We start from the raw sequence: 72,089 nt of genomic DNA, 5'->3' as shown, positions 1-72,089 counted from the left end.
ACTAAAGGATGGCAGCAATGAAGACATAAGAATATGCATGTGACCACTGCAGAGTTCCAATAGCATGGATTCAATGTAGATGGGAGTTTGAGATTGTAGAGAAGTCCTTACATAATAAATAACTCCAGACTCTTTCACACTTTAGTCACATCCTCTTACTCTCTTTTGTGCATTCCAGAATGTGTCTAATTCCCTTTTTTCATTGAATTCTTGTTTTAGGTACAGTCATTAGGGACAGGATTATTAAAAACCTGTGTGCTATAAATCTCACAGATTTTGTGGACTGTGTGAGAGCCAAAAAAGGTCCTGTGTGCTTAGCAAAAGATGGAGTCAGGCTTAGTCCTATAAAAATTTCAGTCCTGGCATCATTCTTGTGTCATCCTTACTAGCAGAGGTACTCTATCTATATTGGTCTCAATAACTTTAACATATCTAAATTATGATGCTTGCTCATTCACATCTCTGCACGAGATGTGAAACTAGTATTTCAGCGCAAAGGGGTTGAAAGTCACCTTGCCTTGTTCATAAAAACTACTCTGAAATGCAGACTTTCACTCCCAGTTTTTCGTATTAGAAATTCTCTCCCTATCGCTTCTTATGCAAATTATTCTGAAGTCTTTAGGGTGTAATGAACCAATTGAATTTTATGAATAATAGGCACTGATTTTCTTCTTTTAAGTAAGTTCTTCGATTCATTTACAGATCAGGTAGGAGGAGTATGAATGAATCTAATTTTAATGAAAATTTGTATGTAGATTTCTTTGAAATCACGCCCCATGTCATAAATACCCTTAATGTTTGTGAGGTATGAGTCAATATGCAGAATAAGGAAGATCTTTTCCACAGTAAAAAGAAACCAATGCCAGTTGAGGAAGAATAAATAATCAGAGAAATATCTCACCATCAGTCAGTCATCTAGTTTCCCAGCTGTGGTGTGAAAATCCTGTAGGCATGTAACTTTTAAACAGATCACCAAATATTCTCTACTCACTCTTATCAGCTCTTCATAGAATGCAGTCAGTGCATTTACAAGGATTTGCTGTAAGTCTGAGGTTCTCTCTGCAGGCAACCCATTTTTTGGGTCCTGGCTGCTTCCCTCTGCAGTTTCAACAAAAGGCTGTAAGATTCATATATACTGTGCTTTTGTTGCCAAAAAGCTGGCAAAGAAACTCTCTAGACTCATTTTGAGAATAGAAAGCCAAAAAGCAAACAGGTTTATTGCAGTGCTGAGTGCATTGGGCAAAATGCCAGAAGATGCAACCCTATCATACATGCTTCATAACTTTTATACTGTTCTCTAATTACAAGTTCTGCCCCTAACACGCCCCCCTCAAGTCAATTTGTTTTCTTAATTTCTTGTTTCTGGAATGATTTCCTGCCTTCTGGACATGGTTCAAGGCCTAGGCTGATTGCTGTGTCTTCTTCTTTGCATGTATCAATCTTTTCACAGGTGCAAATAACCATTTTTTTTCCTTTATCAGGATTCTTGCCTGTAAAGGGCCTTCACAAGAAATATAAACTATGCACTTTCCCTTGAGAACTTCCGAACTTACTAAAATACATGATTTCTATGGCTAGCATTCCTTTTACACGGTCTAGACTAAAATAAACAAATGCTATGACTAACAATTTCTAATAAAATACTTAATTTTATGGCTACTCTTTGCCACTAAGATGGTATTTCTGCCACCATGCCTCTGGATCATGTCACCACAAAGTCACCATTGTGCCACAATACCATTCAGGACCCAGCTTCTTTGTTCTTCTCCTGTGGTAACATGAGAAGAGAAAGAATTTCCAGTGAGAGAGGGCTCCTAAATACATTTTCCAGCCAGCTGATATTCTACTTGAGAGGTGTTGATGGAGAACATCTTCCCCAGAGATGTTGTCCAGCTGAAGTTTTGGACAAGTGTCTAATGAAGCTTCTCCTTGCTCTTGTTTCCTCCCTTCCCCCAGAAGATGAAAGGGCTCTCCTTATGACTGCACTTTCTTCCACTACCCAGAGATGGTTAGTAGAAAGCTGTCTTCAGTTTTTCAGTTTGGAAATACTGGTGTTTTATGTTTCCTAATTGGGAAACACCAAACTCTGTTTCACGGTGAGTATGTGGTTAGTTGAGTGAACATGTGAATGTGCATAAGATTTTTGCTGAACTTCATGTGATACAGAAGAATGGCCACTGTCAGTCTTCAGGCCTTGAGCGCACACTGCTGGGAGATGTCCCTTTCTTTAGGTTCGTTGATGAAGTTTAAACACATTAGAGATTTTCCAGTGATATGAGTGAATTTGAACTGATGTAATATTGATTTGGAACCTATCACTGAGTCAAACTTTGAAGATTTAGAGAATATTGTACAGGTTATTCTACATCTGTAAATTTTTACATCTAGCACAGGCTACCAAGTTTTAGTGTCTTGGTTTTTGATTGCCTTAGTTATGATTTTTAAAATACTTAAAACAACTCTATAAACATAGTTAAATGCAAAATGATGTAGGTCACTGTCATTCCTCCAAATTTTGTATCTGTTATGTATGCCAAAGTATAAAAACAGCGTTTATTGCCCCAGCTAAATTCTAAAACCTCCCAGCGAAATTTCATATTTGCATAGCTAATCTTTGTGGTTGTTACCTCTCTCCTGTAAATAGTCTTACAGGAGTTTTTCTTCTATTTGGAATGGGTAAAATACAATTTTACAAAAGCATCTAAAATAAAATGTATAGTATAGTCTTTACAAGACACCTACAATAAAATAATTTAATATTTTTAAAATTATATAAGACAAAAGGCTTATATGTTAGCTCTGAAATTTCCTAAGGTGGAGACAAAAAAATCAGGTATGAATTAGCATGGCTTCCTAATGAGTTCCAAGTGTCACTTCATTTTAGAGATATAGAACTGAAACTTTTATTTGTTAAGACTGATGTTAGACTGTAGGCACACAATCCAGAGATTCTGTTTAATTTATTTATTTTTTTACTTTTTGAAGGGCTGCCTAGAAATATATTTAATTTAATCTTACAAGATCAGACTTTTTTCTGTTCAAGGTTACAAAATAAATTGAAATACAAAAATAAAAATTAAGAAAAATGAACATACTAGGTGAACATATACAATAAAATAGTGGATGACTCTGATCATATTATAAATTAAGATTACACAAACTGTAAACAATTTGTTTTTCCTTACGTTGTACACACTTTGTTTTTCACTGTAGAAAATGGTTATCTTATGTTTAAGTGTTGCGCCATTTTGCTCTGTTCATTGTTTTTTATAATAGTACTGTCATTAAGAGAAAGTCATGAGAAAATTGAAATGGAAAGTTCAATTTTTTATTGAGATTTTTTTTAAGGTAAGATTGTCCACAAAAATCAGATTCATTATCAGGTGTGCAGCAAACCAATAATTACACACTTGAGAGACACATTGATTATGTATTTCAGAGTTGTGCAAGGCGAGGTGCTCAGTGGTATTTCACTCAGCTGTAAATCAAGCATACCAACTATCAAAATTTTTTTACTATTTATACATTTGCGCAGTCAGTGGACTTAGTGTTCATTGGCTACAACTTACATAGTTCTCTTATTAACTAGTATCCTATTTTCTATTAGTAAACAACTCCCTCGTTTCTCATGCTAATTAGTCCACATGCTCAGTTTCTCTCTTTTGGAGTGGTGGGTCACTTGGGTCTGTGGCTGTGAGTCGGTGGTCGCACTCTCCTGTTACCAGAATTATCTTTTACCCAGTTGAGTGGATTCAGCACAGTTGCTGAGTTGGCTTTGTTAGTTTCTTCCTTATCTTTGGTGGAGTTCTGCAAGATATCCTTGTGGCCTGTAAATTCTGCATTCTTTGTGTCCACTATCAGTGGGCATCTGTCTTCCCAAGCTTTGTTAATCTCCCTCTAAGTCCGAGATCACTGAAGCATGTCAAGCCCTAAACCTTAACAAGGCAATTGTACAAAAAGTAATTTCTTTTTCTAACACCTGGAAATCACTTAGAGCTTGTTAGCTGCTCTCTGTTTCGCAGATAAAATTTCTTTTGTTGATCTCGAAAGATCAAACATCCTTTCTTAAGAAAATTTTACATATTCCACATTTTGCAACAGTAATTAATAAATATCACCTGCATGAGGTAATGCTTAGCAAATAGTGCTCACTGGTTTGTTTGTAACTACCGAATTAGATGCAACATATTTTCTTTTGCAGTTGTCATAGAATCGATAAATATTGGCTGACCTTCCCTGGTTTGTATTTTGGCACAAGTTGTTACGGATTTCCAAAAACTGCCTTCCAAAACTTGATTTATGCATAAATAAGACCCAATAATTCATGGGTACATGAGTAATCAGCACATTATATTCTTAGTTAAATAAATTTTTAAATGTGCTTAACAAGGCATATTTGCCACAGTTTTTCTAATTTTTCCATCTTTAAACAAAGGTTATAGTTGGATAAACTTTATATTGCTTAAATATAAAATAAAATTTCTGAACACAAAGATTGATGTGATGTGTTTCTCTCTCTAAACATTGTTATGTCTTTACTGTGACTCCTTGTATTCAATAATGTATTCTGATAAGATATAGAGGTTGAAAAGACAGCATGTTCTTTTGGAAATGACTGTGAAAAACTCTTGAAGTGATGTCAGGTGTGGGTTTTTTTTCATATACTGTTGTGTTATTGGTAGCTTTCTTCAGATTGGAACTATATGGAGGAGTGACATGGAGGTGTGTTTACAAACAAAGTGAAACAAAATTATTGAAGTGAAACAAAATTATTGAAGTAAAACAAAATTATTTATTACTATTTTACATTGGCCTTTATCTGAATAAATAAGTGATGTATAAGAAAGGGTTGATTAGGGTAAGCACAATTAATACAAAGAATCTTTACTCATTGTGTGATGCAGAATGAGGTTTATAGTGAATTCGCAAAATCATAATGAGAAAATAAGTCTATGGGTCTATGTGTCTATGGATATATAGATGCATAATTATTCTTGGACCATAATATATTTGTTGTTCTACTGTGGGCTACATGGACATATGGCTTAATCCCAGACCTTTAAATTCAAGTCCATTTGCTTGAACTTAATAATATTTCAGAGTTGAATCACTCTTCTAATTTTGTGACATACCCTTTGAAAATCTGATGCAACTGTTGTGTTTTCTTGAAAATTGCTGGCTGAGCAAACATAGGCAAACCCTGAAAATTGTACTCAAAGGAGTCCCTACCATTTTTTGCATACAAATATAGAGGTTTGGAGTTTTTTTCCCCATGTCCCTGAAAACATACAAAAGACAGCATGATGATGGTAGTCTATATGGCAGGTTTTGAAAATAACATAGCGCCACATGTGGTCAAGGGATTAAAGACTTTACCATTGCTTTTACAATCAATCATAGCATTGTCTGGGTTAGAAAGGATCTTAATAAGGGTCACCTAATCCAAGCTCCCTGCAATGGGCAGGGACACCATCAGCTTGACCAGGTTGCCTACAGCCCTGTTCAGCCTGACCTTGCAAGTTTCCAGGGCTGGGCATCTACCACCTCTCTGGGAAATCCATTCTGGTGTTTCACCACCGTCATTGTAGAAAATATCTTCCTACATCTAGTCTAAATTTACTTTCTTTTAGTTTAAAACCACTAACCCTATTCCTACCAACACTACTAAAACTCCTGTTTCCATTGTTTCATATAAGTGCCCTTTAAATACTGAAAGGTTATAATAAGGTTTTCCCCAGAGCTTTCTTTTCTCCAGGTTGAACAATCTTATCTCTCTCAGCCTTTCCTCATAGAAGATGTGTTCTGTGATCGCTCTCAGGCCCTCCTCTGGATCCACTCCATGTCTTTCTGTTCAACCTGAAGGAGACTGAGGGGAGACCTCATTGCAGTCTACAACTTCCTCATGAGGGTAAGAGGAGGGCAAGCACTGATCTCTTCTCTATGTTGACCAGTGAGAGGATCAGAGGGCATGGCCTGAAATTGTGTCAGGGCAGGTTTAGGTTGGATATTAGAAAAAGGTTCTTCACCATGATTTGTTACTGGAACAAGTTCTCCAGAGAAGTGGTCACAGCATCAATCGTGACAGAGTTCAAGAAGAGTTTGGACAATGCTCTAGGCACATGGTATGACTCTTCGGGGTGGTCTGGTGCAGGGCCAGGAATTGGACTTGATGATCCTTGGGAGTCCCTTCCAACTTGGCATATTCTGTGATTCTGTGATTCTTGTGCTGAGGACCCCAGAGCTGGATGCAGTCCTACAGGTGGAGTCTCATGAGAATGGAGTAGAGGGGGACAACCCCCTTCCTTGACCTCCTGGTCTCGTTTGTTTTGATGCAGCCTTGGATGCAGTTGGCCTTCTAGGCTGTGATAGCACATTATTGTCTCATGTCCAGTTTTTCAACCACCGGTACCCCCAAGTCCCTCTTGGTAGGGCTGCTCTTGATGACTTCATCCCCCAGCCTGTATTGATAGAAGGCTGCCCCAGTTCAGGTGAAAGACCTTGCATTTCACCTTGTTGAACCTCATGAAGTTCACATAGGCCAATTTCTTGAGCTTTTCTAGGTCTCCCTGGATGTCATCTCTGGATGGCCACTACCCAAACCAATTCCTTATTCACTGAACAGCCTCCCATCAAATCCCTATTGCTCCAATTAAGCGAGCAGAATATTGTCAAGGGCCTTACAGAAATCAAGATAAATGACATCCATAGCCCTTCCCTTGTCCACTCATGTCCTGAATCACCTCCCTGTACCCCATGTCCTTTAGCAGAGCTTCTACAAATATCTGTTCCATGATCTTCCCAGGCACAGAGATGCAGCTGACAGGTTGGTATTTCCCAGGCATCTCCTTTCTACCCTTTTTAAAGATGTTTGTCTTTTTCCAGTCACCTGGCACTTCACCTGACTGCCATAACTTTTCAAATATGTGGAGGGTGACTTGGCAACTATATCAGCCAAGTGCCTCAGGACTCTGGGACACAACTTATTCAGGCGTCATTCACTAATGTATGTTCAAGTTCCTCCGAAGGTCTAAACTCTGATCTCCCACAGTAGGAGGGAATTTGTTCCCCCAGTCCCTACCTTACAATCCATCCGCTCAAGAGGTGTAGGAAGAGAGGTTGCTGTTAAAGACTGAGACATAAAAAGTTATTGAGTACCTCAGCCTTCTCCTTGTCTGTTGTTATCAGTTTGCCAGTTGTGTTCATTGTTTTCTGGTTGACATACTTGTAGAAGTTCTTATTATTATTTGCATCCCTTGACAGCTACAGCTTCGCCTTGGCCTTCCTGACCCCATCCCTACACAACCAGACTGTGTTCCTATACTCTTCCCAGGATATCTGTCCCTTCTCCACTGCCTGTGCATTTCCTTCTTGACACTTTATTATTCAGCTTCCTTTTATCAAACTTTCCTGCTCACTTTATTGTAAAAAAAAAAAAAAGATATAAATGACCTGTAAAGGGTAACTATAACTTGTCAGAATATTTTATATGGTATTGTAAGTAGCTGGAAAAATATAATCAGAAAAATATATTTGCAATTGTTGATAGCTGGACTTACAACTGTTACTATAACAGCTTCAATGCTTTCCTCTGCTAAATTTGGATTTTTTGCATATGTGAAGTTTTTTGTCTGGTCATCAAATGAAAGCTTTTATTACAACACAGTTGACCAGATGAAAAAGAACCTGAGCAAGGCAGATTTACGGGGCCTAGTCTAATACAAGCTTGTTTTTTACACTTTTGCAACCATCCTATATAGCCTTATGTTTGTATTTCTGCGTGTTGACTAATTTTTTTCTCCCTTTGATGATATTGATTAGTGTTGTCCAAAGTTACTTTCAAACTTGTGTGAACCACATGATAGTTTGTGGTGCCTTTTTTTTTTTATCTTGTCATCAACTACTATTTCTAAAATAGAATTGGTGATTGGTAATGGAAATTAATAGAAACTAAATATATTTAAAGGTAATACCACATACGACTAGGAGGAACAAAAAGTTTAATCTAAAAATAGAATCTTTTATGCAGTTGTCAAAATATCTTATGATGTAGTCTTCCAAAAAGAAAGATTGTATGCACTTCCTAGTTTGCAATACCCCTTAAGTTTGTTAATTTTAAAATTTCCTATTGCATATATTTTTAATAAAACTAAAGAAAATGTCAGTCTGGAAATTGTATCTTATTTGCAAATGTTATCTGGATAATTTCAGTTTTTAAAATGCACAACAGTTTCACTAGCACTTTGCCGTACGTGTACAGCAAAAGAAAAATTATACATGATGTTGGCTAAAGGAGAGAAAAGTCTCTGATGAACCTAGAAAACCAAAAGAAAAGACCACAACAAGAAATATTCAGACTCTTTTGAAACTGAAGCAGAAGTATGTGTTATGGTATTTTTCATGTGAGACTTCAGCACACGATTCTCTCTCCTATAAGAGCCTACTAATCTCTTTCAGACTTTGAAGAGATAGGAGAGTTATGAGAGTCATGAGTAGTGAGAAAGTGGAGAGAAAGGAAATTGTTTTACATTGGTTACAGCATGCAGGCACTCCGCAGGACTTGTCAGAGCTGAAGTAACAATTGTATGTTTTAAATGAGATTAAAGGTACCTAGAGGCTTAGAGATGTGCCGATGCAGCTTTGGGTATGCAAACAGAAAGGTATTTTTAGCATGTATTGAGTTTCTCAGGGAATTCTTCAGGTGAAGAAAAAGGTTCCCTTTTTCATTGACTTAGCTTAAAACATAGGGTTTATTTGCCAAACAGTCTGTGTATGGGAATAAAGTGCCCTTGTCATGATTGAGAGCCATGTAGCAAAGAAGAGGAATACTTTCTTCTGTGTTAGGATAGGTGCACTGAGAATAAGTAACTTAATGTTTCACATTTAAACCTCTAAGGCTTGATTCTTTTTGTGCTCTTATACAAGAAGAGCTATCACAAAACTGACACAGGGCTGCCTCCAGGCCAGGCCTTAGTTAAAGGTGCTTCCAGACAATTTATAAGGAGTGTTTGGAATGGGTGATTACAATATATTGAGGGAAGATTGCACTGTCAGGTCAGAGCTGTGTTGCCCCTATTGTAACTGGGTTCTAGATGTATGTAAGGAAAACAAAGAGTAGGTCTTCACTGCAGCACAGAGCACTTACAACTTTTGCATCAATACAGAATTTCTATGCTGTATATTTACATTTGCATTTATTGGTGATTTTCTGCTCCTCAGTGTTGTCTGCATAAAGTGTACAGCACTCCTCTGTTGATTTGGCTTTGGTCAGCACAAACTTTTGGACATGCAAGCTGCATCCTGTATTCTCAGATTCAACATTATGAGGAAGGATTCTTTCTTTTCTTTGCTGTAGGGTGACTCCATCCACCTGATGTTTATTATGTCTACATTACCTTATATTCCTGACTGTGACATGAAAAGACTTATTTGCGGCTTATCTATAAAGATAAGCAGAAATATTTCAATATTAATTTTATGTTCAAAATCCTGGTTTGAGAGCAAGTGTTGATGATGGGACATGTGATAGGATCAAAGTGAAACATCCTGAATGCGATAAATTAAAAGAACAGTCCTACTTTAAGTGACCTCATTGTCAGTTTTGACATTGTGGAAACTTTCTGGTCCATAAGTAATTGAGCTGAAGTTTCAGGCCTAAATTTACAGTCACACTGTGAGACAGGCAAAGGATGCTGCTTCTGCACCCACCAACAGTGGTTAAAGATGAAAAGTGTTTCAAGAGATGAAACGTTTTTTGAATGAGGCTTTTGAAAACCAACTGAGATAATAGGATGTGTTTAATGATAGTATCAGATGATGATGTGTGCTTCCTCTGCTGGAAAAGGGTTTCAAGTCAACTAGATTTGATCTCACTGACCTTGTATTCAAACTCCAGCACTTCTGGAGCTTTCTAGCATGCTATATGTTGAAAATAGAATCAAGAATATATTGTTTCTTTTGCTATATTTTTTAATGTTTGTTGTGTTTTTTTTTGTTTAAACCATTTCCATAAAATAGTAAAAAAAAAAAAAGTGAAAAAAACCTTATCTATTTCCTTTTTTAAAAAAAATATGACAGAGGAGTAATGTAATCCCACCTAAATAATATCCAAATTTATACCATACACAAGGCCGAAAATGTAAAACATCATAAATGCCATCATTTGTCTTGTTGTCTTGTAAAAGTTTTTAAATGGTTAGAGATGGTTTTGTGATTCCTGACCAGTTAATCTAAGAAGTGGGAAGGACTGCTGACCATGAATTGCAAACTTTGACTAATACAGACCTGAAAGATGTAAAACCTGAAAATGAATGAAAGCAAATTTCCCAGATTCTACTTTTCTTCAAAAAATAATCAAGCAAATACTTCTGAACTCTCCTCTTACACTTCTGGACAGTCCTTCTACTCTTCACACTCTCTGGTCTTGTTTTGTTGTGGTCATTGAATACATTTACCGTAGTGCAATCAAAGACCAGTAAATGCAATATTTATTACAAAAAATAATCTCATTATAGCTCACTGTTTTCTCAATACTGTCAAATGTTATATCAGCTGCTCAAAACACAACAAAAATTTTTATCATCAGTTACTGCTCTGGATTTTCATGCTGTTTGAGATCCTGAGGTTGCTAAACAATAACAAGTTGCGAAAAAAAGAGTAGAGACAATAGGAACAAAATAAAAGCAATAATTTCTCAAGATAGTACTCTTCTGAAGCACTGCCAATTCATTGCATCACCTGTGCTTTGCTTCAGGTCTCTGCTCACACAAAGAAAACACAGGGAAAAGTAAAAGCATCAGAAAGTTTGACTTCACTATAGAATCACAGAATCAGCCAGGTTGGAAAAGACCTCCAAGATCATCGAGTCAAACCCATGACCCAACACCACCTTGTCAACTAGACCATGGCACTAAGTGCCACATCCAGTCTCTTCTTAAATATCTCCAGGAATGGTGACTCCACCACCTCCCTGGGCAGTCCATTCCAATGTCTGACCACTTTCTCTGTAAAAAATTTCTTTCTACTGTCTAACCTAAACCTCCCCTGGCACAGCTTAAGATCATGCCCTCCTGTCCTACTGCTCGTTGCCTGGGAGAAGAGACCAACCCCCACCTGGCTACAACCTCCTTTCAGGGAGTTGTAGAGAGTGATGAGGTCTCCCCTAAGACTCCTGTTCTCCAGGCTGAACAACCCCAGCTCCCTCAGCCTCTCCTCATAGGACTTGTGCTCGAGTCCTGTCATCTGCCTCATTGCCCTTCTTTGGGCACCTTCCAGCACCTCAATATCCTTCCTGAACTGAGGGGCCCAGAACTGGACACAGTACTCCAGGTGTGGCTTCACCATCCCTGAGTACAGAGGCAGAATCCCTTCCCTGGTCCTGCTGGCCACACTGTTCCTGATCCAGGCCAGGATGCCATTGGCCTTCTTGGCCACCTGGGCAAACTGTTGGCTCATGTTCAGCTTCCTGTCAATCCAAACTCCCAGGTCCCTCTCTGCCTGGCTGCTCTTCAGCCATTCTGTGCCCAGCCTGTAGCACTGCATGAGGTTATTGTCGACTAAGTGGCACTTCTCATCTGGCACTTGGCCTTGTTGAACCTCATCCCACTGGGATCAGACCATCTCTCTAGCTTGCTCAGGTCCCTCTGAAGAGCCCTCCTGCCTTCCTGCAGAACAATGTTCCCCCTCAGCTTGTTGTCATCTGCAAATTTGCTAATGGTGGACTCAATCCTCTCATCCAGATCATTGATAAAGATATTAAAAAGAACTGGGCCCAACACTCATCCCTGGGGTGACTGGCCACCAACTGGATGCAGCCCCGTTCCCCACCACTCTTGGGGCCCGGCCCTCCAGCCAGTTCCTAACCCAGCACAGAGTGCCCCTGTCCAAGCCGTGGACTGCCAGGTTTTCAGGAGAATGCTGTGGGAGACGGTGGCAAAGGCTTTGCTGAAGTCCAGGTAGACACATCTACAGCCTTCCCTTCATCCACCAGGTGGGTCACCTGATCGTAAAAGGAGATCAGGTTGGTCAGACAGGTCCTTCTCTTCCTAAACTCATGTAGGCTGGGTCTGATCCCTTGTCCATCCTGTAGGTGTTGTGTGATTGCACTTAAGATGATCTGCTCCATAACCTTGCCAGGCACCAAGGTCAGGCTGACAGGCCTGTAGTTTCTCAAGTCCTCCTTGCAAATTCCTTAAATGAGCCCTTTCTTGTGGATGGGCATGACATTTGCCAGCTTCCAATCATCTGGAACCTCCCCAATGAGCCAGGACTGTTGCTAAATGATGGAGAGTGATGGAGAGCAAATCATTTACCTGATCGCACAGAATGCAGGTGTCTTTTGCACTGTCCTCTGGTACTAACGCCAGGGTCAGACATTCCTTACAGCCAGTGACCTGGACAACTGCGTCCTTCTTGGGGGCTTCTGTCTGGGTTAGAACACTCCTGCAGCAATGGCTTTTGATCACTTGGAAACCATTGCTGGATCTAGTTGAGTTGGAGAGAAAAAAAAAACAAACACAAAAAGCCCCACCGAACAAAACTATGCATACCTACCACACAACCTACCACCACGACCGGTGAGAGTGGCTGTGCCCTTCCTGCTTGCCCTGCCTGTGTGAACTGTCATGGGAACTGCCGTGCAAACTGCTGTGCCACGCCCTCACTGATGTGCCATGCCCCTGTTTGCCCACTCCTGTTCGCCATACTCCACTCCCTGGAGATTTTTTAAATCACCTGCAAATGGGCCTTGCTTGCTTGGTTGGCTCCCAAGAGTAGCCAAGGCCAATAAACATGAAAAACTGAGAAACATAAAAAAAAGGTTTTAACATGAAAGACATTGTTTATTAAAACAAAAAGAAGCAATTCCTATATGCCCTGTAGGCCCCTTCAATTATACAGTGTCTGACTGGGAAATGAACAAAAAATTCTTTCTTTTATCTTTTTTCTTCTTTTACTATTGCAATTAACAATTTTTCAGCTCTTAGAAAGAAAGTCCATCTTTTCTTTCATTAGAACTTTATATTTTGTGAATATCTGCTGATTAGAAAAATGGGTTTCTCTCTGGCTGGCACTTGCGATTTGAAATAGCTCTAATTTTAAATAATAATAATAATAGTAATAATAATAAATTTTGAAAGTCTTTTTATACAGTGTTTCTATTCTAGTGGCTGAAAGGCAATGTTTTGTACAGTTTAAAAATGTTTTATATCAAGTTCAGTCTTATACAGATACATTTCATTAAACTTTCAAGACTTTCTTTCTTATGCCATTATATTCCATTATCAAAATTGCCACTCTGTGGCTTAAAGTCTTAAAGTTATACTGCTAATAATTGAGCAGTTTCTTTCAATACCAAATACAATTTAAGATGAAATGTAGCTATTTTCTCTGCCAGCTGTAAATCTTGTAGTTGGAAATGGTCCCAAAATTACAAAATTTCTGTCTATCTGACAAACACTGACTATCACACCATGATCCATCTAGGAAATAAAACCAAAACCAAATAGAAGTAGCAAAGTGTCAAGAAAGGTGATATTTAGAGGTTTAAACACAGACTAGTAAACCAGTTCATTCTATTCATGTGAGTGAATAACAGCTATATCTTGAACTTAGTTAGGTTTCCAATCTGACAAACATATAATTGCAATTCTGTCTACAGCAGACCTTACCTTCACTTTCAAGTGTGCAGTGAAAGAACAAAGACAACCTGTATGGGATTTAAGGACCCACACTCTCATACACTAATTTTTGTTCCCAAAATGTTAACATGCTTATATATTTTTCCCCATTGAGAAAAAGGATTAGTTTCTTTTCTAACTTTCAAATTGGGCTTGCATTTCAACAAGAAAGTAGTCCATATGGTATTTCAAAATGGATTTTAAAATTTGTTTCAGCTGATTTATCCAAGTGGATAATAACCATCTGGACTTCTCAATAAGTCAATATGCATCAAGCAAAGAAAACAGAATTCTAAAGGCTAAAGGAAGCGTTTTCCATCAGTAAGCTTCTTAGCCACCTTTTAGTCAAAAGGCATTGCAGTAGAATAATGTACTTTATATTTTCTATAAGCCTGGCACTTAGGTACACACCATTTGTTCCACTTTTGATATAGTCTTGAAAGCTCCTTCCAGTGGAACTGAATGTCCATCACAGTCAGCACCTATCTCTTGGTATTGTAAATGATATGGCTATATTATTACCTTATTGATTCTTACATTGAAGTGAGATGGTTTGTCTTGAGTAATACTGAATTACCTACATGTTAAGGTCTCAAAGCTGACCTCTCTGAGAATAATGGACGTGTCATGTGCTCTACAAAAATTACTCTTCAAAGAAGATCTGCTAGTTTGCTGCTGTCATGGCTGGAAAACAAGTTCCCCTAAAAGATGACATGACTAAGACAGGAACTGTGTGTCTGCACTGCACAGTGTAGGAATTATTTTTTATTTATTTATTATTATTTTCATCCAATGTGGTACAGCAGTTCTAAATATATGCATTGACGGGTGATGGTACTAGTTATGTTCCCAAAGCCTATGTGGCTATATTGGCAAAGTGTTGCATCTAAAGTCAAAAGTTCTTTTTTTTTTTTTTTTTTTAAAAGAAATGTAACCTTCATTCTCTGTGAGTCTAAATGACAAACAAGAACATGAAAGTACCTGTCCCAGAATCTGGTAAATACCTATGAGCAATAAGTAAACCATGAGGTTCTTCTGTTTTATTTCCCAGAGATGCTATGTCAGGTTCATTATGCATAGGAGAGGACTTTAAATGTCAGTTGGTAGCTTTCACTTAGCCAAAATTCAGTGTATTAAACAAAGACTTCTATAAGTCTTCCTGACCTGCCCATCTGCCGGTTACTTACTTGTGGTCTCATTGTTCTCCCAATTCTACTTGCATTTTACAATTAAAGCAATTCAGACTAAAAGAATTCGCGTTGAAATGCAGCAGAATATAATACAAGGAGTGAGTAGAATCACCCCCATCCTCAACTTCATGGCAATTGGTTAACTACATACAATTGCAGATGGCCATCATAAATTGCCTGCTCTGATAAGGTAAAAAAAAGCTCACCTTGAACTAATGTATGAAGGTAAATTTTAAAGACTGAAAATTTTGTGTTGTCTTTATACACACTTCTCACTAAACAAAAAATGCAAATTCCTTAAATGAGCTGTTTGAACTGAATGGAGTAGAAATTATTTATTTGCATTTGTCCACCAGGGCACAGTACAGCACTTTTCTGTGCTGTTAGGATTCCTAGTGTGTCTTGAAAATTATGGATGTTTCAAATAATTTTGTTTCTTATATTGGAACAAAATGTTCCTCTAGATCATCTGTGGGATGTTGCAACCTTTCACCCATTAAGTATTAAGGAAATGTTTAACTTGTTGGTGATGAAAAGCTCTCCATTGTTTTAATTAGATTCTCCATTAATGAGTTACATAATATTGCTATATTTTTGCCAACTTTCTTGTTTTTCCTTTGCTGTTTTGTAACACTTTTCAAAGTAAGAAACTTTTTTCCAATGGTAACTAAGGGCAAATTGTAGTTTGGACTCTACTGTTGAGTCCCTAGATACACATATGTCCAGGCTTACTAACAAGAACTTGAGTTGACGTGTAATGCTGTGCATGTGGTAAATGTATGACTAGAGAAGGAGAATTAACACAGGAAACTACTTGGACTTTCTCTGAAACATTGGGCTGTGGAAGCTGCAAAGAGTGGAACTGGCAAGGAAAACTCATGTGGATTTTGTGGTTTAGGTTGTTGACACTGCATGGGTACAGTCCTGGCACATTTCATTTTCATAAATGAAAGGATTTCTACTATTTATGAAATAATTCTGTTTTAAAGCCAATAAATAAATACTAAAAAATAGTAAATAGTTTCTCTTCCCGGTTCTAATGTTTTTTGGTTTTTTTTTTTTCTAACAGCATTTGGGATCTCATTACAGTCCCTTTGTTACTGAATTCTGGGGCTGCAACTGGAAATGGTTAATAAGTGTGGAAATTTAAGGCATTACAAAGAAATCTACTTACTTATGGGGCTAATTTTAAATAAGTTCTTTACTGTTGTGAGTTTTTATTAGCATTAGTGTCTGTAAAGGTATGTTCGTATCTCACATCCTGAGAATACAATGGTGTTCATATACACTGCCTCCTGAAATAGGTGCATTTCAAGGGAAAAGTTTTTTTGAGAGATTAAAGATCAACTTAAACAACAGAAAGGGGGATGAGGTAATCCTAGCTTTGATAAAATCAGAGAGGTAGAGAGACAAGTACTTCCTCAGAGAACTTAAACTGAGAATTCAAGATCCTTGAGAGAATAATCAGTAAAGACTTTGATAACACATGAAATGTGGCCAGGTGGGTATGACAGTGTATGGAGGGGATGTGTCTGAGGTACTTATGCACTACTGAATCAGATAAAAGGTAACTGGTAAATTTGAATATGCCATTAGTATTCAAACTGAAATCCAAGTTATAAGTAAGTCAAAATACGTGTAGAAGCATTTTGGCAACTAGTTTCGCAGAGACTCAGGGTCTGAAGTGAAATTCAAGGGGAATAGATAGAGATCAGTTAAATAAGATGACCTATATCCTTGTAGGACCTTGTAGGTTAAAAGCAAGTTTTTTACATTATTTGTGACTTTAGGAGAAATCAGTTTAATGATTCACAAGAAATACATGAAATATGATAGTGTTTCATGTCAGTGACTGAGCTTGCCTCTGTGTTCTGAACCTTTTCTTCCCCTTTGATCCAGGACAGGTTAGAAACATCATACTATACAGGTAATAACCAATGAATAGGGGCATGAAAGCATGAAAAAGTAATGTCAGAATGAGAAAGTTAGGGTAATGGTCAGGTAATATTTCTCAAGGGACAAAGTATAACTTCTCTTTCCTCTTCTAATACATTTTATACAACATTTGGAATCTCATTGTGACCCCTTTATAGTATTCCCACTAAATTCTGGGGCTATACCTAGGTCATTGCTTCAGACTACAAATATATCTTGTTTAAAAGCAGTTAAAATTTATTTATTGCCTTTCTAGATATATTTTCCACTCTAAGTGGAAAGTTTTATGAAAATATCCTCAAAGTTTTGAAGACGATTTCAGATTATCTTTTCCAGATAAGTTCTTGCTTTCTCAAACTATTTTATCCTTTGTCTTAAATACATTTTAGTGCAAATGTATACCTGATCTTGACACATTTCAGAAGGGAAGACAAAGGGAAAGGCATTAACATAACACATGACTGCAGAAGGAAATGTGGTGATGGGCACCTGACAAAATCTGAGATAATTGCTGGCAATAAAAGCTCCTATTTAGAAATTTTTGCAAAATCAAACAGCAGCATACATCAGAAACACTAATGAAGGCATTCAGGATATTTTGTTACTATTTTTAAACCAGTGTTTCTTTTCAGATGACATTTTTATCAGGGCAATAAGGAAATACGGAAAATAAGGGAATACTGTTCAGTGCTGTGATGCTCAGTGACTCACCAGGAATAGTATGTTCTCAATGACTCACTGGGTTGGACTTTTACTTCTTTGCCCTGCATCTGCAAGTAACTTTAGGACATTAATAAAAGTCCCTTTTTCTTGATTTGTATAGTCTGGTTTGAATTAAAATCTCATTACAAATTGGACCTTTGGTGTCTCTCTCTAATTCGCTCCAGATCTTCAGAAGTCATTCCTAGCCAGCTTCTGTCACTGGGTGGGCCAGTATAAAATAAGGGGATCCTGCTCTGAAAGAAGGCTATGTAAAATTAGCGTGGTGTGAGTTCTGTATTTTATTCTGTGGAATTTCTATGATCATATGTTCAGTTAACAGCTGAAAGTATATATTTTAGTGACTGTTCTTGAACAGGGAGCTAAGAGTCGTATTGGAGCCAGTAACCAGTTTTAACCAAAAAAAGTAAAGAATAGAATCTCTTTTTCTCATGGTATAGTTTGCTTTATAGTATTAGCTAGAGTGAAAAGCAAAATTAACTCGTTTAGGTTAGCAAAATACGTATGTGCATGTGTAGGTATTGCCAGTCATAGAAACCTTTTGCCTAATGAAAAAAGCTATTTTCATTTTAGACTTCTGTGCTAGTTAGGTCCACCTTTTGCATTACCTGTCATATTGGTAGGGCTCAGTAGATCATTGTAATCAAATAAGACTTTAATTCTTTGTGGGGGATGAGGAAGGTAGCCTAGCACTTGGTATCTGATGCCTCCCCTGTTGACTGGGAACCAGTCAGACCTAGAACTATGAAGGAACTGGCTAAAGTGAATATGTGATAAGTTGTCATTCTTCTAATTCTAACTGATCTCAGCAGAGAAGTGTCTCATATGATCTGCTTTAATGTGGTGCCAGCCCTCTTTTACCTAGTGATCAGTGCTCCAGGGTTCTCAGAAGGCTTGACATGAAGTATGCCTGGCTTCTTTGCATCCTGACAGTTACTTAGAACCCAGGCAAACACAAAGCCATGAAGCACTTAGGCAAAAGCCAAGAAAACTGTCTGTGATCTTGTGCCCTACTTACCACTACTGTTTACCTCTCTTTCTGTCATTTGCTGTTAAATCTCTCATACAGGTGCCAAGAACTGACAGCAATATGTAGATGATCGCTACAAAGACTGTGCAAACATTAAAGACAGGGGAAAACAGTTAGGCTGTTATATTTCTAGCACGTAAGTCATCTCTGAGTGGTTATACTGAGAGGTACAGCACATCTGGCTGATTGAGTCAGAAAAGTCAGTAGGTCATGGGAGTTGTAGAAAAGGTTCACATGAAGTGAAACGCTATTGATTTGGTCTCCATTAGGCAGAAGAGGTGCACACAGAGAATCACACAGAGAAATGTGTGATTTTGACTACAGCATACAATGCTACGAACTAAGATGCTGCTGAATTCGTATTATGAGTACTGTATTCAGTTTGAGATATTTAGATGTCTGTGTTTGAAAGGTGAGTTTGAGTTAGGGGAGAAAGCCTTGCAAATGTTAGTAGGGATCATCTCCAGCTTGACCTGAAATTGCTCTTGAGGCAGCACTGCTTGTATTGATTAGCTATCTCTATTGACTGTAATCAGAGACAGATAAGAGCAGATAGGCACCTAAGTGTAATTGTGTCAGTTTGGAAGTGTCTCATGGTGTCTTTTACAGAGTACAATGTCACACAGAATCCAGAACAAAGATTTTAAAGGTAAAAATTTACAGGCACACCCTAAACAGCAGGTTTTGCAAGTAGACAAGTATAAATTGAGTTATATGTGTATACATTATGTGGTTTTACTATGTGCAAGTGATGTGGTAGCTCAAGGAGCACACATATTTTTTCTTTGTGTTGATATGCATGCTTCCAGGTTGAGCTGTGGAAGCTCAAAACACAGAAATCAATGGAGTTTTACTATAAGTATCTGATACTCTTTGAAAAAACTGTGGATCATGACAGTCCCTGTGATATGGAAAAATAAAAAGAAACTGCCAAAAGCAAACTCCATCTTCTACATAAGAGGTTGTGGTGTTAGACTATGCTTTTGAGCTATACCGTTTAATCAGCCAGCTGCAGAGATAATAACAGCCAAAGGTAAGCATTGCAAAACCCCAATGAAATAGTGAAGGAATTATGGATTTTTTTGTGGGAGACGAAAGTACAGTTTTAATCAAATTATCTTTGTGGAACTTGTCTGATGGGGTGTATTAAATGGTGCTTTACTAATCTATACAGTGATCCACAAAGGGGTTGCTCCAGACTAATTTAAAAACAATGTAAATGTAATGATCGTACAAAACAGAGGAGAGAATCTTGGACACATTTTTTCATAAGAGCTTTCCACTTTTCTACAGGACAATGAAAGGTGTGTAGCATGCATAGCATTACTCTTTTAAGTCATTACTATTTTTCTTCAGTTTCTCCTTCTTTACCTAGTAGTGGTTTTAAATTGCTGACAATTACTGAACAAGCTTCACCAGAGCATCCATTGGGAGCACAATTAAAATAGTGCAAACACATACTAGTGAGTACCTTTGATAAATGTTGTTTACTCTGCCATATACATAGGAATCTGACCAAGTGTTCTGCTGTGGTCTTATCACTCCACACTTAGAGTATTTAAAAAAATAACCATCCAAGCTCTTTTAGAGGTGGTTTGCAGATTCTACACTATTACAGATGTTTCTAACTGTTGTCTCAGGTTTTGTTTTTGTTTTTGTTTTTTGCCATCCTAGTCCTTCAGTCATCTCCTTGACTTCTACAAAACTGTTTCTAGAGCCCTCTTGCTATGTTTGGTGATTCTATGGTGAGTATTTCAAATGCATTGGACAGAATTGCAGGCAAATAAGCCAGGTAACATAGTGTTGTGGTTTAACCCCAGACAGTCACTGAGCCCCACACAGCTGCTTGCCCACTTCCCCACCAGAGGGATCAGGGAGAGAATTGGAAAGGTAAAGGCCAGAAAACTCATGGGTTGAGATGAAGACAGTTTAATAAGGAAAGCAAAAGCTCTACACACAAGCAAAGCAAATCAAGGAATTAACTCACTGCTTCCTATGGGCAGGGAGGTATTCAGCCTCTCCAGGACAACAGGGCACCATCAAGCGTAATGATGACCAGAACTGGACATAGTGCTCCACATGTGGCCTCACTAGGGCCAAGCAGATGGGCAGGATCACTTTCCTCAACCTGCTGGCCACACTCTTCCTGATGCACCCCAGGATACCATTGGCCCTTCTGGCTGCAAGAGCACACTGAGAGCTCATGGTCAACTTGTCACCCACCAAGACTATCAAGTCCTTCTCCACAGAGCTGCTCTCTATCAGGTCATCTCCCAACCTTTACTGGTACTTGGGGTTATTCCTCCCCAGGTGCAGGACCCTACACTTGCCCTTGTAGAACCTCATGTGGTTTCTCTACGCCCAATTCACAGAATCACAGAATATACCGTGTTGAAAGGGACCCACAAAGATCATTGAGTTCAACTCCTGGCCCTGTACAGGACAGTCTCAAAAATCATGCCATGTGCCTGAGAGCATTGTCCAAATGCTTTTTGAACTCTGTCAGGCTTGGTGCTGTGACCACTTACCTGGGCAGCCTCTTCCACCGCCCAGCCAGACTCTGGGGGAAGAAATTTTCTCAACCTCCCCTGACACAACTTCAGGCCATTCCCTTAGGTCTTGTCATTGGTCACCACAGAGAAGAGATCAGCATCTGCCTCTTCTCTTCCTTTCACAAGGAAGTTGCAGACTGCAATGAGGTCTCCCTTCAGTATCCGCTTCTCCAGGCTGAACAGACCAAGTAAGCTCAGCCTCTCCTCATATGGCTTCCCCTCAAGGCCCTTCACCATCTTCATTGCCCTCCTTTGGACTATCTCTAGTAGCTTAATATATTTCTTATATTACTGTGACCAAAACTGCCAAAATATTCAAGGTGAGGCCACACCAGTGCAGAGCAGAGCAGATCCCCTGCCTTGACCAGCTGGCAATGCTTCACCTGATGCCCCCAGGACAAGGTTGGCTCTCCTGGCTGCCAGGGCACTGCTGACTCATATTCGACTTGCCATTGACCAGGACCCTCAAGTCCTTTCCACAGCACTGCTTTCCAGCCTCTCATTCCTCAGTCTGTCCATACAGAGAGGACTGCCCAGTCCCAAGTACAGAATCCAGCACTTTCCCCTGTTGAACTTATGTGATTGGTGATTACCTAGTCCTCTGAATTCTCCAGCCTATCAAGGTCCATAGCCTTCAGGTATATCAGCCACTTTTCCCAGTTTTGTATCATCAGCAAACCTGCCGAGGATACATCCTATCACTTCGTCCAGGTCATTGATAGACAAGATGATTAAGACTGGACCCCGTAGTGATCCCTGGGGACTTCCACTGACTACAGGCCTCCAACTGGATTCTACTCCACTGTCATGACTCTCTGAGCTCTGCTATTCAGCTGGTTCTTGATCCATGTCACTGTCCACTCATCTAACCCACATTTCCTGAGCTTATCTACGAGGATGTTATGGGAGACAGTGTCAAAAGACTTGCTGAAGTTGAGGCAGACAACATCCACTGCTCTGCCCATGTCAGCCCATTCTGCCATGTCATCATAGAAGGCTATCAGATTAGTCAAGTGTGATTTCCACTTGGTGAATTCATGTTGACTACTTCTGATGACCCTCTTTTGTTTCACATGCTTGGTAATAACCTCCAGAATGACCTGTTCCATCAACTTTCAGGGTATGAAGTTGAGGCTGACCGGCCAGTAGTTTCTGAGGTCCTCCTTCTTGCCTTTTTTGAGGATGGCAGTAATACTGTCCTTTCTCCAGTCATTAGGCACCTCTCCCAATCTCTGTGATTTTTTCAAAGATGATGGAGAGTGACAGAGCAACACCTACCAGCATCCTCAGCACCTGTGGGTGCATCCCATCAGGGCACATGAATTTATGGGTGTTAAGTCTGCTTAGCTAATATTTAACCCAGCCCTCTATGACCAGGGTGAATTCTTCACAGCCATCCTCAGCAGTGAAGACTGCGGCAAAGAAGGCATTCAGTAATTCTGCCTTCTCTGTGTCTTGCATTACCAGGATACTCATGTGATTCAGCAGTGGCCTGGAATTTTCCCTAACCTTCTCTTTCCTGCTGATATACTTGTAGAAGGCCTTATTGTTGTCCTTGATGCCCTCTGTTAGACTCAATTCCAAGTGGGCCTTGGCCTTCCTTGTCACATCCCTGTGTACATTAATGATGTTTTCCTAGTCCTCCCACATAGCCTGTCTTTCCCTTTTTCCACATCACACAAATTTATTTCTTGTGTTTGAGATTTATTAGGAGCTCGCTGCTCATCCATGCAGGTCTCCTGCCACATTTGCCTGCTTTCTTTGTCGTGGAAATACATGGTGCTGAGCTTGGAGGAAGTGATGCTTAAATATTGAGCAGGTCTCTTGGACTTTCTTCTCTTCTAGAGCTCTATCCCTTGGAATTCCTCTAGCAGGTCCCTGAAGAGGCCACAGTTACCTCTCCAGAAGTCCATGGTCATAATCTTCCTTGCTGTCCTGCTGCCTCTTAGTTCAGTATTGAACTCTACCATCTCATGGTCACTGCAGCCAACCATCAACAAGGCCTTTCTTGTTGGTTAGTATAAGGTCGTGGGAACCTCCCAAAATATACCTAACCTAACCTGCTTAGGTTAGGTTAATAGGTTAATTAGTTTAAGACCTAACCTAAACCTGATAAACTTGTTTCTTAGGTTGCGCACAGTTGAACTAAAAAACAATTATTGGTAGCTGCTTCTTCTGAAGCTGTCAGAAGCATTCTTGTGTCTCTCCCTCTTTTTATGTGAAAGTAATGTAAAGTATAGTTTAAAAAGTCAAAGTCAGAAGAAAAGGTAATGTTAAATACATTCTCCAAGAATACATCAGGGCGTTTACTTTCTAAAGGTATGATAAGGCAGCATTGATTGTCCAGAAAGACAGTTTATGTGTCTTTTTCTTTTCCTATTAAGAAAGAACCTATGTATTTTTCAATAGTTGTCAGGCTTCCTTGCCAAAGAGAAAGACAGAATTTCAATGCTATAAATTTCTCTGGGCCTGGTTTTCTCTTCTCATTGTACCACTCAGTCATCTCTATCTTGCAGGTTGTCTTCATTTTATTTCCATGAAAGAAAAGCTCAGATGAATTATCCATTTCTTCTCCCTTCTTTCAAAATAGTTCACAATTACATAATCCAATGACAGGAGAAAACCATGACTGTATTATTTAATTGACCAATGAAGCAGAAAATTGAAATAATAAATATCAAGCATTCAGACTTACTTTTTTTCTAATAAAGAAAAAGAAAATTCCCAACCCCATCTTCTCAAAGAATTTCAAAGTACTAACATAATCATGATTATGATCAGTTCCAAGTCCTTAGGGCTACGTTTGATGGATAAGTAGCTTAGTGTTATGATCAGCGTTGATTTTAATATTGATTTGAATGACATTTGGCAGATGAGCTCACCATACTCTCTGAACTTGCATTTTGTGCCATATGGGAGATTTTACATTCGCATATATTGTGATTTAATGCTTCAGCTAATCATCTTTCACAAAAGGCTTTCAAGTAAACAGGTGTTTTCAAATGTTTTGCAGCTTAAGATTTTCAAGGAAAGAACATTATCTTTAGGAGTTATATAACATTTCTCTTGCTAAAACTGAGTGTCGATTTTATCCCTCTTTCTTTCCAGATATGCTTTATGTTATCATACTACTGAAGTATTGAAAGAAACACTGCTCCAAATTTCAAGTTTTTCTTTATAATGGTAGCAAACCCCAGTTGTTTATGTTTCTCTGGTAATAGTATTTACACGATCTGTGGTCAATCAGTATGATTTAATAGATGAATACAGAGTATTTTTAAAGTTTGTATAAAACCATCTGTGAACACAGTTTCTACATCAAGGCCAGAATTTGTCGGTGTTCCAAAGTACCCTCTCAGTGGGTGGGTTGTAATGGTATAATAGATCCATCACTTGTTCTCAGTACTAACCTACATTCATGAGGTTAACTTTGTCTAATTGTGGTCCATGAACATTTGATACATTTATGCTTTAATATGATAAATCTTTTCATCTTTTCTTTGCATAAGTTCCTCTAACCTGTAGTTACGTTAACTCCGAGATAAAATAACTAGCTGAAACTCTTGAGGTTGTAAGGCTGTTTTGAGAAGTGTGTATCATTTGACCAGCTCCTATTGAATCACAGTTTTCAATCATTTGACTTTTTAACATCTCTGAATGTTGATAGCAGAACTGAACATGACTTTTCTGGAATGAAAGGAGAAATTTGGGATACCAGGCCAAGAGTTGCTTCAGATTTTTCCTCTGTCTTTCCTTGTGCATGCTTTGGAGAATTAATGTGTTAAAAATGGTATGTTACTAGGGAAGTAATTGGCTTTTGTGCTTACAAAAACCTGACATAAATTTTAATTCCTGGCAGATAAATTATTTACACAGGAGAGTTGGTCCTCCTTGCTGAGCTTTAGGAAAGATGGGACAGAATATGGTCTGTGGACCATATGCAGACTATGCAGACAATATCTTCTAAATAAAACACTTTTAGACATTGAAAACAAAGCACTAGCTGAGTACCTTATAGAAAACCTGAAATATTTTGATTTCAGATCCCATTAGAACTACAATCCCATGTTTTATTGCCAAGCACAAACTCTTCTGAGAAAAAAAATAAATTCATATCTCTTTTTATCTCACATATCTAAACAATTTCAAGTACATTCTCATCATATAAATGGAATGATATTCTCTTTCATAGAGTCATAGAATCATAGAATCATAGAATCATAGAATCATAGAATCAACTGGGTTGGAAAAGGCCTCTGAGATCATCAAGTCCAACCCTTGCTCCAACACCACTGTGGTTACCAGACCATGGCACTAAGTCCCACATCCAACCCCACCTGGCTACAACCTCCTTTCAGGGAGTTGTAGAGAGTGATGAGGTCTCCCCTAAGACTCCTCTTCTGCAGGCTAAACAACTCCAGCTCCCTCAGCTGCTCCTCATAGGACTTTTGCTTGAGTCCCTTCACCAGCCTTGTTGCTCTTCTCTGGACCTGCTCCAGCACCTCAATATCCTTCCTGAACTGAGGGGCCCAGAACTGGACACAGTACTCCAGGTGTGGCTTCACCATCCCTGAGTACAGAGGCAGAATCCCTTCCCTGGTCCTGCTGGCCACGCTGTTCCTGATCCAGGCCAGGATGGCACTGGCCTTCTTGACCACTTGGGCACACTGCTGGCTCATGTTAAGCTTCCTATCAATCCAAACTCCCAGGTCCCTTTCTGCTTGGTTGCTCTCCAGCCACTCTGTCCCCAGCCTGTAGCACTGCAGGGCGTTGTTTTGGCCAAAGTGCAGGACCCGGCACTTGGCCTTGTTGAACCTCATCCCATTGGAATCAGACCATCTCTCCAGCTTGTTCAGGTCCCTCTGAAGAGCCCTCCTGCCTTCCAGCAGATCAGTGCTCCCCCCCAACTTTGTGTCATCTGCAAATTTGCTAATGGTGGACTCAATCCTCTCATCCAGATCATCAGTAAAAATATTAAACAGCACTGGGCCCGACACTAATCTCTGGGGGACACCACTAGTGACCGGCCACCAACTGGATGCAGCCCCCTTCCCCACCACTCTCTGGGTCTGGCCCTCCAGCCAGTTCCTAACCCAGCCACCTCTCCACCTCTCCTACCTTGCCCAACCCTTCTGAAGAGCTTGTAGCCATCCATGGCAGCACTCCAGTCATGCGAGTCATCCCACCATGTTTTTGTGATAGCAACTACATCACAACTTTCCTGGTGCACGATAGCTTCCAGCTCCTCTTGTTTGTTGCACATGCTGCATGCATTGGTGTACATGCATTTCAGCTGGGCTACTGATTTCACTTCTAATATGGGCTTTCCTGCCTTAGATTCATCTCTGGAAAGCCTGGTTTCGGTCCCTTTCCCCTTCAAACCTAGTTTAAAGCCCTCCTGCTCAGCCCCAGCAACCTTTGGGCTAGAGTCCTTTTTCCCTTGCTAGATAGATGAAGCCCTATGATTTATTGATGCCTTGAAATCCATGTAGGACTAATGTTTACTGTAAGGGTCTTATGCACCCACTTCATAACAGTAAATTCTGACTTAGTTTCAAGTGAAACCAAACAAACAGTTAAAATTCAAATCTCAGGACTTAAATGCAACTAGTTTAACATGGCCCCCAATAGATCTAACTGAACACACTAAAAGCATCAGCAGATCTAAAATTTCACAACTGAAGTAATTCAAGAAGGAGTTTGAAGGTCACTTCTCTTTTGAATGCAACAAAGAACGGTAGAGTCTACTTTTCTCAATGAGAAGATTTTAGCTTCCAGGTTTATTCCAAGTATGAAATTGTTTTTGCTGCAGAGAAATCTGATACATAAATATGCCATTGAATGATGCTTGGCTATCAGATAGAGCACAATATTGAGGATAGTATATAATTACAGTACTTAATAGACTGCAAACATTGAATGCATACCCATACTTTTGCACTTTCTTTTGCCTCCAGTTGCGATACTATCACTCATGCTGTTGTGCAGTACTTATTATTAGGTTTTATGACTTTATCATAAGACTTTATTTGTGTTCTGTTTAGAAAGCATTCGGTTCTCTGGGTCTAACAGCAGAAATCCCCATAGCTGCATTAGCTTCACTGGAATTATACACATTTTCAACATCTGTGGACTTATTTCTCTGTATTTTTATCAGGCTGATACAGACCACGCAGTTGTTATATTTTGCAAATGAGGCTTTCGAGAAACTACTGCAAACTGTGTGGACTGTGAAGTACTTAACAAGGCAGAGTAGAAGGCACAGGGCACTCTTCCCTGTTGAAGAAAGGTCAGATGCAGCTCCATTGTCTTGAAAGTATTTCTATAGCCTGAGAGTCTTGTTCAGTCTACTTAGAGTGAATGTTCTGATTTAGAAGAAATGTTACAAGCAACTTATAGTCAAATCCAGGATCCATGATATATGCACCTTTGGTGACTCCTCAGGCAGCACAAATGTATTATTCATTTGTTAATCCGGTAGCTGTTATGCATGTCTGATTCCTTGGGAAACAGCAAGAAGCAGATCAGCTGCTAGTGAATTTAAGTACACCATCTGTATTGTGCAGTATTGATCCCTGATGCCCTGGGCTTGGGCATGGATGCTGCCATGGACTGCCCTGCTCTCTCACTGCCTCCTGCAGCAAGCTGTTACCCCTCTCCTTTACAGTGAATTAATTTTAAAAAAAGTGAAAATACTACGAGGAAAGAGTGAAATGCAATTCAGATCCAATTATAATTCAGAAATGATAGAGCATAGACATGTTTGAGCCTATAAACCATACCAAATGAAATGGTTGTCATGCTGACAAGTGTACAAAAGAGCAAAGATCCATGGCATTTCCTCCTTGCAACAAAAACAGTAGTCCAATTTAGGAACATCCCACCATCACCCCCTTATAATTAATGCAAAGCTCAGTGCAAATAACTAAATGACAAACATCCAGTGTACAGTATACATATTGTCTTCCAAATATTTTGCTCCTATGCCCTGGCTGCCAGGGAATACCAGTGGTAGCATAAATATGTCATTGATAATTTGTCAGGCTGCCCTACTAATGACAGAAACTGTGACTATCAAAGATATTTTAAAAAGATTTCTTAAATAATATCTGTCACTCAGAAGCTCATTGAAGAGTCCTATTTAATAAGCAACAAATGCAGCACTGCTTGCAGATGAGCTATGTAATAAAATGTTGTAAGATTGATATGTTTAGCTACGCTGAACATTTGAGTTATCAGATATAGCCCAGACAAGTTAAATACACAGCACAGAAACTCACTTTTTTCCCTTCTCCCTTCCCCCGCCCCTGCAATTAGCTCTTTTACTACCATAATGAAACTCAAGCTTTGAAAAATATGTGAGACAGCACTTTTTTTCTGGTGCAGGAAAACCATGCAGGCTCTCTAATATTTGCATTACATTAAAGGTGCTTTGTGATCTTCAGAAAAATTTCAGTTTCTGAAGTTTGCTTTCATATATTAAAAGAAAACTCAAAGAATGAGAAAAGTATGAGATATCCGGGATCAGAGTCACTCTTGCTGTGTGGCTTCATTGGTCTCAGTTGGTCTACACCCTGTATATTCATTCACACTATCTCCATGCGTACGTATTCCTTAATGCCTGACCCTGCAGGGTAAATGCAATGATAATCTGAGAAAAAAAAGAAGTAATCAATTTTCGCTACATATAAGGAATTAAATTCCTCAAAATGACCTTGCTATGATGAAGAAACTGAAAGCATTTTAGCTTTTAGAAAAGACTCAGTTTGAATAAAATTGATTTTTTGCAGGTAATATTTAATTAGTTCGAGGGGTTTTTAATAAAAATAAAATCTTATTTTTTTTCTTGGAAAGTATAGAAATACAGTGCTCAGTGTAAAGGTTTTCTGACTGCAAAAAATACTTATCAGGTACTCTAATATGACATCATTAACAGTGAGCTGTTATGGTATTTCACAGTTTCTTTTTTAATAAACAGGCAATCATTTCTTAGGAAATATCTGTATACTGGAAATTATGGTGTAATAACAGTGCTTTTCCATTCTGGGGGGGTCCCTGGGCCTGGTAAAACAGTGCTTAGTGTACTTAAATGATGACAGACACTTGTTTAGGGAAAAGTGCAAATGACTGCATGGTCCAGGAGTGCTCCATTGTGAAGCTGGAGTGGAGGGAACTGAGAGTTCAAGGGAGTGGTGAGACAAAACAAATATCTGCACAATAAGCTAAGCTTGGCTACTCCTTTGTGTAGAGGAGCTTAGGGTAGGAAACTGGTCAAGAAAAGATGTGAAACTCTTTTTTCCAATGTCTGGATTCATTAACAGAATTAAAAACAAAAGTGAAGGTTAGAAAAACTAATAGAAAATAATGGTAGGAAATAATAGAAATACAAAGGATAAAATTACATATGTGTCTATGGTTTTGGGCAAAGGATAAAATTATGTATGTGTCCATGGTTTTGGGCATATAAACTCTTAAACCTGTACTTTTCTAAATTTTGGGGTATTTACTATTTTATCCTACAAAGACTAGTATTAATTTCTTGCAATTTTATACAAAGCACCCACTGAAACCTAGGGTGAGAGACTTGTCACCTAAATTTTCTTACCTTCAGTTAGATACTCTGTCTATGCTACATAGACTTATTCTACACTCAATGAATAGGAGTCAATACTTATGGGGAGTTGGTTAGTCCATTTATTACTGTTAGTTAACTTACAATGGGTGAAATTGCCTTCTAGAACTGTGTTGATTATAGAGGGATATTAGATGAATACCTTAGAGTAGATAGCTGGCTTGCAAGAACAGCTGGGTTGACTCTCATCTTAACTGCACCTCTTGGCTTGGATTTTAAGAAAAGTACAGTTGAGTTTTCTTTCTATATTGATTTATAGAGTGCTGAGAATAAAAAAGTAGGTAAAGACTACTATAATAGACTGGACTCATCAATACACATTAATCAGACAGAAATGAATCATTTCATTCTAGCTTACAAAAAATAACAAAATTGAGGTGTTGACAACTCAGAGGTACAATGAGATTTTCAGGGCTGTCAACATGGATTTGTTATGCATAATCTCCCAATAGGGAATAACAAGAAATATTTTGTTTTGTGAATTTATCATATATTAAATTTAGAAATAGACTGATAATGAGAAATTATGAGGGGAAAAAAAAAGTCTGGCAGCAATCTATTTTGAAATTACTGAATTGGGTAATAAAGAGGCTACTGACTTCTGTGGAAGGCAAATTTTCCTCTTTAGTTTGTAAGTAATGGAAAAAATTATTTTTCTAAGTAAGGGATGAATGATGAACATGGAATTAACTTTGTACAGTAAAACCAAAGCTCAATATTTATAAGACTCTTGAACTAAATAATTCTGGAAATAGTCTGTTCAACTCTCTGGAGCTGAAAAATTGCACAGTTTCCATCTTTTGTCACACAGGCATGATGTGTGTAGAGTGAGAATTCAGAAGGATATGTCCGTGAGTAAATTTACTGAAAGAGAAAAAGAATGACTTATGCATGGAAAAGTCTGAATGAAACAGTAATTACATGTATTTCCTGAATCACTTTTAGGTGTTATTTGCCAGAGAAAACATAAAATGAGAACTTTTGTCAGATTCATAGGAAAAAAATATGTTCGTATCAGGCTCTGTGCTGTGTGTTTGTTTTGTGGGTTTCTTTTCCTAGACATAGAAGACAACTCATTAAATCCTGCTGATCCCCAAAAATGAACAAAAAAGTTGAATTATACTATACAGCTTTATATAAATTTTCTGAGTAGTTGTTCTAGGGAAATAAGTCACTGCATTTCCAGGAATTCCTTTCAGGAAAGGGTAAATTTACTTTGGAGGTATTCTGTGAAGAAGGCAACTGATAAAAGCCAAGGCAATGGTAATACAAGCTGAAGAAAAAATAAACCCTTAAAAGCAAATTCTATACCTTCATGAAAGACCACTGTGGCAAATCACCATAATTTCTTTCTTGGAAGAGTTAGAGTATTTGGCTTATACAATATTATTGGGGGGGGGGGGGCAGATGGGAATTTTTAGATAGAAATCATTAGTTAGTTTCTTTTTAAAAATTAATTTCTCGTTTTTCTTGTCTTTTATATGAGGCTCTCAATGTTTCTTAACCGTCTCTAGTAAGCTTGTTAAAGAGCTTGAAAATGTGGGGTTTAGCTTTCTTTTGAGCAGTAATGATAAATACACGTATAAGATTTTCTATATAAAGATTTTACAACTAATTTTTTGAGGAATAGAGTCACATACAATATAACTTTACTGGTCTTTGGGTAACTTGTTAGAGTTATTTCCATTTTTTTAAAATTTTTATTTAGATTAATTATATTTTTACTATTTTACTAACATTCCTAGTTATATGATTATATATATATGTGTGTATATATATATATGTATATATATATATGTATATATATATACACACATATAGGTAGACATTTAGATGGAACCAGTGCAGCTGTCTATATGATTTTCCTGCCATTAAAGATTATAGAAATTAAAAAAGCAACACCTAGTAACTTGTATGGCAAATTAATAAAAATACAATTTTTGATAGATATACAAAGCTTCAAAAATTCATAACTATCAGGTTTAACTCTGAGATTGTCTTCCTTGACCATCTGGGGATAGATAAAACCTCAAAGTCCATGAAGTTTTTCCACAGTTACACAGTTATATGCCTTGTTGAAAATCTTAGCAGGGTGTTCTGTAACTTACCTCAGCCCTGTATCTGCTCATTATTTAATGGCAATTTTGGAACTATCCCTTAGGCAGCACAATTGCTGACCAAACTAAAACATGAATTAAATTGAAAGGAAATTAAAGTCTTTTACATAAAGCTCTAGAATTGTGTGCAGGACTCAGAATCACTGTGGGGGAATTTCCCAGGAGGCAAATGTCTTTCCCAGTTGATGAAAGTAATTTTGACTACTGAAAGATAAAGATAAAAAGGTTTACAAAGAAAAAAGTCCCACCATTACGTAAATAGGTCAATAAAGATATCTGGTGTAACATATGCACAAATATTTTATTGCAGAAAGGGATATTGTGCTATAACATTAAAACCAGTAGAGTACTTTTGTAAAGTTCTTTTAGAATAACCTTTTAAATTATTGATATTGTAATGCATTAAAAAGTCAAGGATATTTATGGTTGCTGAATTCTCTCAGAAAATGTCCCTGGAGAATTGAGGGGTATTTTGAAGTACAGTAAAAGTAGGTTTTCTTCTTAAAAATCAATGGCAAGTTAGACCTAATAACTTTAATAAAAAAGAGAAAATGTTCTTTGCTTTTCTGCAGGTAAAATAAAAGCATTTTTGCTACCAAAAGTATAAGTTTTTACTTTTTTTCCTTATCCCAGAAATCAATAAAACCTTTCTTACTCCCAGCCCATCTCATCTGAAAAATCCGTCACCCTCACATTTCAGTGTGCTTCCTATCCACCCGTTCATGTGCCTTTTCCAGGATTTTCCTCAAATTGCTGAGGGGTGTCCTAACCCTTTGCTTTCCTTATCAGCAGTGGTTGTCATCTGCAGCATTCAGTGGATATGATTGTGGAGACTGACCAGAGGGACAGCAAATATTATGCCCAACTGCAGACATCTATTACCTCTAGTCCTTTAGACTAGTTTTCCTAACATTTGGAGGCCTTAATAGATTTCTGCAAATCCAAACTGGATTTGTAGTGTTAAAAGAGAAGCATACAGAAAAACATTGCATTTTTTTTCCTCCCTAATTTCCATGTACAGAGGAGACATAAGATTTATGCAGTGTATACCCAGGTGTGTCCACAGTGATGTAGGACTGTTGGTTAATAAAATAAATTAAAACTGTCTCGTTTAGGAGTAAACCAGTCTTAAACAGCAGAAAAATTAAAGAAATTTTCTATGATACCATAATACATTGTGGTGGTTTTTTTCCACATGTGTTAATTGGGACTGTATTGATGAGTAAACAGCTCTTTTGGTGAAGTTGCAATTTGAATTGGTTTGTCAAAGCAAGACATGTTTTTTCATTGATCCAAGTAATGAAGAAACAAACATTGGATTTACTGGAATTTAATTTTTTGGTATTCTGATAGTATTGGTTTTGGATATCATCAGAAAAATGATTAGGTCCCAATCACATTCTAAAAAGAAATAAAAACAAACCAACCAACCCCCTCCCCCAACATCCCCCCACAGAAAAACCCCACCAAAAACCCAACCCAAAACAGCCTAACATCTTTCCTTGGACTGGGCTTTCTTAATTTGACACACGATTTTTGTCTCTTGTGCTTGGTCTGTCACAGAAACCCACAGTATAAGATGTAGAATGCTGTTATTGCTCATTTACTTCTGTGGTAGAGTGTATAATTCTTGAAATAAAATATTGCTTAAAAATTGAACAAATGTTTCCTCTAAAATCAATGAGAATTAGAAATGCATTAGTAACTCTTCTTGTGTAAAACTGTTCAATAATTCAGCAATTTCAGTATAAATTATAAGAAGAAATATATATGCTCAAAGAATTAAAGTTTTTTTCATCTTATTGAATTTCTTATTTTCAAAACTTTGTTTGCTTATTCTTTTAATTGAAAGCGTATGTCCATGAAAATCTATTCAGGAAACCGGGAGCACATTGGAAATTTTCAGAGCATGCCGAGGAAGACATAAATTTCATAGTGACCCTCTAGAATCATTGCTAGAATGCTTATGGTGATCTTAGAGCATGGCAAGGGCTGGAAGCAGATAACATAGGAAGTATTTCCTAATCTAGGCTGCATATGTGTTGACACACAGCAAAACAGCAATATGAAACATATTAAAACTGTTTTTTAGTTTTAGAAGTGAAATTACTGTTCATCAAGGTAATTGTCTTCTATATCCTCTGATTTAAGTCTAAAGGGAGAAAATGGGTAGGATGTCCCAGTCCCTCCTCAGAAGCAGAACACTAACCTAACACTAACCTTACTGTCTTCTGCCTTCTGGCTGCGGAGACAACTTGCAGCTGGTAGAATTTAATAAAGGTGTATTGTATTGGGCAAATAAGGACAAGAAAAAGGAGAATGAAGATAGTGGTGCTACTCTCCTTAATAACTGTTCTTTGCACTGCTTAAGAAAAAGAAATTCTTGCCTGCAACAATAGGCAGGAAAATTTTCAAACTTATTTTGATTAGAAAATAGTCACATTCACATGAGATTCGTTTAAATAATAAATTACAGAAAGAAAACAGATGTGTAATACAGAAGAAAATGCTAGCAAAGAACTCAAAATCAGTTTTCTGGTTGCATGTCTTTGTCTTTAAATATCTCAGACATCTTACTCCAGAAATAACACAGCTTCTATGTAAGTATGTTATTTAGTCATACTCAAGCATTATTTAAATTATTTTATTTGACCCAGGTGTGTTTTTCTTTTTTTACATACTAATAAGTTTTTTTTTCATCTTTTAGATCTGAGAAAATAATAAAACTTATTATAGAGTGTGAAAAATAAAATCTTTGTAATTTTTGTAATTTCTAATTTTTATTTATAAGAAAACACTTCTGTCTTACTCCCCTGAAAATGTATGGACCAAGAGGCAAAAAAGCTAGCCTTGCTTGTCACATAATAATATGGCATTTTATGCAATATCTCAGTTACAGTAGTGTTTATCCACTGTACTTTCTCTTCAAAGGTACTTTTTCTTCTGAAGGAAATTTGCTTTCTTATTAATTGGGGAAAAAAAAAAAGAAGTACCTTGTTAAGGATTTTTTTGCTTCCTCTAACTACATTTTTACTGCTTTTGTGGCATCTTGTAGTGTAAGATTGGAATTGCATCTAATTAGAAAACATTAAAATAGTACAGCTCAGAAAAAAAAATGAAGCTTGATTACATTTTATATAAGACCTAAAATCTGAAAAATGCAGTTTATACTTCAAATTGTTTTCTAACTTGATCAACAGGAAAATAGCAAGAATTGGTATGTTTAAAATTATTTGTTTTCCTAAGTGTGTTTTAATATCTTTCCCTGAGAATAATTATTAAACCAAAACTTCTTGAATCAACGAGAGAGTTTATTTTTATTAATTTAATTCAATTTTTAATATGTTTTATGTCTCACCTTTTTATGGTAATATATGCCAAATGGGCCATATTAAGGTGAAGGATGAATATTAGAAAACAGCCTTGATAAATTAAAATACATATTTTTTTTCTAATTTTCTGTCTCACAGTGTACTTTTTAAAATTTAAAGACCTTTTCCACTTTTATTAAGTCAACCATCATGAAGTTATGATTAAGAACTTTTTATTACAGAATTAATTTTTTCATATAATTGTTCTAGAATAAAGGTTCATTTGAGATTACAGTCTGGTTCACAAAGAGACTTGCTTTCTGCTAGCAGTTCCCTCAAACATATGCAGTTTTATAGGAGAGCAGAGGGAGACATTAGACACAAATACAATTGTGCAATAAACATCAAATAGGCGCAGTAGGAATTTTATAGATAAAGAAGGAAAGTGTGACTTCCATAAAAACATAAAATGATTTAAAAAATAAATTTTGCACGTAGGCTAAGCATACAAAAAAATTGCATTCTGAAAGGTTCAGGTTTAAAACTGTTATATCACAAAACAATAATTCGTGCCAGACCATAAGTTATTGTTATGAAAACCTCCTGAGTCAACTACCAAAAACTCAGATGCCACTGCCAGACAGATGTCTGTTCTCATCAAATGATTGATGCACTCTGGATCAGCTGTAATCAGACACAATCACTAAGAAATCTAAATAGCAAATGCAAAAATGTTTAATTAGATATAAAAACCTTCTTAAGATTTTTATAGTTACATATTAATATCTCCTCAAGGTGTAATATGTCAGCTTTACAATCACACTTCTTTAAAAAGTTTTCCACTTCCCTATTCTTCTGAAAAATAAATATGTGTAAATATGATCTTAATAATATGAATATACTGGAAGAATATAGAACTTTGCCGATGACATAAACAGTATATATGTTTATTTGCAGTAATTAATCTGCAGTGGCATTTATATGCTTCCATTTTTTTCCATTATTCACAAATGTTTGGTGGCAATAAATATTGCATATTCAAAATGTGAGACTGGTAGACATTAAAGAACTAACACTTTATTTGTACCTCGAGGGAAAATGTGTGTGTGCTAGTTTTCCAGAAGGATTCAAAACCACTTTGCAGCTGATGTCCTTTGCAGTGGGGTGCAGACTTTCTGAAGGGGTAGATACTACTTGCTATTGTAAAACTGATCTCAGCATTCCCTGCATGGTGCTCAAGTGGCCACTCACTGTAATGTGAGCCTTTAAGAAATTCCTGTGTGCTGTTTCATTCTTTATGTATTTATACAAATGTATTGCACTCTTCCACAAAATAAACCTGAAATTTTAGAAATTTCTTCCTAAGCTTTGAAAGTGTACATGTGTGGTGCTGTCTGAATATGCAGTAAAATACTACCCCCAGCATGTACCCAGTTTTCTGCCTCTGTCCTCTCCATACAAACCCTGGAAAGACCTGGTTTTTGTTTTACAAAGATCCACATTGTCGGGAAGGTCACACTGCTTGCAGTAGTAGTGTAACAGCTGTGACACAGTTGAGGACCCCAGCTCTGAGAAGTCTTACTGTGGTGCGGCTTCTTGGCGTTAGTGGTTATTCTGTCACACTGTCATTCAAGCTTCTTTCTGCAGCCCCTGTTCTTAGTAGGTGTGCATCCTTTCTTGCAAAGTGTTCTGAATTCTAGGCCATGAGAGGGACTTTTTCTGTGATGTGTACAATGTAACTGAGAACGAGAGGATTTTTTCATAGGCAGACTACAAATCTGATGTCTTGTGATCTTTTCTTTGATTTATTTTTAACTTACGTTTGCAGAATCCTTTTCATGTATGAAAGGCATAGTTGTGGTGTGGATTGGGCAATTTCCAGAGGCATTTCATTCTTTTTTTTTTGCTGAACATTTACTAGGAAGGGAACTCTAATTGTCTTCCCTGCTTTACAATATTAATACCATAAGTAATCTATGGAGAAATTTACCCTTTGTCTTATGCCTCCTGGTCCTTCCTAGTGTTCAAAAGGCATTAATAATTTAGAGTGTTCTCCACTGCTATGTGGCATTGATAATAATAAATAGATATTTCTTCTTCAGTTTGACAAAAATTTGAATGACCTAAAAGCAATTCAGCATAGGTCATGCCTGAATTTTAAACAAAGTCTTAGCAGGGAATAATTTGTCTTCATAAATATTTTTGAATCGTCACTGCTCTGAAGTGCTCCCAAGGGTAGGATCTTTCTAGCTGATCTACAGGCTGCAAAACCTTTTGTAATAGGTGAGCTCCCTTACATTCCCTGCTAACAAACTTAGCAAGAACAATGTTTTTTAATAGTCTGGCTAGGTTAACAGTTATCCCTAAACAGCTCGAAGACAGAGCTCGATTCTCCTTGTGTATCAGCTCCCTCTCTGTTTTGGACTAGAGTCAGTGTCTGATGTGTGCTGCTTGATCTACTGAGCAGAGTGAAAAAGAGTAACCAAAGTAAGCATGAGGGACATTTTACTTCTTTCATATAATCAGAATGAGTGTGCTGGTTGGGGAGCAGCCTCTGAAATAGATCTGTTCCTATAGCTAGTAGAAAGACAATCGAATTAATTACCAATTAATGTACCAAACGTTTTTACAAAGTTATAGTCATATCTCTACAGGAAAATCCTAGGAAAATGCACTAGCTTAAGAACTAGTAAGATACTGAAATGCTCTTGATATTTTATCAGGTTTTGGGTGAAGCCCAACAAGGTGCTGAGCTCTCTCAGCTGAAATCATCACCACAAGTGAAGTCCCTCAATATTTTGCAAGTTCAGTCATGTTTGGAGTCTTTATCACATTGACCCAAAATCTGTGGCTTTGTGGGTCACATCTACACTACAAGCAGTCAATATTCATAAACACAATTTTTTTTTCTAAAGGTGAAAGCATTTTTGTCCAATAATAAGATGAAAACCATTTTTTACACATACTGTTAAAATACTTATTCAGCAATTTAATTTTCATAGAAGGGAACATTTCTGTGTAGTCCTGTTATCCTTTAATGAGAATACTTTACCTAATGTGTGGTTTCTTTTACAATTTAAAATGTATTGAATTAAAGACTTTTTAATTGACAGTTTAACTCTTATTCTGTTTCTTTTAGCCACAAGTTTTATTCAAATATTTTTAAAAATTGAAGTGGTGTCACTTACAAAGCTTAAATTGAAACATTATTATTTTCCCTCTAGATTTCTGGTGAAAAGGACTGCATTGAGAGGAATTAAATGGTTTGTGACTACAAAATATTCTCCATTCCTGAAACTGTGCCAGACTCTAGATACTGTGAAGAGCTTTGTGAGCACAAAAACATATTTGTGCAATACATTGTGGGAAAATGCAACAAGAAGTATCCCTATGGCTTTTTATCAAGTATTTAAAAAACTTGCTTGTTGTAATACCTTTGCCTGACAATTGCAGTATTTTCTATATGAGATTGCTGGCAAAAATATTTATGAAAATTATGTACTGGAAACATCCATATAAAGTAGACTTTAACACATTAACCTTCAACAATCCCACTGGAAAACACAATAAAGGAATAGAAATATCCTAAAAGTCTAATACATTGTCAATGTTTAGATAGAAAGATCTAGATAAGTTGAAGTTTGAAATAATCTAATGAAAAAATATGGACTGTGATCAAATTAGCCATGTCTTTCAGTTTATGCTCCAAAAAGAGATGATTGTAGCAAAAGAAAGAAGCACCCACAAAATATATATATAATATATGTGACTGCCAAAAGATCCCAGCAAAGACCTCAGCTGGTTAATTGCAGTAATGAAGAAGAACACATAAGTCTGCCATTTTTATAGGAAGCAATCCTTGTGTTGACTTCTTTAAAAACATCACAAATTTGAGAAAGAAAAGTGAGAAGGAAACGTTTTGCTAGGATTAATTTTTATTTTTAAAAAAGAAAACACTTGGCACAAAGAACAACTTCTTAAAAGTGTGGCACATAGTATGTCCACAACATCGTGTGGAGAAAAGCAAACTTTACCTATGCCTTTCTCTTTTACTTAGACACAAATTCTCTTTACAATCATCACTGTGTGTGCTTTTTGACTATAGAAGGCATGAGCAGGCAGAGACAGAATTAGTATTGCCTTAGACATCACTGCGTGAAGCATGGGGTCCTTTGTGCAAGAGATTTGTATTTAGATGGGATGAGGACGTCTGGTGATCTGTTTCCTCTTTTGTGTCTTCAAAAGGTCAACAGGAAAGTAATGTTCTCCTATGGGCTACTGCTTTTCACATAGTTTTGCTTCCTATGAGTATCTTCCAGTCTTTTCCTCAGAGTCCTACTCTTTCCAAATGAGGCATCAGCTTTCTTTTATTCTGAAATATCACCACATCTCTCAGGAAAGCTTGTTCAATGACTCCTTTTTTGCTGCTCCCTTATGTTGGACATACAGACTCTGAAGACTTCAGAAAGAAACAGCAGACAGAAGATGCGCTTATGGTTCCTAAGAGTAGCCTCCCACGTATGCAAACTGTTCTCCTCGAGACATGAAGGTTTTATACCTTATTTGACAGTGCAACTGTTCCTGTCCTACATTCATACATACATACATACATATGTATGTATATGTATACATATATATGATTTTTACATTATTGCAGTCCACCTTTGGCTCCTCTAATTACTTAGGTGATTTTTCTTTCTGAAATATTCTATTCCAAGCTTGAAAGTATGTACCTGAAGCAGGACTTTAATGCAATGTCAAATAGATTACAGTCTAGTCATTTTCTGAGCCATACAATTAAAAGAGATTTAACAATGTTGTGGACTACGTGTGCTGTCCTTACTTGTTATTCAGGCTCCAATCATGCAGTGTATTCACTGGTGGTTATAGGGAAGGAGGGGCATAGCAGACTGAGTCCTCAGATGTCAGAGAATGGTTGCCCTTAGGACATATTGTACTATAATGTGATGAAGAAATATAAAATAATATCAAGCAAAAGAAAATGCAACTGCTCCTTGGGTGTGTAAATCAAGAGTTTAGACATGACAAAAGAGTATGTTCATCTTTGATCTCTCTCAGACCCTAGGATACTTCTATGTTTCTCTTGTTACACTGCAAATGAGCAAAATAAATGGATTTCTTAGTATGAAATCAGTTCCAGGATACAGAAATAAATGTTCAGTAATTCCCAGCACGTACATTACTGCGTTGTCTGGAGGGAAAACTACAGTTACAATATTTTTCACAACAACTTGTGGACAGAGGCCAACTGCTCAGTTCTTACAGGACTGCTTTTAGAAGCATATAGAGCTTCATAAAGGCTTTTCTGCCTTGGAATGAGTCACAGTGTTTTCTGTAGTCTCTTCTGCTTTATGGGATTAGCTCATCTGATTGAGGAAAGCAGAAAATTGCTATGTAACTACTAAGATTATTCCTAACCAATACAATTCAGATGTAAAATGAGGCAAGACCCTGGAGTGCAATGACAAGCAGCAGGAGGGAGAAAGGCAAATTGTGTACTGAAATGTTTAAGTCACAGAAGAATGTGCCTGGATTTGAAAATGTCACTCCAAGATTCAGACAATCATTAAGAAAGTAAGTAGTGTGTTTTTAGTGTTGAAGTTTTGTATGGTTAGGTTAAAATATAACCTTCCATACGTGCTTACTAAATTCATCTTTATAAAGCACTGTAGAAAATATGCTGCCTTCTGCTTGTTCTCTGGAGTCAGTGTCCTTCACAGAGGGTTAAATGTAATGTTCAGCATAGCAGAAGTACAGACATACATTTCAAATACATGATGTGTGATTGGTTTCCTTATTGTGAACCAGAATGTAGATTGAAATATATAGTAAAAGATACACTTATAGGTACAGTATGTGGCAATGTATAAATACAAGCAATTTATGTAAGTGAAATGAAGTTTTCTTTTCAATTGCAGAACTATTGAAGAAGGAATTTAAAGGCAACTTCTTCTTACATATACATAGTACAAGATCTGCTCATTTTCTTTTATTTCTGGCATTGAGAAAGATAAGCTCTCACTAAGGTTTTGTGTTCATCTGATTTTGCTCACTTATATAGTACTCTTTTTCTGTATTGGTATGCTATTAATACTATACTATGATAAAGTAAATAATTCAGAGATGGAAGTTTACAGTTTGATATTAGGCTAGATTAATAAGAACGTACTAATTGCATTCAAACCATTAATGAGTAGTTACTGATTACTTTGAATATGAAGATAGGGTTTTTTGTTAATTTTAACATTGAAAAATAATCCAACCCCCTCCCCCACAACAAAACAGTCACGTGTTTGTGTGACTGATATAAATGTCTTGCTGTGCCCTTCACAAAAATAGAAAACATTGACTAATACAGCAATTAGAAGTGCTGCTTTCATCAGATGACTAAGATTTGTAGTTATGTGTTTCAGGGCCCAAATCCAACAAATCACTTAAGAGCACAGTAAAAGTTAAGCTCATGCCTAAGAGCTTTTCTGGATCAAATCCTGAGATAGGAATACTCATATCTCGTGACTCAAATACATTAGTTAATTTTCTTAAGAACTGTTAGGAAATTTTGTCCCCAGCACAGAAAAGAGTGACGGTTGGTTGTGTGGCATGAGTTACTCCTTTTATCCTAAACAACAGTTCCTGACTACTGTGGGAGAAAGGATATACTGCTTGGCTTGGTAGGTAATTTGACATTGTGCTGCATATCTTATACTGTTCATAAAATAAAGCTCAAAGTGTTCCTGTGCAGCATGGCTTTCAGCTGCTTATAAAATAACTCAACAGAGAGTCATTTCAACCAAGAATCTTAGCTGAGATTTTGGCAATACATAATCATAATGATAGTGAGTTAAACATAAATACTAAAGGAAGAAAAAACCTCACAGGTTTTCTAATCAATTGTTTGTCAAGCAGTTGTACGTAAATTATTGCTAGCCGAAGGAAATTTAGTTTGTTTCTCTAGTAATATAGGATTATACCTTATTCTTTACCATCTCCATTTTCATAAATATATTATCAGGAGTTTCAGGAGAAAATTTTGTTTCTACTGAAGTTAAACACTATGTCTCTCTGAATTTTATTGAACAAGATTTCACCTTGAGCATGTTTATTCTCAGTGCCCCTCTCCTAATTTAAAAATAGAATGAAATGAGTATCTCAAAGAGAACTAGAGTGTGACAGTAAAATCCAATATGGAATCAATATTCCAGATGACTGAAGGAAACCTATATTTCTTTCTCCCTTTCATGATTGCTCCATTCTTCAAACTCTCATTTTCAAAAGCCTGAAGAGAAAAGAAGACTTTAGCAACATGTGCTGGAAGTCATCAGAAAGGCAGGTTAAGAAGAGAGGAGTTTCAGAGCTACACAGGCACTACCTTTTGATCTTCTGCTGTGTACAGTCTGGTTTTAAACATTTATTTTGATCCCAAAAATCTCCAGTTCTCCAGTCCTAAATATGTGGTTGTTAATAAATCACTTGTGCGATGCTGATTCCATTTCTGATGTACAATTCCGTGTACATATCAGTCTGATGAAATATTCTCAGTAATGTACTCTGTAATTTCCCCTTTACCTCTTTCCTCATATTCATTATATTTGAATATATCATCCTAAAGAAGCCTTAAAATTAGGAGATTTCATTCCTTCCTTTGCTTACTGTTTCTTAAAACTGTATCTGTAAAGATGTTTTAATAAATCCTGATAAATAAGTTGCATTGGAATTTATTACTGATTTTTTGCACCAGTGGCTTTCTGCTGTTGTATTGTATGGAGCTGACACTGTAGAATACATTTTAATTTTCTAATGGGAGTCTCCTGAAAATGTTGACAGAAATTCACAGTTGCTTCTACCAGTTAAAAATGTTTAGGTGTAAATATAAATAATTTTTTTGTTATTAAACCAAAATCTATTGCAATCCAGGGCAGTTTATTCTTTGCTAAAACTCAGGGAAATGTTACCATAAATAAACTAAGAAGGAGTGCTATTTTTTTTTTACTCTTAAATTGACATACGCCTAGAAAGAGACATTGCTTGTTAATACGCAGTGCCTCAAAAGTCAATTTCCCTTTTACAGGCAAATGGAAAGTAAATCACTTTATGCCACTGAGAGCAAGGATTGTTTAAAATAATAATGTCAATATAGCATGATATTTTCCTTTCCATCAACTCTGATATCATGTTTGATACTATGTTATTGTGTTATAGGTCCCAAGATAAAATGATTGGCATATGAATCATTTTCACTTTGACCCAGGAAAAATTGGGAAATGATAGGCTTGTCTAAAGGATTTATCTTCAGAGTGGTGGAAAGTGTAAAACAATCTAAAAGTGTTCTTTAATGATCCTCTTTACATACAATCCAACTCAGGAAAAACATGAGCAACTACTATACTATCAACTATGCTGAAATTTAACATTAATGAGACACACATATTTTCCCTGAAAACTGACAGTAATGTAGGTGCCCAGTGTCTAAAAACCTGGTTTAACATGTCAGATATATTTGATGTGGCAGTTACCACTGAAAAGTAAATATTTACCAATAGTTTGCTGTGTGATATTTTTTCCTGAGAGTTATAGATAATATTAGCGTCTAGGGCTCCAATTTTGTCACAGATCCTGTATAGGGTGCTGAGTGCCTTGTAGTTTTTGGATTATGTCAAGATTTGGATTATGTATTATTGCAGATGACTAGCAACACTGCCTTTCCTGATATGTTCCCATAATAAAGTAGTCTGCCCTGGAAATGGTAAGCTTCTGCTCCTTTGGTCTGTGCCCTTTTTAAAGTTTTTCTCTTGGGAGGCCATAAACAGTGTCAACAGATCAAAAGGAATTACCTGAATGGAGAAAAAGGGCAAGTCAGACCAATGTGCAGCAATTTCTGATTAATGGCTCTTACATCCAGATGCTTCAAACTAGAAAAATATATCATTTCCAGGTATTCTGAGAAAGAACATTTCCTAGATTCAGTGCAACATTCTTTTAATTATTTATCATAGGATCAAATCATCACAGATCTGCTTTGCTAAGTTAACTTTTTAAGTCAGCTTTACAAGATATTTATATTACCTATGGATATGAGGCATAATGGTAAAGCTAAACCATTCTGATTTCCCAACCATCATAATTCAAAGGACTATAATTCATATTTAATGAAGAAGAAATTGTGGGAAAAGCACCCACAAGCATTTAAAAAGGGACTTTATGAACATTTTTTATTCCCTGCTAAAGTCCTTCATCTTATCATTTTATTGTATAGTTTAATGCAACATGTTTAGAGGAAGTTGGGTATTTTTAGAATGTTTTTATTAAAAAAAATAGTATTAGAAATAAATTATGTTTTAGATTTACATGGGATGGCTGGAGAATTTCCTGAAATATATAAAAGTTTTTTTTAATAAGGAAAGTAATTTATTGCAAGCAGAATAAGAGACAATATCAAGTCTTTATGTTACTAATGTTGATGTTACAGATTAGAATTTAGCAAGAAACTTGATTACTAAGTTAGGTCATGAAAGCAACACAGTGAATAGAGTTGGATTTCTGTAATACCTTAGTAAAGTATGCTAACCTATTATCTTCACAACTCTTTTACATTTGCCTAAGTACAAACATTAGAACATGCTTTTCAACCTGACTTAAATAAAAATTAATGAGAACTAGTGAAGTAGTGTGAGTCTGATGGGGAATGATAGGACCTGAATTAGTTAAAACCTCATTTTAAAATCCTCAGCAATACTCTGGAGAAGAGTGTTGTCAATTAAAGGTGATAGGGAGGAGCTAAACATACCTGCAATGTCAGAAAAAAGAATTTAAAGAAAATTTGCAAGAATAAAAAATAATTAGAAATAATAAAATCATTAAAGAACCTAAATAATTATATCTGGACAACACAAAATTCTGTTGGAGAAGCAATGTTTGTGCTCATCTGAATATGCCTGGTAATGCAAGAGATATCTGGGTGCTGAAAGCTGATAGAATGGCACTGCAAGGGTAGGTTATCCTTGTTCCTGTGTCTGCTGCCCAGTGCAAATGAGAAAGGAGGCACTGTAACTGAGCTGGAAAATGGCACAGCTAAAGAAGTGTTAATGAAAAAGACATCTCTCTCGAACTCTCTGGTAGAGAGATTTTGTAGGCTTTATTTTGGGCAGAATCAATCACTAACCACAATTTCTTGCAGCATTTATTGCAGCTCTTTGTCTCAGACTTCTGCCTACACCAGTGGTGTTATTTGGTTTAGCAGCAATTCAGTGTTCAGATCAACCTGCGTGAAGGTTGAAGCTGGATCTAGATCATCTACAATTTTTCTCCCACCTACTGCCTACAATGGAATTTTTCTAACCACCAAATAGGTTTTTTGTCTGAGAGGATCTTGTGCTATCACTCTTCCACACTGAAATTATTATAATTTATCAGTTAATTCATCACACAGAATCACAGAATCAACCAGGCTGGAAAAGACCTCCGAGATCATCAAGTCCAACTTGATCCACTACTGCCGTGGTTGCTAGACCATGGCATGATTGCTAGACCAAGTGCCACATCCAGTCTCATCTAAAAAACCTTCAGGGACAGAGAATCCACCACCTCCCTGGGCAGCCCATTCCAATGGCTGATTACTCTCTCTGTAAAAAATTTCTTCCTAATATCCAACCTAAACGTCCCCAGGCACAGCTTAAGATTGTACCCTCTTGTCTTACTGCTGGTTGCCTGGGAGAAGAGACCAACCCCCACCTGGCTACAACCTCCTTTCAGGGAGTTGTAGAGAGTGATGAGGTCTCCCCTGAGCCTCCTCTTCTCCAGGCTGAACAACCCCAGCTCCCTCAGCTGCTCCTCATAGAACTTGTGCTTGAGTCCCTTCACCAGCCCTGTTGCTCTTCTCTGGACCTGCTCCAGCCCCTCAATATCCTTCCTGAACTGAGGGGCCCAGAACTGGACACAGTACTCTAGGTGTGGCCTCACCAGCGCTGAGTACAGAGGCAGAATCCCTTCCCTGGCCCTGTTGGCCACACTGTTCCTGATCCAGGCCAGGATGCCATTGGCCTTCTTGGCCACCTGGGCACACTGCTGGCTCGTGTTCAGCTTCCTGTCAATCCAAACTCCCAAGTCCCTTTCTGCCTGGCTGCTCTCCAGCCACTCTGTGGTGTAGAAAAAGTGTAATAATGACTTCTGGTTTTGACAGAGAGTTGGGATGAAAAGAACTTGTAAGTGAGGCAATATACAGTATATTGGTATTGAGTGATCTTGTCTTGGAGAGGTGATGAACTTGAATTGTGTAGAGGGATTAGGGTAGTGACATAAACATATTTTAGCTAAAGTGAAATTATAGAAAAGTCTCTCAGAGAATGTATCAGTCTGCTGATAATATACCAACAAAAGTTGTTAAGATGATGTTTCTTTGAAGTAGTCAATATTAAATTTGGAAAAACATGGCAATAGACTAATAGTTGTCATTTGAGAGTAAACAATTTTGATCAAAATCTTTCTTTCCAAAGTCATGCCTTTCTTTTCTCTAGTCATACCTTTATGACTAGAGACAGTGACCTCCCTGGCTGTGATCATAATGTGTCATAATGTGCAGTGTCAGACAGCAGAAAATGGAAAGCATGCAAGAATAAAACAAGTGATATGCATTCCTCAGGTTTAGATGATCAACAAGGTCACCAAGCAGAAACACTGATTATATAAAATTAGTATTATGACAGCTGAGGAAGTTCTATGGAACTTGACTACTCTGTACCAGTGAGAATTTGTATACTTCCATTTTACCACTTCTGGGGTTTCTGAGAAGTCCTTTTTACTGAGTTTTTCCTTTGCTGTAAGGTGTTTCATACTGCAAATCATCTTTGTCACCTCATACATATCTTTTCAGTATCTTTTGTTTGTTTTCTGGATTGGAGTGACATAATTCAAGATGTGGGCACATATATTTATTTTCTTTATAACTTTCTCTTCCTTTTTATGTAATTCCTAAGATTTCCATCTATTTCTTGACCAGTGAGCTGAAATTTTCAGAATATTCTCCACAATGAGTTGGAGCACACTTTCTTGATAGGTAAGAGCAAGTTCAAACTCTATGTCTACAATTTGTCTTCCTAGTGTTTATATGAATACAAGTGTAGTTTCTATTGGACATAAAAAGCCCAAAAGGTCTATTAAAGTGGGGTAGTTTGTCCTCTTTATTAGTTCTTTCATAAAAAAGGTTAAAGGGTGGGTAATCGTGGACACTAAAATATAATTTCATCAAATGTAATTTCTGATAAACAGTTTTTCAGGAATTTTGGGGTAAGGAGGATGAAACACAGGTTTCTAATGTGAATACTGCTGTTACTGATCATGTATCATGTTATACAGATAACTTCTTAGGTGTCAAATTCTTTTGCAGTCTAACAGAATGTATATGGTTCAATGAAATATCTGTGATTTGGAATTTTTTCATGTGGTTTCACTCTAAATAATGTGGAGTTTGAAATCAAAATACATTGAGATTATATGAACACTAGGAAAAGTTTCCCTGATGTTGTTTATTTACTTCTGGAGCTCTAGCTATTTTTTTACAAGGACTTTAAACTATTAAAAAGATGAATCTTGCATACTCTCCCACAGCAAAGAAATTAAATCTTGTCAAGCAGAAACCCCATTTTATTCTGTGCATTGAGTACTGGAAAACTGAAATCCCTGAAATGTCAGTGTCGGAAGGATCATAATTTAAAATAATGGATTAACCAGACAATTTTACAGAGGTCAGGCTGATTTTGTAAGAGGGTCCTATTAAGTTTTAGTTCCATGACAAATTACTGCAGTTATTCATTTTATTATAAATTCATATTATGTTTATAGGATCCTACTTGCTTTTATTTAATTTCTATTCTGCTTTTTACTTTTCCTTGGCTATGTTACTATAGGTCTCTTCATATTTCTTTATTATTCAAAAAAGTATTGGCTTACTAAAATGTTAGTCTTCATATTTATGCTAAAAAATTATGAATGAATTGCTTTAGCAAGCACCGTTTTATGTATTTAGGTATGGAAGCAAGAAGTTCTTGGACATCTAATGTGTACACTTACTTTTATGGTAATGTTATTTACACATTTAATCTGAGCAATGAAGAAATATCTGTGTATGTGTTTTACAGTATTCAGGTGGTGTCCTCCAGTGTCAACAATTCTCCATGGCACACCATGTGCCTTTCTGGAACAGAAATTACTTTACTGTAAATATCTGCTCATAACATCAGTAAAGTGGAATGTGCAAAATTGTATTCCAAAATACATGTCAAATTATCTGCCAAAATAGATTAGCTTGCCTAAGTAATGTTACAAGCATGTAGGTGTTAAAGAAATGTTCAATAGAAAGTGATGGACTAGACATTTTAATATTGTAGCAGCTTTAACAAAATCCCTTTAGAAAATTTAAAAATGTTAGAGTCCAAAATGCATCTAAGCCGGAATACGTCTATTGCAAATGAGGCAAAGCAAAACCAATTTCTGAATATTAAGTGGGAAATATTTTAAAGTCACTGCTTTGGATCACAGCTTTTTAAAACATAGAATTGAGATTTATAGGGGATAAAGTACCCACCAGTACAGAGCTAAATATATATTCATAGTTGCAAAACTGTACATTTCCCTTGGCTATTGCAAATTCTATTGCTGTACGTAGAAATGGCTGCTTAAATATCTAACTAGCCATGATCACAGGAAATAACACAATCTGGGCATGTGATTATTTCAAGGATAGTGGTATTACATGAAGTTCCTAATTTTATTCAGACCTAAAGTTTTCTTCTGCACTTCTTGTTCTTCATATGATTACTGCTGCCAGCAATAATAAGAAAAACAAATTTCTAGTGAACTACCTGGTTTTGGGGTTTTTTTTCTAATTCAGGAACTGCTGAACTCATTATATCCAATCAAATCTACAGGCTATAGAATTCAATATGTGATCTAAGGTTATTCAAATAAAACACAGTCAGCTTCAAGCATGATGGGAGTTTTATGACTCTTGTCAACAATAAATGGCTTTTGCAGCAATTCTTCTCAATGACCTCTGGCAGAACTATTGGTAAGAGGTTGATTGCTCACCGTAGACTTTCTGATTTTATGCCTAACAAAGGCAAAACAGACCTGATGTTAATAAATTGTTCATTTTCTGTTTCTTGGAAGAACTGGAAATCTACATACAGATGGTATTAAAAGATGATGCTTCACAACTGAAGGGAATTTGGAGACATATTCAATTACTTTGCTACTTCTCTCTTCATTTTGCTGATAAAATGATTCTCTAAATGCTTTGCAATGTGTGTCAAAGTTGGATGATGTTTATGTTTTACTGTTTCAAGTTGTTTGCAGTGTTGTCATAAAAATACAAGACTCTTTCCTATTACTTTTACAGGCACTTTTTACTACCTACTAACTTTCAGAAGTCTATCTGCTTTCTGACTATTTAAATCGAAACGTTATCAGTTTTTTTAAATTTTTCTCTATCAAGCTCATAAATGATACTCTATTTATTCTATAAAATACATTTTTAAGTTATATATCTAATCAAAGAAATGACTTGGTGAAAAATTGTTCTCATCTGCACAGATGTAAAGCATAGCCTTGAATGTCACAAAAAATGTCAATCTTGACATAATTCAGACAAGATATCAGACAAGTAAAATAGTCTAAAACCCTCTGTGATGATTCTTTTGAAAGCTGGACATTTTCCTGAATTACAATAGTTTGAATACATTCTACTACAATGGGGAACTTGTTGGGGTTTTTCTTTTTTTTTCTCTCCAGGATGCAAATGGGAAAATGGCTAAACTTAGTAAGTACAATTTATACAACAGGAACTAAAGGTCTCTTTCCACCATGTCTTGTGCCTTTGGTGATGGTGCAGTTCTAGGTAACTCTCTCATGTCAAATAATTGCAGCAAGCAAATAAACAAATCCTTGTAGATGTAGGCATAATGGAAAACACAGAGACTGAACATGACTGTCCATGTATTTACTGTTTTCCAGCTGAACCAGGTTGTGAAGCTGTGGTTTTGACAAATTTCTTTTGGGTGACTTTCACAAAGATAGTTATGTACGTGGGTTTATGAATCTCCACATCTTTGCACTCTAATAAAATGTTCTTTGTGCACTATTGTTTATGTTCATTAATTTAAAGATCTTAGTGCTTGTGTGTGAAGGAACATTTGTTTTCAAAGTATTAAAAATAAGATGAGAGAGGATTATTTACAAAAGGATTGCATTTTTATCTGCTGTTTGGTTGGCATGAAAGCAAAGACACCTTGCAAGACACAAGGATGGAACATCTGAGTCAGTGGTTACAAGTACCATTAACTCCTAAAGAGCATTCAGATGCTAATTTTAGAGTATCTGTAACATGCTGTAAAAAAGGCATGTGATGATTCATAACAGTGAATAATATATGGTACTCAAACAGCAAACTTTATCTGAAGATTTCAAAGTATATTATCAGTATTTAATTGTTTAACTCTCACAACATCCTACAGAGGTAGATAAATATCAATTTACCTTGTTAGAAATAGTCAATTGTTGTAGTTTAAGCTCAGCTGGCAAATGAACACCACACAGCTGGTGGAATGGGGAGAAGAGTCAAAAGTAAAACTTGTAGGCTGAGATTAGAGGAGATTAAAAATTGAAAAAAAAGTAATAGTAAATAGTAATTATAATAAAAAGGAAAGGATAAAAGCAAACAAGTGATGCTCTACAATTGCTTACCACCCACTTACTGATGCCTGACCCTAGACCGAGATCCACCCCCATTCATTTTATTAAGTTTGTATGGTACATCTTTATAATCCTCATAATGCTAGCTGTTATGATATCTGTAATACTAACTAAATGCCACTGGCTTCCCGGCTTATAAACTGTACATCACACTGAGTGATGTGGACTACCCTTAGGCCACTTCAGCTCACCTGTCCTGGTTATGAGACACACATAGAAAACCCCAAAAGCAAAAAAAACCACAAAGTAAATCCTTGATTTAGGATAAACATGACAGCACAAACCAAAGCATCAGTGGATTTTCAGCATTCTCATTCTGAATCCAAAACACAGCAATGTACCATCTACTGAGAAGAAATTAACTCTATCCCAGCTGAAACCAGGACATCAACTCACTTTGGAAGAAGATTTGAAAGATTCTGTTGTAGTTCTGTAAATCTATTTGTAAATGTTTGAATATTCTCAGTTAGGCAAACCTTGACTTTCAGTCTATGGGTTAGAGAATGCTGTGCTGGCACACAGAACGAATGAGACATTTTGCAGCAGCATTTTGGAGATATGTAAAAAGAAGGAGGGTCTTTTTCCATGAGAGAAATTGGAGGTAGATTAAGAATCAGATCTTCCTTTCCTTTACTAATTTTCCCACCATTTAGCCAGAATTTTTTAGTTCTATTCTTCAGAGCAGTACTTTTTCCTGATGTTACTAAGCAGTTCACTGACAGTTACACACATAAATTTCAGTTTCAGTCCAGTTTTAAAAAGTCCATCTGAACTTAAGAGATAATTGTGATCTCCAGTTGTTCATATACGCAATTGATTGACAATCCCATCTTCTGAACTTAGCTTATCCTGCTTCTCCCTGCGGTACTACTTTATGAGCATCTCTTGAAAGAACATAATTTAATGAATTCTTGTCATTGGTGGCACTGGCCCTCAACAGGCTTATTTTATATAGGATTATCATGGTAATTTTCCTGGTGTGTTTCTTTTTTTCTGGACTACTGAACTACGCGGCTCTTTGGGCTCCTTGTTACGCCCTGTTACTCTCCTAGAATTCTCTTTTGTGCCTAGTTACTCTCCCAGAATTCTCTTCCGTGCCCTGTTAATCTCCTAGAATTCTCTTCTGATCTGAACTACTTCATCAGATGCAACCCAGCAATAAGCTCTGCTTTAGAAGCATACTGTTTCCTGGAATTACTAGCTATTTTCCATGAGGCAAAATGAAATATTACTTAAACACAAGAATATGTTTCTCAATGCTCTGTGTTACACTGTGAAACAAATAAATGCTAATCAAAATAGAAGTATTCATGAACAATTTTTTTTTGCTTTTTCTAAAGCTTCTGTGAGGGTATTTTCATTAGAAAGATATTCCAGTCTCTTCTGATTAGATGAAAAAAAATCAGAATGTAAGTAGAAAACATAATATCTTGGCTTTAATACTCTTATGTTTTATTTCCTGTTGCTTCTACCTAGCAGCAATGGATAACCCAACAATATTCGTGGTTGAATTACTTGGTAGTTTGATTTCCAAAATCCAGACTATGTTAGTATTGTGACTTGAGAGTTCTCTTCTTTGAAATTATACTGATCAAAATCCTGAATTGTATATTTTAGGAGCAGCTCTGTACAAATTGGTCTGGGAGTTGATGGAGATCCTGATTCCAGGTCTCTCCCATGTGAACTTTCTCCCACTGTAGTGAGGGATAATGAAAACAAATGAAATTTTATTTAATAGATTAAAAAAGAGAAGTGTTATTCTCTAGTTAAAGTAACTTGTATGTCACGGCTTCAGTGACTTTGAACTGTCTGTTGATATTTAGGTCATCTTGACTAAACATAAATGTCTTAAAAATTTAACTAATTTTGTTAAGTTTTGACTGCTCTGACACAACAATATTGAAATTTACTCTCCACTATCTGTTCATGTGTAATCTATATGGAGAATACATGGAATCAAAAGAAAAAGGTTTGTTTTTTTAAGAATTAATTTTTTTTGAGGGCCTGTGTTTCTCCTCAAATGATGTTTTCTACATGTTACATTAAAGAGAAGCTCAATTCAGGCAGATTTAATTCAGAATATCAAGGATTATAAAATCTCCCTTTCACATCTTTCCTCTCCTACATTTGAAAGTTCTAATTCTTATTCAAGTGTTTCTTCCTGTTGAAATATTCGAAGAAGCAGACATATTTTACTAATAACTCTGAGTTTTAGAAAAAAAAAATTGTATTTTTTCAATGAGCTCTGAGGCTAGAGATTTTTTCTTCAGAAGCAAATACATTTACTAAATTAATGCTATATACAAATTTTCCCTTACCTTTCAGAGATCTGTCAGAAGACCAGATATCTATTGTTTTAAAATCTAGACCTCTTGAAAAGACTTGTGGAACATAAGATGATGTTTCAAGAAGATGAAATCAGATGAAATATGATGGAAAAGTCTCTTTTAAACAACTGCAAGATTCTTGATCCATTCCAAAGAATGAGAAGATTCTGCTGTTGGTCTGAGCTGGGAAGCATCTACCTTTGCTTTTGTAAGGTAGTCTGCTCTAATTGTATTTCGTAGCAGAAATCCAGTTATGGCAATAAATTACAGTGCCTTGAATCAAATCAACCTACCCATGGAGGTGAACTTCAAATATCGTCAAAATATGAAAAAAAAAATTGATGGGAGCTACCAAAACAAACAAATAAAAAAAACCAGAGAAATTTATTTATTTTTGAAATAGCTCTTTTATTCTGTTTCACTTCTACAGCTAGCACAATGGCTTAGATATGGAATAGGGTATATGGTCAAATTCAGAAATAAATTCCACTGCTCACAAACCTGAAAATCTGAGAAAACTAGTTCTTACCTCTCTCTGTTTATGCAGTTTTGGCAGGTAGGGAGGTAGGCAGGTACTGAAAAGCAGCATACGTTGCATAAGGAAGAGAGGGCTGCACGGTAACAGGAAGGTTAGCAAATTCACATTCACAATCCCTGTTCAGACCATAGTTTCAAATGCTTAGGCACGAAACTTCTGGGCCAGGATTTTCTTCACTAAGTCCCAAACTTAAATAAAAAAAGTAAAACAAAAAAATCCATGAAGTTTTATGGCTCTCAGTTTGCAACACTTTTGGGTGCTGGGTTGATATTACGAGCTTGGTATAACTGGACAACTTATTTAACTTGGAAAATAAATGCTTTGCAGAAATTGGTTTGTTTTTGTTTGTTTTTGTTTTTGTTTTTGTTTTTTCACAGGTGGAGTGAGAAATATACAGCCTGGGGAGCTGGAATGCATCCTTCACTTCATTTAAGACAGCCTTCAGCCACAAGATCTTCTAGCATTACTATTGGTTAATTGGAAGGTGAGTATTAATGTGTGGCATGCCAATACGTCTGAAAGATACATTCAGCCTTCCAGTAAAAAATGGTTCCACATTCTTGCCTTGAAGGCTGAAACTACCAGAAAATGCATATTGAGTGTAAAGAGGTAAACAAAGATGGATGGCTCAATTTTACACAATGGAGATCCTAAGTGTACACTGAATATTTTCAGACTTAGGTTCAAAATCCACTCAAGTCACCTCTGACAAAAAATCTGTTGTAATCTCAGTATTAGTATTCAGGGGATTTGTTACAACATAATAAAGAGTCTACAGTATTTATTGAGTAACAAGAATTACCATACTGAGATTAATATTAATGTACATTGCAAGAATGATATGTAGCAGCTATTGTGTACTAACATCCCTTAAGCTTTATCACTATACACAGAATGTCTGTGAATCAGTCTGTCTACTCTACACCTTTAAAATGCCATTTTAGTAGATTAAACATATAATGTAGATCTGCAGCATAAGACTGAACCTTATCCAGACTATGTAATTCTAGGGTAAAAAGGAATGTAAGTGGTTCAGTTCTAGATGAATTTTTTATTTTACTTGTTTTGTTGGAAGACACCAATTTCAAAGTCGAACTCTTCATGAGAACATGAAAATGTAGTAAAAATTTTTTCATGCTTATCAGCTGGGGGCAAAATTTCATAAATGTAAGCAAAATTAGTTCTCAAAGGAAATAATTTTTATATTTGAAGAAGATGAAAGACAAGGTTTTTAGTGAGATTAATCTATTAGAGCACTTCTGAAAGATGGACAAAGTATGCTAAACCCCTCCTACAAGCAGACTTATTAAAGATTTTTTACACATCTCAGAACATGAAAAACAGCCACTAAACCCCAGTGTTTTCTACCTAAAAAATATTTTGTGATTAACAAAGTTGAATTGCTCTTCTGAAGAAATCTTAAGCAAAAGACCCTCACAATTCCATAGTCTACAAGCCCACTTTTGCTGTGCCATAATGCAGGTGAAGTCTCTTATTAGGCTGAGGAAAGCATCAGCTGTGTTTTAGCTGACTATGTATATTATACAGATTAATATTATAATAAAATCATAAACACACTGTAACTTTTTATTGAGGATATCTTTTTTGTGAAAAAAAATTGAAGATTTTTGTTACCAAAACTTATATTGACTGGCAGCTTCTCTAATACCAACTCATTGTTCTGAAAACTTTATACAAGTGGAAGAAAAAAAGTCTTATATGCACACATATTTGCCTTGCTGCTTATACAGAGTATTATTATTTTCTCAGTAATTAGAACATTCTCCATAACTGACTGTAAAGACAGTATTAAATAATTTAAAGAAAAACATTTATTATGTCTTTTACTTTCTGTGCAATTATGTTTAATGAACTGCGATGTTTGTTTGTTAGCCTTGTTTTGGTTTTGTTTTTTTCTGTTAGAAACAAAAAAATGGACTCTGAACAGTGTTATGGAGTGTTTATATCTGTAAAATACTACTCCTTTGCTTTTCTAAGCCAACAGCACTTAATGACTTTTATGGTGGATGTCATGTTATGTATGGAGAAGGGTTTCCAAAGTAAGTAAATAAAGTATCAATACTTAGTTTGAATGGACTCTTAGTACCATGAAATGTCATGGAACAAAATAAGACCCATTTCAAGATGTTGACTTGCTCATTTGACACTGTCAAGGTTTCACATGCTGTCCTCTCATCAGTCCAGTTCCCAGCTCCAGTCGTGCCTCCACAGGTGGATGCTCACTCTTCTGTGAATCCCAGAGAAGACAGAAGGACTGTGAGAATACAGCTCTTCATTTACATGGAACCTGGTTCTGAACTGAAGCCTCAGTTACCTGTTGGATAAGAAGATATTGAATAGGATTTGGTAGCTACTTTCACCCGATGACTGTATATCCTGTATTCCCTATTTTTCTTCCAAGTTTTTGAAAGACAATGGCAGTTGTTTTGCACTTTTATGACAATTATATTTTATGACAATTATACTAAACTGGACTTTCACTCCTAATGCTTTCTTTCATTTTTTTCAACTATTTTTTCTCTTTGTAATTATTTTTAATAGATTTTTTTTTTATTATTTCTGAAGATCCTAGACACCTGTCCATGAAAGAGGAGGTGGTGTCAGATACATGCTAGCTTAGATTAGCACCACTTTAACTAAAACTGTCAAAACATTACCCACTAGGGGCAGTTTCTGTCATAGTAAATTTTTTTTAATGAGATATTAATTTATCTGATACTGTCTGTTGTAAACCACAAAGAAATGAGTATAAGAAATGAGTATTACTGTCAATAATTTTTTATAAAAAATGAAGAATGATTATTATGATTTTTAAGTATTTTTACTATAACCTAGTATACCACTTAGATAATTGAACTATGCATGCTTTGTTCATGTTTTGATTAAGAAGTGACTCCATAATGCTCATACTGTTGAACCTAGTACAATAAATTGGATTGCTCATGGAAAATGTCATCATCTTACTTTTCATTGAGCTTTTGCTATATAGTGCTTTCTGGTACCATATTTAAAAGCTTGTCCATAGCAATTCTTATACCATATAAACATAAGCATTAATATACAGGGATAAAAATACTTCCCTTGAGATCTGAACTAATGTATAACTCTTCTGAAACAGACTGTTGTTACAAATTCAAAACACAGAGTAGGAACCTTGGAAGTCATCCTTTTTTATTTTACGATTTAGTACCTTGCTCTGAGTGAACATGTATTATTATATATGTAGGCATTGTAAAAATGGTAATTTCATAGAATTGCATAGTTTTGACACAAACCCCACTCGTCATAATTTCACTTCTCTACAAGCGCACAAATACAACCTCACCTGATCTTCAAAGTACATTTTGGTGTTACGTGTCCACACGAAGTGAAAATTAAAAAGTTTGTTCATATTTCTACAGGGCAAAACTGTGACTCAGTAAGAAATTAAATATATTAGAATACTTTATAGATGACTAGTGTCTTTTTCAAGGATTGTATAAATATCTCTTTTCTAATTGGCCCTGCTGTCCTTTGACAAGGGTCAGAAACCTGCTGTGCATTGGCCAGATCCCAGCAATAAGCTATAGCCTCACAGTACCTGATCTACCTCAGAATCACATCTGCCTAGTCTGGTATCCCAACCCAAACAAAGGCCCTCAGGGGTTACCTCTGAAAAAATACAACAGATGTCTATTAATACCACTGGTTCAGCCTCCAGAGATGTCTCAGGGCCTTCCCACATCTGACAAGTCTTTTTAAATAGATTTAAGATATTAGGAAGAAACTCTCTCAGCGATTATCCCCAACAGACATCCTAGATCTCTATTTGAAAGGGAAGGAAATGGTCAGTCAAAGGTGATACATAGGTCTAGATGAACTCGTGTTCTGACTCAGTTTGACAGTTTTGTACAGGGGCTCTGACTTTATTTTGGCATACCTTCACTCCCTCTCTTTGCAACCAGATCTCTCCTCATGTTGGTATATTTAACATGTTTGTTTTAAACAGTCTGTACATTTGATGTTCTCTTTGGTTTTGCCAAACAACATATTTTTAGAAGAATGAGCTATATATATGAGGAAAATTCAGAAAACTAGTGATGGAGAAAGGGAAAAAGTAAGACAAGAGGACCAGGGGAAGATGTGTTCGGCTAAATCAGTATGTGTCATCCTTTTTATCATGCACTAAATGTCTAAATATCTAGCTAGGATAATTAGTGTCAGTTATCACAGGTGTGATTTTGAAAATTTTTCAGTTATGGTTCATGTCCATAAACTTACATTTAGCCACATCTGAGTATAATTAGAGCATATATTATGATATATTTCCAGGAAAAGCAGGGGTAGTTGTATCTTTTTTTTTTTTTAAGAGAACTACTTTATGACATCTTTGCTGTTTTTATCTTTATTAAATATACCTCAGATAAGAATTCCACTTAATCTTTTCACTGAGTTAGTGAGAGTGATTAACTGATTATTTGTTTCCATCAAGGATTTGCTAAGCATATACATTAAGTACAGTGGGTATTAGATATTAATATCCTAATTTGATATGAAAGCACAGCATTTTGTGATATACTGAACCCAGTACAGCCAGTGGCATTTAGTTAGTATTACTGATATCCTAATAGCTAGAATTATGAAAATTATAAAGATGTATAATATAAACTTGATAAAATGAATCCTAAAATGAAGGCAGTGCAATTTGTTTGTTTGTTCACTGGTTCTGTATTGAATTGTGAGGCAAAGTGTTTCACAGGTTTTTTTTGCTTTTTTTTTTTTTTTTTTGATAAAGAAACTTTTGCTTCTGGAGTCCTCTAAAGTTCTAAAAAATATTGAAAGATATAATTTCATTACACAGAGCATTGTGGAAGGATCTGTCAGGCAGTATATCTGATTGAGACTGTATTGATCTGAGTGCTGCAGGCAATATTTTGTCAGGCATACATTGTGCTAGTTTTCAAAGCCCTCTCCTTTGTCCTTAAGGTCCAGACAGTTTTCAGAGCACCTCAGGAAGCAGGTACTCTGTCATTTTTGTATTTTACATGTTCATTTATTTGGAATGAGCTGCACAGCTAATGAAAGAGAAAAAGGGGGACAATGAAACATGCCTCTCATTTTGCCTACATTTCTATTTTCACAGCAATCTGTGTTTGTTCACATCTTTGCCTTGTTTTTTCTCCTGGTACAGTGCCAGTGATGCATGTAAACCAGATGTTTGGAGGTTTGCAGAGTCTGCTACTTTGAAAAAAAAAAAGATATCAGGGTAGGGACACCTTGTGGGGTAGGCATTTGCTATAAATGGTGGAGTTCTTTTGGTCTGCAGATGTTCCTTTCCAACAGAAGGAAGATTCTTTCTTTTGCTGAAGGCTTGTCTAGATTTAACTGCTTCCTTTTGTCCTCTGCACCAGAGATGTGAGCTTTGCAGATGATACTGTTTTCTGTGCATCCTACCTGCACTCTGGGATGCTGAATTCCTGTTACATGTTACCCCAGTGAACCATTCTGAACCAGATTTGCTCCTTCGACATTTACCCCTTGCTGGGTTGGTATGAAAAGGCCCAGTCATACAAAATGTTAAATAAGCTGTATATCAATGTCTAGGAAATGGGACTGCTGTCAGACAACACTCATAGCCACGCAGTATCAGGACCTAAGTATGTGTTCTTGGTTAGAGAGTGTTTTTAGAATCTTCATTTCACCTTTAAATTAAATACAAATGTTTAAATAAATATCAGTGTCAGTTATTTACAGCTTTCTCCCCAGCATGGCTTTAAACATTTATTATTCTGACTCTTTTAAAATACATTGGCAGCTTTTCATGGGTATATTAACAAACCTTTAGGGCAGCAGACAAGATGGGATATTATTCCATGATTAAGGAAGGAAAATTAAAAAGAAGGATGTGAACAAAGGCAGATTGAAGAGGAAGAGGATCACACACTTTTTCCACTGCTGGAGGAAACCACAACCCCTATTGTGTGTGCTCTGAAAGTGATTATCTCCAGTCACTGGTTCTCTCAGAGTTTAATCCACTGATTCACTGGCTTTTTCTCACCAGGGTTAGAAACAAGATGTCAAAAAGCATTAATATCCATTATTGCAAAGATCCACACCAAAGGGGCCATTAGCTAATCTGCATTAAAATATTTGCTGGATAAATTTTGTTTCCCCAACACATTTGAGGTGATAATTTACTCATTCTCAATACTTCCATTTTTGCAGGGATCTTGACAGTGATTGTGGAAATGAAATGTATCTGCAATCGCAACTCCATGTGCTATCACTTTGATTATATGCATCCGAGGATTGTGATTTTGAAACCACAGATGTCCTGGACTTGGCTAATAAAAGACAGAATTGTCAGCTGCCCTGTGTCAAGGATAACTGTCTCTCCCTGGGAAGCAGAGGCTGCAGCTCCAGAGTTACATCCTCACACTGTGAGGTCTCTAATTAACTGCAGCACCCAGAGAGGGTCAGACTGAAATCAATATATTAAGCCCCTACTGATGGTAAAAAAATCCTCAAAGCTACTATTAATTTAGAAACAAGACCAATGTCTGAATATTAAAATACTACATTTTATCTTTTTTTTTTTTTTTTGGAGAGTGTTCAGTGCTTTTCTAAGATTTTGATCAGAGTAATTTTGCTTTCTCTGTATGTCACAGGACTGTACTACCACACCTCTCCATTTATCACATTATTATACTGAATTACTTACTTAAGTAAACATGCTGAGCAATAACAGTGCCTGATGTGCATAACAGATAGTGCAGAGAATGTCACAGTGCAATACTGGGTTTTAGTTTCTGAGTAGTGTTATCTGGGCTATCCAGTCTTGCACCAGGGCTCAGTGCTCCTCTATGATTTTCCCCCACTGCCTCCTTTGGTCACCACACCAATCTTCTCACTAAAGGAGACCAAGGAGATACCTTAGCTGCTCTGTCCCAAGCCCATGTCTGCCATCAGGATAGGTACCTGTGGATATAATGCAGGGGACTTGCAAAGAATTCTCTGCAAGTTGGACCTCTAGGTTAAAGGGGTTTGAATGGCTACTAAAATGCTAAGATGGATAAAAAAGCCCCAAAGTCATCAACACCAGAGCTGCTTGTGCTCTGGATCACTGTGAAACCTAGATTTGCGGCTGAGTAGAAGCACCTGTTCTGCTTAAACTGGGCACTTGGATCCACATAACATTTTTCCTTGTTGAGTGTCTGAGGTGCAATTAACAGTGAACACTAGGGTTTCTCCTGGAAGGGCAATTACGGTGTCTGATACATCACAAACCACAGTGACTGCAAAAGGAGGCATGGACAAAGCTTACTCCTTTTATGTTTTTTTATTAATTGATTCTATGAGTAAGTGATTTGATACTTCCAACAAACCCGAGTGCAGATTAGAATTTGCAACGTTGTGTGAATTTTTTACTAGCTCAGCTATATTCAGCTATAGATGAAGAGGATAGCAGCTGAACCGTGGTGAACTAGGAAGGGGAAAGAAATACTTTGGATTTTCTTGCTCTTATACTATTGTGACTATAGGTTTCTAATTAATTCTGCAGCCTTTGTATCAATTTAAATTCCTCAGCGTTTTGATTGCTGTGTAACTGAAGATTACCTGCACACGAATGCAAGATAATTTTACCATTCTATTTTCTGTTACATTACATGTCTTATGTCGGATCATCGCATGTACACGAAATCTGTAGCTGTGTCCTCAATGTGATGTTCTGCTTAGCCACATAAGTTGCCACTATGAAAATGTCAACCAGTGACTGCTCTATGCACTGGATTTCTATTTAAGTTGCATTTAAGACATATTTAAGTATTGGTTTAAAAGTTCTTCATAAGAAGAACTTTTAGTTCAATGCGAAATCACCTTTCCATCCTGGTCAACAGCCTTTCTGTGTGGTGATGTCCCATTATATCACCTGTCACAGAGCACCCTGAGAGGTTTACCAGTGCAGAAGACAAAGCCTTTCTCAGGAACTTGCCTGTGGATTAGCTTGCCTGGAAAGAAGAGTGACCAGACCATTTTCAGAACTAAATGCATAATTAATTTATTTCATTTAAGGTCTCCTTCAGCAAGACTTTTCATTCCCTGGCACCTATAGGTGGGAAAGCAGAGAGGAGTCTAACACCACATATTGTCTTGAACACTGGTGGACAAAGCACAGACACACACCTGTGCATCAATCAACCCATATTCCAAGATGGCAGAAAACAGTGTTATACTGCTAAAATTCCTGTTTGACATAATTGTGAAGTTATTAATGAAAGTAGTAGTGGTGGATTATATTAAGTAGATGCTTGTTCATTGGGCTACTTATGAAAACCTGAAAATCTGTAAAACTGTGTATGTATGCAAAGTTAGATGATATTTAATATGAATGTCATAATGGTTATTATGGGAGTCCATTTCTAGGAGAAATTGTATTTCTTACTAATAAGGTATATAAAACTCATAGGAATCTGCTCTGATTGCTCTACCACCAGTGGAAAAAAAAGTAGGTCAGGGGAAAAACCCCAAAAATTTCAATTACATTTACAGCAGCAGCTGAAGGGGAACAAAATCAATGAAAGGAGCATACTTATTAGAGACCTGTAGTTGCCATAAAACTGAAACTAAATCACACTGACAGTGTCTGAACTTCAGATAAATTGCTTTGAATTCAGAACGCAAGTCTGAAGAAATAATGGAAATGATATTGCAGTTGTTGAAGAAAGGGATAGAACTTTTTATATCTGTTGCTTCAGAAGATTTTTTTTGTATTTCAGAGATCAAACACTGATTTGTTGTTTTATTATTATTTTTTTGTTTCTCTAACAGATGGAACAGTGTTGTCAATTGCCTTGGCACTGAATGGTTAAAGAATTATATGGTTTTTAGAGAAGTGATATTTCTTTTTGGTAGTCATCCAAGGTGACCCACAGCTAAGCCTTAGTTCTTGTTAAAAAAATCCAAACAACAAAACAGACATGATAAGACAATCGGTTCAAACTTTTTCTCTCAGTAACTCATCTAGCAATTCAGTTCATTTTCTGTGACATCTGGACTTTATGCAATCCTCTGCTATACCTTGAGAATTTCTTTACCAAGGGCAGCTGCATTTTCTAAATTCATGGTAGTTGTCTCATTTTTTAGTTCCAAAAGACTCAAAATTTAGCTGTCATATTAATTACCTTAGCTCCATAGTTTACTTTTTGGAAGATTCTTTAAAAAAGATGCTGCAGATGAAATTTTATAATGATTGTTTGGTTTCTTGTTTGATGCAAATTGCTTGCATGGACATTGCTTATGATACTCCTCAGAGAGCCCCAAGTAAAAGATCAACCAGTATTCTTGTTACTTTTATATGTTCAGAGGAGGCAAGGAAAACTGGCAAAAAACCAGAGTGCATTGGGAAAGAAGTTTCTCCAATGCTTATGCAATAGTGGTCTGAGATCGTTCATATTGTCATTGTGACCTTGGTGCTGTGCTTTCCAGATTACATATAGTATTTTTGCTTAATTTGAAACTATATAATTTGGTACTGTGATTTTTTTTTTTCAGTTTTCTAGAACGTATTGTAGGAACTGATAATTGCTGAGATATAAATCTTTATAATAGAGTCATGCATTGTTGCTAAGACCAAGGTGTTACAACATTTTATTGATGTAGAAAGAGTTCATCCAGGGTTACGTAAGGACTTCACATTACATGTGTATGGGAAGAAAGAACCTAAAGTCTAGACAAAAAACCTTGCTACACTACACTGAAACAAAACTTAAAATGCCACATTATGCTTCAAGGGAATGGAGGAAGAATTCATGGTATATGGTATAAACACAATTGGTATAAAACCTAACTTTGTCAGTAGGGCAGTTATAACACCTCTTTTTATTAAAAAGATTGTACTGGAAAACAAACCAAAAAGAGTTTAGATATTACTATAGGCCTGCTGCAGTGTAAATTGCATCTTTGTGTGAATATGTTTGTGTGTGTGTGTGTGCGTGCATGTGTGTATGTGTGTGTTGGGGATCCAGGAAAGGTATTAAGAAAAAGTTTGTCATTCCGTTTGATTTTCTTCAAGTGTCAGGAAGATTTGGGTGCTGGATGACATTCTTCATGCATTGCTTCAAAGAAAAGAGCTTTTAAATCTTCTCTGAGTTTATTTCAGCTTGAAATTCAGTATGAAACACCACCCAATGTAATCCAATGTTTATTTCAATTCCTACCTTAAAAAAATTTTGCAGTTTAAAATTCTTCAATGATCCCTCCAGGTATTGATTCTCTGGGATAAATGGAAAGAAGTGTACAAGTCTGCTGTATTGCTGAAATTGCACATATTTAGCAATTTTTAAGAGTAAAAAAATAATGGTCATTTCAACTGTAAATATGAACTACTTCATCATTTAGTTCTAATAAAATTATTGTTTCACACAAGTTAAGGTGTTGACATAAAAACTGGATAGGAGGGTATTACTGAGACGGTGAACTAATTCACAGGAATAATTTATGGTTCTGCATTGTGGGTTAATTCATGAATTTTTCTTCTTAGAATTGTTGATTATATGTTTCTAATGTATATTACACCATTTGTACCAAGTGAGTTATAGAAAGGGAAGTTGGATTGCTGTGTAAGTAGTATTCCAACACAAATGATGCACTCTGATGAATAGTTTGCTATGAGTGTGTCTCTGTTCACATACAGTAGTTAACAATGTACTAGAAGAAATACACAATTTGATTATTCTGAAAAAATATACTCTTTATACCTAATGGAAAACAATATGCAGACATTCAGAAATTGGAATTAAAACCCTACTTGTCTTATAAAACTTTGACTCCTTGAGATGTGCCAGATCATGATCCGTGTTTTGATGTATGTTTCTGATTCTTTGGGTCTAAGTGAGTACAGGCCTAGACTACGGAATTAAGTCTTCTCTGTAATTTTATACAGATATAAATAGGTTTTAATTTGGATTTGATTTCTTTGGCATATAATTTACATACTTGTAATGAATTTGAATAGTAACATATTTCACCATTAACCTTTCAAGTAGCTATACTGTATGCCCTTTAAAGGCAAACTGATGAGATCTTTAAAGGGATTGTTTCCAGAGGTGCATTCTGAAGGCAGATAAAAAAGTTGCTGGAACTTATGAAAAGGAGGATATTTAAGTGCTGTGAAACAGTACAGATCTATCTGCCTTTATCACACCCTTCAGAAATGAATAGCCATTATCCACATTGATACCTTTTATATTTTTCTGGGCTTTTCCTGTGTTCTTCACTCCCTCCCCATACTGTTCACATTTTTCACCCAGCAACAGAGAAACATAATAACAAACCATTGGCATTCTCAACTGTGCGCCGAAGAAATAGCCATAAGGTTATTTAAGAGTACATTTTACTAGGCTGACTTACTCTAAAATCTAGTCTTTCTTAATAGATTGTATAGGAAGGAAATTTCAGGAAATTTCAGGAAATTTCAGGAAAGGAAAGGAAATTTCAGGAAAGGAAATTTCAGGAAAGGAAATTTCAGGAAATTTCAGGAAAGGAAAGGAAATTTCAGGAAAGGAAAGGAAAGGAAATTTCAGGAAAGGAAAGGAAAGGAAATTTCAGGAAAGGAAAGGAAATTTCAGGAAATTTCAGGAAATTTCAGGAAATTTCAGGAAAGGAAAGGAAAGGAAAGGAAAGGAAATTTCAGGAAAGGAAATTTCAGGAAAGGAAAGGAAATTTCAGGAAATTTCAGGAAAGGAAATTTCAGGAAAGGAAATTTCAGGAAAGGAAAGGAAAGGAAAGGAAATTTCAGGAAATTTCAGGAAAGGAAAGGAAATTTCAGGAAAGGAAAGGAAATTTCAGGAAAGGAAATTTCAGGAAAGGAAAGGAAAGGAAAGGAAAGGAAATTTCAGGAAATTTCAGGAAAGGAAAGGAAATTTCAGGAAAGGAAAGGAAAGGAAAGGAAAGGAAATTTCAGGAAAGGAAATTTCAGGAAAGGAAAGGAAAGGAAAGGAAATTTCAGGAAAGGAAATTTCAGGAAAGGAAAGGAAAGGAAAGGAAAGGAAAGGAAAGGAAAGGAAAGGAAAGGAAAGGAAAGGAAAGGCAAGGAAAGGAAAGGACACGAAACGAAAGGAAAGGAGAGGAAAGGAAAGGAAAGGAAAGGAAAGGAAAGGAAAGGAAAGGAAAGGAAAGGAAAGGAAAGGAAAGGAAATTTCAGGAAAGGAAAGGAAAGGAAATTTCAGGAAAGGAAATTTCAGGAAAGGAAATTTCAGGAAATTTCAGGAAATTTCAGGAAATTTCAGGAAAGGAAATTTCAGGAAAGGAAAGGAAATTTCAGGAAAGGAAATTTCAGGAAAGGAAATTTCAGGAAATTTCAGGAAAGGAAAGGAAATTTCAGGAAAGGAAAGGAAAGGAAAGGAAATTTCAGGAAAGGAAAGGAAAGGAAATTTCAGGAAAGGAAAGGAATTTCAGGAAAGGAAATTTCAGGAAATTTCAGGAAATTTCAGGAAAGGAAATTTCAGGAAATTTCAGGAAAGGAAAGGAAAGGAAATTTCAGGAAAGGAAAGGAAAGGAAATTTCAGGAAAGGAAAGGAAAGGAAATTTCAGGAAATTTCAGGAAAGGAAATTTCAGGAAATTTCAGGAAAGGAAATTTCAGGAAATTTCAGGAAAGGAAAGGAAATTTCAGGAAAGGAAAGGAAATTTCAGGAAAGGAAAGGAAAGGAAAGGAAAGGAAATTTCAGGAAAGGAAAGGAAAGGAAAGGAAAGGAAAGGAAAGGAAAGGAAAGGAAAGGAAATTTCAGGAAATTTCAGGAAAGGAAAGGAAAGGAAATTTCAGGAAAGGAAATTTCAGGAAAGGAAATTTCAGGAAAGGAAAGGAAATTTCAGGAAAGGAAAGGAAATTTCAGGAAATTTCAGGAAATTTCAGGAAAGGAAATTTCAGGAAATTTCAGGAAAGGAAAGGAAAGGAAAGGAAAGGAAAGGAAATTTCAGGAAAGGAAAGGAAAGGAAATTTCAGGAAATTTCAGGAAATTTCAGGAAAGGAAAGGAAATTTCAGGAAAGGAAATTTCAGGAAAGGAAAGGAAATTTCAGGAAAGGAAATTTCAGGAAAGGAAAGGAAAGGAAAGGAAATTTCAGGAAAGGAAAGGAAAGGAAAGGAAATTTCAGGAAAGGAAAGGAAAGGAAATTTCAGGAAAGGAAAGGAAAGGAAAGGAAAGGAAATTTCAGGAAATTTCAGGAAATTTCAGGAAATTTCAGGAAATTTCAGGAAAGGAAAGGAAAGGAAATTTCAGGAAAGGAAAGGAAAGGAAATTTCAGGAAATTTCAGGAAAGGAAAGGAAATTTCAGGAAAGGAAAGGAAAGGAAAGGAAAGGAAAGGAAATTTCAGGAAAGGAAATTTCAGGAAATTTCAGGAAAGGAAATTTCAGGAAAGGAAAGGAAAGGAAAGGAAAGGAAAGGAAAGGAAATTTCAGGAAAGGAAAGGAAAGGAAAGGAAATTTCAGGAAAGGAAATTTCAGGAAAGGAAAGGAAAGGAAAGGAAAGGAAAGGAAAGGAAAGGAAAGGAAAGGAAATTTCAGGAAAGGAAAGGAAAGGAAAGGAAAGGAAAGGAAAGGAAAGGAAAGGAAAGGAAAGGAAATTTCAGGAAATTTCAGGAAAGGAAAGGAAATTTCAGGAAAGGAAATTTCAGGAAATTTCAGGAAAGGAAAGGAAATTTCAGGAAAGGAAATTTCAGGAAATTTCAGGAAATTTCAGGAAAGGAAATTTCAGGAAAGGAAAGGAAATTTCAGGAAATTTCAGGAAAGGAAAGGAAAGGAAATTTCAGGAAAGGAAATTTCAGGAAAGGAAATTTCAGGAAAGGAAAGGAAAGGAAATTTCAGGAAAGGAAATTTCAGGAAAGGAAAGGAAAGGAAAGGAAATTTCAGGAAATTTCAGGAAATTTCAGGAAATTTCAGGAAATTTCAGGAAAGGAAATTTCAGGAAAGGAAAGGAAAGGAAAGGAAAGGAAAGGAAAGGAAAGGAAAGGAAAGGAAATTTCAGGAAAGGAAAGGAAATTTCAGGAAAGGAAAGGAAATTTCAGGAAAGGAAAGGAAAGGAAATTTCAGGAAAGGAAAGGAAATTTCAGGAAATTTCAGGAAAGGAAAGGAAATTTCAGGAAAGGAAATTTCAGGAAATTTCAGGAAAGGAAAGGAAAGGAAAGGAAAGGAAATTTCAGGAAAGGAAAGGAAAGGAAAGGAAAGGAAAGGAAATTTCAGGAAATTTCAGGAAAGGAAATTTCAGGAAAGGAAAGGAAAGGAAAGGAAAGGAAAGGAAAGGAAAGGAAAGGAAAGGAAAGGAAAGGAAAGGAAATTTCAGGAAAGGAAAGGAAATTTCAGGAAAGGAAAGGAAAGGAAAGGAAAGGAAAGGAAAGGAAAGGAAAGGAAAGGAAAGGAAAGGAAATTTCAGGAAAGGAAATTTCAGGAAAGGAAAGGAAAGGAAAGGAAAGGAAAGGAAATTTCAGGAAAGGAAATTTCAGGAAAGGAAATTTCAGGAAAGGAAATTTCAGGAAAGGAAATTTCAGGAAAGGAAAGGAAATTTCAGGAAATTTCAGGAAAGGAAATTTCAGGAAAGGAAAGGAAAGGAAAGGAAATTTCAGGAAAGGAAAGGAAAGGAAAGGAAAGGAAAGGAAATTTCAGTAAAGGAAAGGAAAGGAAAGGAAAGGACATGAAAGGAAAGGAAAGGAAATGAAAGGAAAGGAAAGGAAAGGAAAGTAAAGGAAATGTAAGGAAAGGAAAGGAAAGGAAAGGAAATGTAAGGAAAGGAAAGGAAAGGAAAGGAAAGGAAAGGAAAGGAAAGGAAAGGAAAGGAAAGGAAAGGAAAGGAAAGGAAAGGAAAGGAAAGGAAAGTTCAGGAAATTTCAGGAAAGGAAATTTCAGGAAAGGAAATTTCAGGAAAGGAAATTTCAGGAAAGGAAAGGAAAGGAAAGGAAAGGAAAGGAAAGGAAAGTTCAGGAAAGGAAATTTCAGGAAAGGAAAGGAAAGGAAAGGAAAGGAAAGGAAAGGAAAGGAAAGGAAAGGAAAGGAAAGGAAATTTCAGGAAAGGAAAGGAAAGGAAAGGAAAGGAAGGAAAGGAAAGGAAAGGAAAGGAAAGGAAAGGAAAGGAAAGGAAAGGAAAGGAAAGGAAAGGAAAGGAAAGGAAAGGAAAGGAAAGGAAAGGAAAGGAAAGGAAAGGAAAGGAAAGGAAAGGAAAGGAAAGGAAAGGAAAGGAAAGGAAAGGAAAGGAAAGGAAAGGAAAGGAAAGGAAAGGAAAGGAAAAGGGAAGTAGGAAGAAAGGAAAATGTACTTTGGTGTTCTGTGACTTATACATGGAATCGTCCATGACTTTATTTTCCATTATCGTTCTCAAGGGTCTGATCCCTTTATGTGGCAGATGGTCAGAAAGGAATTTCTGATTCTATTGTTGGAAAAGAGACTGATGTGCAGTGGCTCATTAAGAAAAACACTGTCATTAGGAGCTTTATTCTAAAATGAAAAGTATCCCTTTGGTATGAAGACCAAACCCATAACTCCATGACAATATAGAATGAAGGGAGACTAGTGAAATCTCTGCAGATCACCAGCAATGGAAGCAATTTGAGGCTGTAATGAACCCTGAAATGCTATCTGGCTTGCCATATGAAGTAATTTTTGGCACTTAGAAAAGAATGAAAGAAAAGTCTAGGTATCAATAATGTTTCAGAGACTAGAGAATGCCTCAGGCTATGCTTCATTCTTCCGAGACACGCATTGTGCATCATATCTTACCTTTAATGTTAAATAATCCATTCAAGGGATAACAGTAAAATTAATTAAGTATATTGCTATATTTTTGCTCCTCTAATTTATTCAAATAAAGTCTGACAGTTGGAAGCACCACAAAGTCCTGCTTTGATTTTAACTTCCATTGATGCCTGATATGGATCACAGGGTAAGTAGAAACCTTTGGTTGAAGACCTTTATTGAAGTATCAAAAATAATCTCTCATTCCACTAAAGGTTGTACCAAAGTGGTTTTCCAGTTAGATTCCAAGAGTGGAAAGAATAATTATCCACTGTAAGGAAAATGTGTATCAGGGGATTTTACATGGCAGATATATGAATGAAAATTTATTGTTAATAATCGTAATCCAAAATGTTTAAGAATAAAGCTGCAGGATAATACTGTGTAGGAAAGGTTTGATGTGTTTTAGCATTGCAGAGAACTGCCCAGTCAGATTAGGCATACACTATCCTCCCAACACATTTTTCTGCTCTTGCAATGGAGCTATCTGGAGGAATTATCTGAATATTTAATGTATGACTCTGAGTACAGTAAGTTGAATCAAATCAACAATTCAGTTCTGTTGTCATATCTGGTCAAATGGAAAGTATTTTCAAGTTATCCCACAACCCTTCCCTCAAATTCCATGGGTTAAGCTGAGAATGCCTAAAATGAGTGAGGAATCTCTATCCTTCATCTAGTTTCTAAGAAAATTCTAAACTCTTCATCTGATACAAAGAAAAATTAAATTAGGCTTCAGAAGATGGGTAGGGATTTTTTTTTTTTTTGAGACAGCAGCCTAGAGGAGTTTTTTTTTCCAAAGCTGAATTAATCTAGTTCAAGTCCTACTAAATAATTTTACTCTAACAGGTAAGAGTATGCTGCTCAGAGGTGAGACATAACTTACAGAATTGCTTGAAAAACCCTTTTATGGAAAGCAGATGGTCAGTTAAAAATGGTAGGAAAAAAGTCAAAATTATATAAGCAAACAAGTTTGATTGACACCTGCTTCATGACTTAGCTGAAACCTATGCTGACAAACATTAATTGGCGTAAAGTCAATACAGAGAGGCATGAAAGAAAGGCATATATATGAAGGTGTATAAGTAGAGGTACTACTTACTTGATAAACTGTTCAATTGCAGGGTGAACAATATTATTAATTTATCATACATCTTTCTTATTCCTGCTTACTTCTCTGCCCTGTCTGAATTTGTTCACATAGTTGCAAGCCAGAGCTGGAATATGCCTTCACATGTCATTACTGTCTGTCTGATGGAATGAAGGAACTCATCTCATGACAAAAATTTAAAAAAAAAAAAAAATAAATTTTTGAACTCATTTTAAGTCCTTGAATCGCAGAGCTGGCTATATAGTGAACTTAGATGCAACCCAAAACATCTACTTCCCTTATAAAGACCATTGGCATCTGTATTACTGCAGCTAGTCTGTTTTAAAGAGAAAAGTGTGTTAACATCAAAGCACTGTCACTTCTTGTTGAGGACACGCAATACCACATAGTCAGAGGTACTGGACAAGTACAACAAATTCCTATTTATGAATATAAAATTATGGAAATTGCCTTATTTTTTCAGACGGTGGGCCTATAAAGAGGTAGAGTCTACCTCTGATTGTGTTTGGAAGAGGAAGGGTAAAAGCAGCGCAAATATGTCTGTTACTTCATCCTGACAAATGTGTAGCCTCCAACTCTATGCAGTGCAAAGTATTTCCTGGCCCTGCTATTATTTATCTACTTAATAAACCTCAGTGGATCTGTCTTCAAAGTACTTAGCAAATTCTCCCTTGAACGCATTTGAACTTCTGTTCAAATTATCCTTTGTCAAAAGGTTTTGGAAGTGATTTTGTCCAAAGCCCTTAGGAAACCCATACTATAACAAATGAGCAACTTTATGAACATGTTTTTTGATTCCTTCAAAAAAATCCCTAACCATTTTTAAAGCTGGCCTTTCCTTAGAAAAGTAGTGTTGCTTATTCTGAAGTAAACCAGATTTATCTAAACGTCTAGTAATTAATTCTGTGTTTTAGTGTGGTGGCTACTGATTTTGTTTCCTCTTTTAATTTTGTCAGTTTGTACTGCATTTCATAGCTTATTGATTAATTCGTTTCAATTTATTTGCTGATTATATACAAGAATGGGATCCATTGAACATCTCTTGATGTTTAAAGCTCTTAAGTGTTCTTTCTTTTCTAGTTTTTCTTCTTTTGTTGTTGTTTGTTTGTTGTTTTTTTTTTGGTGTTTTTTTGCTACAGTTTATTAGTACAGTCTGTTTTTTTAATATTAAATATTATAAAAAATTCATATCTCAAATTCAGCCTTTTTAGAAAGTCCCAATATTTTGGGCAATGGCTGTTTGTTTAATGATAATAGGTTGAACTCTGTCACTTGCCAGTTAAATTCAATTACTGAATTTGTAATTGGAAGTTAAATCCCAAATACTCTTTGTGTGAAGTTTCCTAATCTTATTTGGTTACTTATTTTTTTTTTTTTTGTTTCCTGTCTCTCATCTGGTCTTCATTTATCACA

The sequence above is a fragment of the Chiroxiphia lanceolata genome, chromosome Z (genome assembly GCF_009829145.1).
Source record: "Chiroxiphia lanceolata isolate bChiLan1 chromosome Z, bChiLan1.pri, whole genome shotgun sequence".
Taxonomy (NCBI): domain Eukaryota; kingdom Metazoa; phylum Chordata; class Aves; order Passeriformes; family Pipridae; genus Chiroxiphia; species Chiroxiphia lanceolata.
This window is presented reverse-complemented; position numbering follows the sequence as displayed.